The 72,089-nt window shown below is 38.8% G+C and overlaps 2 protein-coding genes and 1 non-coding gene across 12 annotated transcripts; all 3 read right to left on the reverse strand.

Annotated features, from left to right (window-relative positions):
- Positions 1 to 10,394: 10,394 nt before the first annotated feature.
- On the reverse strand, positions 10,395 to 38,911 carry MUG7 (MuDR family transposase). Of its 10 annotated transcripts, none has more exons than XR_016094892.1 (5): positions 38,606 to 38,911; positions 37,652 to 38,017; positions 35,636 to 37,576; positions 10,772 to 11,008; positions 10,395 to 10,671 (listed from the first exon to the last, which is right to left on the reverse strand). XR_016094892.1 is itself a non-coding variant. In XM_088941223.1 (4 exons), the coding sequence occupies exons 2-3, from the start codon at positions 37,996 to 37,998 to the stop codon at positions 35,650 to 35,652; spliced, it is 2,274 nt and encodes a 757-aa protein (XP_088797349.1). In that variant the 5' UTR covers positions 37,999 to 38,017; positions 38,606 to 38,911; the 3' UTR covers positions 10,395 to 10,567; positions 35,636 to 35,649. The 10 variants fall into 10 exon arrangements, 7 of the variants coding, with proteins under 7 accessions (XP_088797349.1, XP_088797348.1, XP_088797354.1 ...); XR_016094894.1 differs by having other exon boundaries at positions 37,656 to 38,017; positions 38,606 to 38,789; XR_016094893.1 differs by lacking the exons at positions 10,395 to 10,671; positions 10,772 to 11,008 and adding exons at positions 12,622 to 13,204; positions 13,349 to 13,558.
- Positions 29,339 to 33,194, reverse strand: LOC148860989 (uncharacterized). Its single transcript, XM_088940971.1, has 2 exons — positions 29,597 to 33,194; positions 29,339 to 29,495 (listed from the first exon to the last, which is right to left on the reverse strand). Exons 1-2 carry the CDS (start codon positions 30,033 to 30,035, stop codon positions 29,467 to 29,469), a joined length of 468 nt encoding a protein of 155 aa, XP_088797097.1. The 5' UTR covers positions 30,036 to 33,194; the 3' UTR covers positions 29,339 to 29,466.
- Positions 38,912 to 63,032: 24,121 nt separating the features above from the next.
- On the reverse strand, positions 63,033 to 63,139 carry LOC148860990 (small nucleolar RNA R71). Its single transcript, XR_016095333.1, has one exon. It is a non-coding gene; the product is annotated as a small nucleolar RNA R71 (small nucleolar RNA).
- Positions 63,140 to 72,089: the final 8,950 nt, after the last annotated feature.

The following is a 72,089-nucleotide window of genomic DNA, read 5'->3' on the forward strand; positions in this document are numbered from 1 at the left end:
TATTACACAAGTTTCGAAATTACCTTTCTTGGATTCCAGGTAGGCAGGACAATTCCTTTTCCAGTGGCCAGTCTTCTTGCAGAAGTGATAGGCATCCGATGCTTTGTCTTTCTTCTGAGGCTTCTTTGCCTTCCTATTTCTCTTGCCCGTTTTGCTAGCTTCAATAAGCATAACTATAGGCTCATCCTTTTTAATCAGTTCTTCAGCTCTTTGCAACATATTGCTGAGCTCTTGCAAGCTGATATTCAGCTTGTTCATGTTATAGTTCATGATGAACGGATTAAAGGAAGGAGGCAAAGAATTAAGGATAGCGTCTATCTGGGTTGCGAGGTCCAGCCCATATTCAAGAACCTCCAGTTCGTTGATGTAACCCATCATCCGAAGACAATGGTCGTGAACTTATTGGCCCTTAGACATTTGAGTGGTCGTGAACTGCTTCAAGACCTTTTGCCGAGTAGAACGATTCTGCTCCTCATACATTGTCCTCAAGCTGTCTAATATGTCCTTGGCAAGTTCAATCTGATCGAATTGCCTCTGTATTGGGTTGTCCAAGGAGGCAATGATGTAACACCGGACTAGGGAGTTTTTCTCTTCCCATTCCTGATAGTCTCTCTTTCGGGCCTCAGAAGCCCTATCACCCGGAAGGTCCGGGACAGGATTCTTTGCTACTTTGTCTAGCTTTTCTGAAGCTAGGACCAGCATAAGGCTCCTGTACCAGTCGGCGTAGTTTGGGCCCTTAAGCTTGTTGTCATCAAAAAGCTTTGCAAAAGATCCGTTTGCCATTTTCTGATAAAAGAGCAAACATCAGTCCACAACCTAATTTGATTCATGTTCATTTCATAGATATGGCTTTTAATCTACGATCCATTTCCATTTATTCATCTCTGAGATTTCCCTCCTTTCTCAGTGACGAAAACTACGGATTGTCTCTAGAAATGTAGGAAATCACATAGGGTGCATGGAGCCAACTGTTTCAGCTACACAACCCCACCACCTTTCTGTAAAGGATCATATCCACCCATCATATGAGTTTTCCCTTTGGCCTCTGTTAGACAAGGTTCAGAGTCATTTTCAGGTAAACCTTTCTGTCTAGTGAGTGCTTACCCATCATATTCGTGAACGCCAAGGTACCGTGAGAGAGTCTCATTTTCTAGTGAAGCCCCTCCAACATCGGTCTATGACGCCCCTATCATCTTATGAAACAATCGGACAAGCCCAACAGCAAATGGTTAGCCCATTTTCTTGTGCATTTCCTCATTACTGAAGGGCCCATCCTCATGCTAATGGTGGAAGGTCTTTAGAGAGTGCATCATATGAATCTCCCTATCACTTGCACTCATATTAGCTAGAGGGAACAAATAATTACGCCCTAGTTTGATTTTGGTCAAACCAAAGTGGCTCCCACTAACTTTCATAAAGCCAGATTTCGGTGCGCCTTAAATCGGCTAGGGTTCCGCACGTAACCTCTTGATGAGGTGTGGGGCCTACCACTGAGAAAGGTCATCCAATGACCAAAAAGAAACACCCTGACAGTGATGTGCATTCAGCCATGGTGTGCGCAAGAGTCACTATCGAATGAGCATGAGCTAAGTACTTATGGCCCATGTACGCAGCACATAATACATCCATACATCTCATGCAGGGATAAATTGATCCAATCAATTAAATATCTGTAAGGCCCAATGGAAGCCCATTAAATTTCCATAATATTAACCATTAATATTATCAAGGTATATGGGCTGAATTAGGGTTACCCTGTTCGGCCCATATAGTTTTATCCTTTAAAGTGGGCTTTTAGCAGTTTTAACTATTTAAAACTGGGTCTTTACAGGTTGAGCCGAATTAACCATTTAATTAAATATCAATCCTCAAGCCCATTAGTGGGAAAATTAGGGCTGACTTTCAGCCTTGATTAAATCTAGATTTGGTCCAAGCAGTTTGAACCAATCTTGGTTCGAATGGGTCTAGGGTTTGATTTTTAATTAAATCCTTAATTCAAGAAAATAATCTGTAATTAAATAACTGATAAAAGAAAAACAAAAATCAGTTAATCAAGGTTGTTCGCACACTCCATCCTACAAAACAGAGGTTAGATCACAGATTGCAGTTTCTCAAACTGCAAATCACAGATATCGAATCTCCCATCTACGAAATCTCCTTCTCGGCGTCGCCATCTTCGACCCGAAATTAAAAATAAATAGAAATCATATTTCTATTAATTATTACATCAAATCGAATGCCTATACATTGAGTCTAAAAAATAAAAATAAAAAATATTATTTACAGACCAAATGTAATAAATAAATTCAATAAACTGCAAATCTTGCAGTTCTCCCTGCGCAAACCAAGATTTCGATCTCCTCTTATACAAACAGCCCATAAATCAAAAAAATTATAAAGAACTAATCTAAATAAGAATCAGATTTATTTAAGATTAATTTCAGATTATTTGCCCATCTGTTTTGGGAACAAATTTCCCAAAACCCATATCTGTGCAAATTGAGTAGAACGCCTTCTCCCTATTTGTGTAGGTTCAGATCTGAAACAGAATGATTCAAGATTTGAACCATAGCTCTGATACCACTGAAGGGATAGGAAATCCATCACATGGACGCCCAAAATTGCGGAATAAGAGGGCAAATTTTTAAAATTTTTCTCTCCCTTCAATTGGGAATCGAATTCCCTATTTAGAAAATCATATTTTCAATGATCATTCTTGAACCATAAACTGAACTAGATCTGAACCAAAAGAAGGAAAGAGAGATAATACCTGATACAGAGAAATAGTATCTCTCAATTGAGGTGTTCACGCCCAAGGTAGGATCCAAAATCTACTCCCACTAAAAATGGCACAGTGTAGGGTGGGGCAGAATCAGCAGTGTTCTTCCTAAGAACTTGATCCTTTCCAAGAATCACCTGGACGGCTTGTGAATACAACTCTTTTCTCCAAAAGATTGGAATCAAGATCCAATCTTGATTTCTCCCAAGCAATGGAGATCGAACTGCTATAGGCGGCGGCTATAGTAAGGAGGCGGCTAGAGAGTATTTGCAGGGTGCAGAATTCTCTCTTCTGTGATCTCAGCTCTGAAGACAAGACTATTGCTGGTGATTGTCTTACATGTGATGTGTCTAAAGGATGCCGCCCCCTCTTCCTTTTATAGACTTAAAGGGATCAGATCCCAATCCCATTAGGAGTTGCTAACCCAAATCATATCTGGATTAGAAGTCCCTTTAAGATAAGGGATAATCCTTATCTTATCTGCAAATTAGATCAGCCATCTCCTAATCTAATTAGGAAGTTTCCAAATCTAAATCTTATTAAGATCTTGGACTCTCTGAGTGGATAGGGTGTGGGCCGAATCCTATCAGTTAATCTATCTCAAAATTCACCCCTTAAAGACTAATCAAATTAGCCCAGTTCGAAATGGGCTTAAGACCCATTTAGGGTTTTGTATTCATTAAGCCTTCCAAACTGCTACCCAGTTGGGATTCCTTGTATGGCATGGGACCAAAACATTGATCTACACATCAGCCACATGGGTTCAGCCCAGCCTTTGTTACAAAGCCTGGCCGAATACACTGTTTTGGACAATGCACCCCCTGAAACCCTTCAGATGGGCTCTATGGGCCCAACACTTACCCTAAGTGGTCCCTGGGCCAATCCACCTTGTGACACCCAGGGATTGTGGGCAGATGCAAGATTAGCCCATCAGGTATTATCCTCAATGGTCTTACACTTAACATTTCAACCCATAATGATCATACACTGCCCGACAAGAGAGGACATTTCCCTCGGCTCCAAGGAACAGTATTGCACTCTCTCAAGTATGGATCCCGGGAATTAAAACCTTTTGCAAATCATTTCGAAACCATTATTTATATATTTATATATCTCATATAAAATATATTTTGCAAAACAAATCTCAACGATTGAAATCGGCTGCCGGCAGTCTTGGTTTCCATCAGTGAGAGTGCATCCCCGATCATTATCTTTGTCCAACAAAGGGGTTGATCATGTCACTATGAACACCCACTCAGATGAATTCTCAGACTGTCCCAACATACCCAGGTTTTGACCCCTGCTAAGGATCCCACTAATTGGTACATTAAAAACAGCTCAATCAGACACTAGTGTAATATCATAATCGAGTCTAGGGGTCGTGTGTAACTTTCCAGTTTTGCCCATCAATCTCCAAGGTCGAGGGCAATACTGAAAATCTGGTCCAGTTCAAAGATTCAATTAATCCCACATTGTATGTGCCTAGGGTCTCAACCCAATAGCTAAGACAAGCCACCCCAACCGACTTGGTGGCACCACAGTGTCAGCCTTGTCAGGATAGGTCTCCCAGACCGACCCACTAGCTGTGTGAACATTTTAAACTAACACGAGTCTCATTAAGTGTCCAGTTTAAGGGTATTACATAGAAACATACCAAAGGAACAAGAATCAAATATGCACTTTTATTTATTTACAATAAACTCACAAAGTACATCATTTTGATTGAAACTAAGGGCATAGAAAATTGTCTAACATCAACACGATATGCCTCTGTATCAAGTTATGCCATACTATATCAGTGGATAGGATCTGATACATATCGATATAGAGGCATATTTGTGCCTAGTTTGACAAATCTATAAATTGACTATTTTTGGATTGTTTTTCATCTTTAATAAAAATTAAAAATAGTATTATGAAAACTGAGATAAATAATTTAAGATTTATTTTTTCTAAAACAAAATTATAAAAATAATATATTTCATCTACCTTAGATGATATATATATTTTATTTTACATATAATTATATGTTCAAAATGAAAACATAGTTATTATTTAAAAAATAGAGTTATTATATAAAATACTAAATAAATAAATTCTCAACAAAATTAATGAAAAACAGAAAATTACAATTATAAAAACTTCAATGAATAACTTAAGATTTAATTTCCCAAAAACTTTAGTAAAAATTGAAAATTAAAAATAATTTATTTTATATACCTTAAATGATTTATTTGTTTTATTTTACTATTACATGTAAAATAATAGCATTATGTGTTAAAAATGAAAACATATTTATTATTTAAAAAAGAGTTGTTATTTAAATAAAAATACTAAATTAATAAATATTCCCAAAAATTAATAAAATTTGAAAATTATAATTATAAAAATTGAAAGTGATAATTATTCTACGATGTTTAAATGTTCTAAAGTCTCAGTATTGTTTATTGTAATATTTCTCTTTAAATAACCTATTAAAATATGCTTTGAATTTCTCATGTGTTTATATATTATTCATAGATAATTCAACTTTTGTTTTAATTTTATTAATCTATTTATGTAATTTATATACATTTCCCTAGCATATCCAAACATTTCTATAACTTTTACATTTTCAAAATATATCCATATCCGTATCCGATTTATCCAATACAATACCAGTTAGACAGTTTTGTATGCCCTTAGCTTCAATCTGATTTGATGTACTTTTGTTATTTAGTGGAAATAAATAAAGTGCATGTTTGATTCATGTTGTTTGGTTTAATTCTATGTAAAACCCTAAAACAGGACATTTATAGAGACTCATGTTAGTTTTAAATGTTCACACCCGTTGGATAAGTCTGGGAGATTTATCCAGCCAAGACTGATGCTGATGTGCCACCAAGTGTTGGGATGGCCTGTCTCAGCCACCAGGGTAAGACCCGAGGCACATTCAGTATGGGATTACTTGAATCCTTCAACCGGACCAGATTTCCAGTATTGCCCTGGACCTTGGAGATAGATGGGCAAAACTGGAAATTACACCTGACCCCTAGACTCGATTATGACATTTCACTAGGTGTTGGATCACGCTGCCTTTGATATGCCATTCAGTGAGATCCTTAACAGGGATCAAAACCTGGGTATGTTGGGGCAGTTTGAGAATTCATCTGAGTGGGTGATCATAGTGACAGAATCAGCCACTTTGTCGGACAAAGGGTAATGATCGTGAATGCACTCTCTCTGATTGAAACCAAACTGCCGACAGTTGATTTCAATTGTTGGAATTTTGTTTTGCAAAATTAATATATTTATATATATATATATATATATATATATATATATATATATATATATATATATGTGTGTGTGTGCGGTTCCAAATTGTTTGCAAATGGTTTTAATTCCCGGGATCCATGTGAGAGGAGAGTGCGGCACTGTTCCTTGCAGCCGAGGGAGAGGTCCTCTCTTGTCGGGCAGTGCTTGATCATTAAGGGCTGAGAGGTTAAATGTAAGACCATTGAGGATAATACCTGATGGGCTAATCTTGCACCTGCACACAGTCCCTGGGTTTTTATAAGATGGCTTGGCCCAGGGACCACTTAATGTAAGTGTTGGGCCCATAGGGTCCATATGATGGACTCAAGGAGTTCATTGAGTTTTTCAGTGAATTTGGCTGAGCCTTGTTTTAGAGACTGGGCCGAACCCATGTGGCTGGTGTGTAGATCAATGCTTGGGTCCCACGCCATACAAAGAAGCCCAACTGGGCAGCAGATTGGAAAGTAATTAGACACTGAACACTTAATGGGCCAAAAGCCCATTTCGAGGTGGGCTGATATGATCACCCATCCATGGGGCGAATTTGAGATTAAAGTTAGTAAAAGAATTGGGCCTTTAGCCTTATCCACTCTTAGAGACCAAATTCAAATTAGATTTGAATCTGGTAACCTCCTGATAAGATCAGGAGTAAACTAACTCTATCTGCAGATAGGATTAAGATTATCCCCTATCCAAATACTGATTTGGATTGGGATAACTCCTAATAAGGAGGTTTCTTAATCAAGAAGAAATGAGGAGATTTCAAACCAAGAAAAATCGCAAAAAAGGTTCCTGCGAATTGAGATCAGATCTCATAATCTCCAAAAAAAGAGAAAAAGCAGTTCAGTCTTTTTCGTTTTGGAGATCTCCTCCTGCCGCCGCCATCTGCCATTGCAAGATTAGATCTTTGCAGAAAAGAAAGTCAAGAAATCTGTTCTTGACATCAGTCTTGCAAGAAAGACTGAAAAAGATTCAATGTTTAGTACTTCCAGAGGATTCTTGTGAAGGATCCAGTGTGTAGGACTCACCCTGCTGGTTCTGTTCCATTCACAGCTGTATCATCTTCAGCAGGAACGGATCTTGGAGCATTCTTTGGGCGTGAACACCAACTTTGAGAGATACTACTTCTCCGGATCAGGTATATTCCTCCCATTTATCTTTTGGTACAGATCTGGTTTGATTATGGTTCAAATAGGATCCTTGAATATTGTATTCTAAATTTAGGGAATATGATTCCCAGTTGGGAGAAGGTAGGAAATTTTTGAAATTCGCCCACCCATTCCGCAACCTTTATGGCGTCCATTAGATGGATCCTACCATTCTTTCAGTGGTATCAGAGCCACAGGTTCGAATCTTGAACCAAAAGAAAATCAAATCTGAGCCTGCGCAGATGGATAGAAGGTGTTGTTTCAAGATTTGCGCAGATTGTTTTCTTTTTCAAGAAACTGTTTCTTGTTAAGGGCGATTGATCTGAAATTAATTTTTATTAAATCCAAAATTTATTTAGAATTGTTATTTATTTATTTTGATTTAATGGACTGTTCGAACCTGGAGATCACAGTGCAGATTTGGCGCAGACAGTGTAGGACTCACCCTACTGGTTCTGTTCCATTCACAGCTGTGTCATCTTCAGCAGGAACGGATCTTGGAGCATTCTTTGGGCGTGAACACCAACTTTGGGAGATACTACTTCTCCGGATCAGGTATATTCCTCCCATTTATCTTTTGGTACAGATCTGGTTTGATTATGGTTCAAATAGGATCCTTGAATATTGTATTCTAAATTTAGGGAATATGATTCCCAGTTGGGAGAAGGTAGGAAATTTTTGAAATTCGCCCACCCATTCCGCAACCTTTATAGCGTCCATTAGATGGATCCTACCATTCTTTCAGTGGTATCAGAGACACAGGTTCGAATCTTGAACCAAAAGAAAATCAGATCTGAGCCTGCGCAGATGGATAGAAGGTGTTCTTTCAAGATTTACGCAGATTGTTTTCTTTTTCAAGAAACTGTTTCTTGTTAAGGGCGATTGATCTGAAATTAATTTTTATTAAATCCAAAATTTATTTAGAATTGTTATTTATTTATTTTGATTTAATGGATTGTTCGAACCTGGAGATCACAGTGCAGATTTGGCGCAGACAGTGTAGGACTCACCCTGCTGGTTCTGTTCCATTCACAGCTGTCACATCTTCAACAGGAACGGATCTTGGAGCATTCTTTGGGCGTAAACACCAACTTTGGGAGATACTACTTCTCCGGATCAGGTATATTCCTCCCATTTATCTTTTGGTACAGATCTGGTTTGATTATGGTTCAAGGGACCAAACTATGCCGACTGGTACAGAAATTTTATGCTGGTCCTAACTTCCGAAAAGTTAAACAAGGTGGTGAAAAATCCTGCACCGGAACGTCCGGGTGATAGGGCTTCTGAGGCCCGTATGAGGGACTACCAAGAGTGGGAGGATAAGAACTCCTTAGCCCGCTGCTTTGTCGTTGCTTCATTAGACAACTCAATACAGAGGCAGTTCGATCAGATCGAACTAGCCAATGACATATTGGACAGTCTAAGAATAATGTATGAAGAGCAGAACCGTTCTACTCGACAGAAGGTCCTGAAATTGTTCATGACCGCGCAGATGACCAAAGGGCAGAAAGTTCATGACCATTGTCTTCGGATGATGGGTTACATTAACGAACTTGAAGCTCTTGGATCCGGGCTAGATCTTGACACGCAAGTGGATGCCATCCTCAATTCTTTGCCCTCTTCCTTCAATGCATTCACAATGAACTACAATATGAATAGGCTGAATGTCAACGTCCAGGAACTCAGCAATATGTTGCAGAGAGCCTAGGATCTACTCAAGAAGGATGAGCCTGTGGTTATGCTTGCTGAAACTAACAAATCGGGCAAGAAAAAGAGAAAGGCAAAGAAGCCTCAGAAGAAGAACAAGGATTCTGATGTCTGTCACTTCTGCAAGCAGACCGGCCACTGGAAGAGGAATTGTCCTGCCTACCTAGAATCTAAGAAAGGTAACATCGAAACTTGTGTCATAGAAACTAACATGTTAGTTACTTCTATGTCCTGGTGTGTTGACTCCGGGGCTTCAACTCATGCGTGTAACTCACTGCGGGGGTTCAAAGTTAGCAGAAGGTTGAATGAAGGTGAAGTGACATTATTCTTGGGAACAACTACAAGTGTTGCAGCAGCGGCAATAGGAACCGTAGAATTAGTTTTTAAAGAATGAATGCTTGTACTTAAAGATTGTCTTTATGTACAGAACTTGAGAAAAAATTTAATTTCTGTTTCAAAACTGTGTGCTGATGGATATACTGTTTATTTTAGTAATGTGATTACTGTTAAACGGAATAATAAATTCATCGCATGCGGGGAACAAGAGAACGGTCTCTATGTTCTACATCCTTCTCTGGAAACTAACTTAACCGAAACTACGTCGGTCAAAAATCCCAAGAAAAGGAATCGTGATACAGTAAGTCCCACGTGCCTCTAGCATTATCAACTTGGTCATATCGGTATTGACCGAATCACAAGACTGGTGAAGGATGGTCCTTTGAATTTTCTAACCGTAGAAAATCTTCCCACTTGTGAACCTTGCCTTCAAGGTAAGATGTCTAAGCGGCCATTTGACGGTAAGCCTGAAAGATCTGAAGGCACACTTGACCTAATACATACTGATGTATGTGGTCCCCTGAGTGTTAGGACACGGAACCAACACGTGTAATTCATCACCTTTTCAGATGATTTTTCACGATATGGTTACGTATACCTAATGAGACATAAGTCTGAATCATTTGAAAAGTTCAAAGAGTTTAGACAAAAAGTCGAGAAACAGTTAGGGAGAGAAATTTAAGGCCCTTCGATCAGATCGAGGTGGCGAGTATCTCTCTGACGAATTCAGGAACTACTTAAAAGCCAATGGGATAGTGTCACAATTAGCTCCTCCTGCTACACCTCAACTCAACGATGTTTCAGAGATGAGAAATAGGACATTGTTAGACATGGTCCGATCACTTCTCGTACGCTCACAATTACCCACATCCTTTTGGGAATACGCATTAGAGACTGCTATCTACGTGCTGAATCGAGTTTCAACCAAATCAGTTCCGAAAACTCCATATGAACTTTGGACCGGAAGGAAGCCAAGTGTAAGACACTTGAAGATTTGGAGTGGTGATTACTTCTCTGCTTGGATGGACTGATAGAGTGGGAATCTCTCTTTCCAACCCAAAGCATTTTTTTTATCTCTAAATATTTAATCATACAATTAAAAAAAAAATCAACAGGAAGGGAGACTAATAGTCAAGTAATAATTACACAGAATATACACAGTTTTTTATATTGTCAACAAATCATTCCTTGAACCTCCTACACTCGTGGTCACATAGGTTCTTCCCTTCAAAAGCAAATAAAATGCCGGTTGCAACCAACAAGGCCACCATTTATGATCCCTAGTTCCGACAAAGTAGTTCTGCATAACAGGGTTCCAGAACATCAAATCAAGCTTGCCATGCATTTCTCTTTTGGCTAACCTCATAGCTAACAAAACCAAATTCTAATGCCACTATCCCATCTCTGTTAATAATACAAATAAAAACCAAATTAGGAAATGTTGGAGAACATTTAAAACAAACCCAAAACTCAAACATGGTAATGACAGAACCCAATGGCTAACCTTCACACAACAAGGATATATAATGTAATATTCACAAAAATGGCATGTGAAATAATACTCCATAAGTTTATTTCATTAACCAGAAAGAATCAAGTTCATCTATGTCAGCATACTCGCTTCTCTTTAGCCAAGATACAAGCATCCAGTAAGGTCCAAAATATTGACAACACCTTGAAATCATAAGAATACTTAATGCTCTTAACATTAGAAACAAATTCTGATGCCATTATCCTGTCTCTGTTAATAATACAAATGAAAGCCAAATTAGGAAATGTTGCAGAACATTTGAAACAAACAAAAAATTCATACATGGTAATGACAGAACCCAATGGCTAACCTTCACACAACAAGGATATATAATGTAAAATTCACAAAAAGGGGTATGTGAAATAATACTCCATAAATTTATTTCATTAACGGAACTAATCAAGTTCATCTATGTCAGCATACTCGCTTCTCTTTAGCCAAGATACAAGCATCTAGTAAGGTCCAAAATATTGACAACACCTTGAAATCATAAGAATACTTAATGATCTTAACATTAGAAACAAATAAAAAATACCACAAGTAAAGGTTGTGTTAAATTTCTCAATGATCTTGCAGATCTCGTAGGATGTTGGAGATCTTAAAAAGATGCCCATATGGATTATGGACATCTAAGCCTCAACCTCAAACAAGCTTGCTGAAAAGGGCGTAAGCTAATGGACCCTGAGTTTAACTGATGGGCTTCTTGGTCTTGGACTCTTGGGCCTGCAGGTAAAGGCTTTTATGCCAGTGGATCCAACTTCGTTTTTAACTCTCCATTGAAGATAGAAAGAAGCTTCCCACAAAGAGCATGTGGCATTGTCACAAAATCTTAGTGGTTAGGGTGGTTAGGAATCTCATGAAGTAGATAAGAGAACCCCTCTTTTTTTTTTGGGTCAGCAACACAAAAAATTTCATTAAATATGTAAGAAACATGATTACAACAAGAAATTGTGAAAGGAACCAGCTATAGAAACTGTCCCAAATCAGTACTACATTTGAGCCCAAAACATGTGTTCTATGTACCCCTTGCTTGGGTAAGCTATCTGCCAAGCTATTAGCAGTCCTCACCCATTTCTGTTGAGTCATTTTCCATTAAGCCCCTTAATGAGATTCTTCTACAATCTAAATTGAAAATGATGTATTTTTCTCTAAAAAAGATAATATGGATTCTTTTCTAACACGAAAGCCATTTTATAGCCACATCGAAGGATGGCAAAGCCAACATAACTACAGTTTAGTCATATGAAATGAGAATATGGATTCTTCTCACAACAGAAATCAAACCATTTTATAGCCACATTGAAGGATGACATAACCGAAATAACAACAATTTGTCATCTGTACAATGACCCAGTCCACATCAGACATGTAAACCTACTACATATTGAGAAAAGGGAATCAAAAGCATATTCATTTTACGCCACAATTAGGAATGGCAACGGAAGAGGTTCAGGGTGGGGATCATATTCCCCATCCCAGATCCCTGCCGGGGTTAAAAGTTGTCCTCCATCCCCCTGATCTCCGATGGAGCCAGGTTGCCCGTGGGGACCTGAATCCCCGAATTTTTTAATTAACATTATTTTTTGATAAATAAATTTACTTCAAATAAAAGAAAATTTTAAGATATAAATAATATTTTAAATATATTTTGATATATATAATATGAATAATATCATATATAAATAAAATAGTAAATATTTAAAAGAATAGTATTTAATATATATATATATATAATTGGGGTCGGGGCAGAGCGAGGACTTCATTTCCCATCCCTGACCCCAACCCCGGTTGGGGATCCCTATTAATCCCCACCCCCATCCCCGACCCCATCAGGTTGGGGAAGTTAGGTACCTGGTGAGGATGGAGAAAATTGTCATCCCTAGCCACAATAGGGCCTCAGTAAATCATTAGGATACCACCTTCATGGTTTCTGAAAGCTCCACAAATTCTTGAACTCCCATTATTGTCAAGACTGCACCCATCAAAATTCAACTTGATATAGTCAGTTTTTTCTCATTAAAAAACAGATGGTAAGGGACCAGCCATGAACTCTTGCATTCTTTCTTTGTTGATGATGATGGTGATACCACAGATTGCCACCCTTTATGATGTTATTGTGATGCAATGAGATGAGAAAAAAGCTCTCTTCATCCACACACATTTGTAGAATATGCTGAGAAAATCCAATATACAGACCATTGTGACTCCCAAATAGAGATGAACTCGAATAGTGTCTCCTAAATCTATCTTCAACTAATAAAAATTAAAAAATACTCACCTATCTATTCTCTCATACTGTTCATAGATTGCAGTTCTTGCACATCTCTATGGGGTTTTTCCCCCTTTTCTCTGTGGGAAGAAGAATGAAGGATGAAATAGGCTATCAATCTCCTTTGAAGCTGGGCGCTGGTACAAAACATAGAAAACAAATGGTCCCAATATCAGAAACAAGCAGGAGTTCAGTAAACAAGATGTGCGTCAATGATGTTTCCCAAAGGAAATTGGATAATATTAAAGAAGCTTTGGGTTGCAAAATGGCCAATAAAGTACCTTGGCTTGCCTCTGGTTGGGGTTGGGATCTGATGCTTGAAAAATGTGAGAGAAGATTGGACTCCTAGAAGAGGAACCGTCTTTCGAAAGGGGGCAGACTCACTCTCATCAAAGCCTCTCTCTCTCTCTAGCCAGCCCATATTTTTCCTCTCTGTTTATATAGCACCAACTAAAGTGAGGAATCGTCTTGAGAAGCTTCATCATGACTTCCTTTGGAAGGTAGGGGATGAAAGAAGGGAATTTAGTCTTTTTTTTTATCAATAACAAGTAGCTTCATTGAACTTAAATTAAAAGGAGAATACATACAACCAGAGGGAGGTAAACTGTCTTAACTCCCCCACAAGCAAAGTAAAAATACAGTATTAGAAAAAAGCCCAAAACAAAGAATCCCTATTCACCCCTTGCCTGGCTAGCCCATCAGCAAAGGAATTAGCAGTTCTCTCTCTCTTTTTCTTTTTGAAGGATAAAAATAAAAATTCATTAGGAAAGGGAAAAAAGAATACAATAGGAAGGTGATCTTTTTCAATTAGTAATTCTCTTCACCCAACTGTATTTTATCTCAATATCCTTAGCCACTGCATTTGAACATTTTCCTTTCGTTGTTGTAGTTCCACATTCCAGGCTCATCTTCCTTTAACCATCTTACCACCACCTGCGAGTCACCTACAATTATCAGCCACTAATGTTCAAATCTCTTGCTCTTTGGATTCCCTCTAGAGCCACAGATATCTCAGCCCTGAGAGAATCAGCCTCTCCAATTGGGCTTGAGCAAGGTTCAAATTTCGATACAATACGCCTCATATCGAGCATATCATTGGCTTAACGATACGCCCCTACAGGGGTCATATTGGGGTGTCACTTGGTTCAGGGGGTAGACCAGCCTTAGAACGACCCCTCCAAACCAGTTTCAAAGAAAAAAAAAAGGTGGGCGAGCTTCGATACAGGCCAATATGCCACTACCGGTGTATCAGCCTGTATCGATATTTTAAACCTTGGGCTTGAGTATGCCCTTCCTCATTCCTGAAAACTCCCCCAATACTTGACTGTCCTAGATTCCCAATGCTACTGCCATCGAAATTCAGTTTTATGAAACCGATGGGGGAGAGATCCAAGGACTTGTGACCCTCTTAATCTGGGCAGAATTTTCTATCTCTTTCCAGCTTCTCAACAGATTATCCAAGGTAAAGTCTGTGAATAGGTCCAAGGATTTCAATCATTGTGCCACCCTTATATGGATCAACTCTATTAAGTTCTCAATACTTCTCTCCCGTTCTGAGAAAATTCTTGAATTTCTTTCTTCCCAAAGAATCCAGCATACAGCAGCCCTAATACACCTCCACATGATCCTAACTCTTTTCACTGACCAGCTGAAGAAAGATGGAGAAAACAGGCTTTGTACATTCATTGGGGGCTTCCAACTACACCCAAAAAGGGAGAAAGCCCATTCCCATACAGTTTTTGCATAAAGCCAAGACACTAAGAGGTGGTACCCAGTTTCCCCATCAGCTTTGCAAAGAGTGCACCTGTGCGGGGATAAACAAGTATTGGGTCTCTTTCTTTGAAGTAGATCACTTGTGTTGATTCTTTCTAGCAAAGTTACCCAACAAAAACTCCCAACCCGAGGAGGAATAGGCTTGCACCATATCTCTTTAACAGGGAAAGACGTACCAAGGGGAGCATATTGCTGAGCTACAGTTTTAAAAAAACAAGGAACAAAAGAATGATCCCGAGGGGGAGGGGTCTGCAAGAGCAACCTAGTTAATTGGGAGGTGGTCTGCAAACTGACTGTCTTGGTCACCTGTTAGAAAAGAATGTTGCTTTACTCAGAAAGGCTTATGGTGGTTTCACTTGAAGCAAGACAGCCTCTGGGCCATTCACCCTAATGGGTCTTTTTCTTGTGGTTCCTTTTTTAATTTCCTGTGCCAAACCTCCTCTCAACAAAGTTTCCCTTCCAAAGTCTAGTGTAGACCGGTTCCCCCCAAAGTTATGGCTTTGTGTTGGGAAGTGTGGCATGGTAAAGTAAGCACGATGGATAACCTACAAAAGAGAAGACCCTTCTTATGTATTTCTCCAAACTGGTGCACTCTTTGCAAATCTCATGGTGAGGACTGTTATCACTTATTTTTATCTTGTAGTGTCACTGCAGAGCTCTGGATTTGGCTTCTATCATTGTTTGGGTGTAGATGGGATATGCCAACAGAAGTAAGTACATTCTTTAACCCTTCTATATTCTATTGGCCCCATAAAAGAGGAAGGAAACTGTGGAGGCGTGCACGAGCAGCCTTGTTATGGACAGTTTGGGAAGAAAGGAATGCCAGGATCTTCCAAGAAAAGGGGAGAAGCAGTCAGACCTTGAAGGACTGCATTTTGTATAGGACAATGCATTGGTTAAAGCCTCTGGATTTGTTTGATCATTTCTCCTTTACTAACTGTTGGAGGGATTGGTTATCGATAGCAAGTTTTTCCTCCTCAAAGATAAAGGTAATGACAAGTTGGATCCCCCCTCCTCACGGTTCTTTGAAGCTGAATTTTGATGGAAGTAGCCAGGGCAACCCGGGTCCCTCGGGTTTGGGAGGTGTACTGAGGAACGAGGCTAGAGAGGCTGTCTTACTATACTCTGGCCCTTTAGGTGTTGGTAACTCTATTCAGACAGAGCTGTTAGCTGCAATACAATGAATAATTCTTGCAAAAAAAGAAATGGGTGTGGAGCAGCTTCTGGTTGAAGGGGACTCTAAGACAGTGGTGAACTGGTTAAAAAATCCGGAGAATGTCATGTGGGACTACAAGAATGAAATAAAGAAATTCAAATGGCTGACAAGGAATATGTCTGTAACAGTACAGTGGGTTGGGAGATCAGCTAATGCATTTGCTGATGTCTTGGCAAAACAAGGGACAAACAGGGAAACATTATTTTGGGTGCAACTGTAATTTGTGTCTTTTGTAACAATCATGCACTTTTTGATGTAGTTTTTGTGTTTTCTGCATGGAGAGGCAGCACCTCGCACCTCTCTAAGGAGATTTTCATGTAACGGATCCTTGAATTAGTGGAATGACTCTTTACTTATCAAAAAAAAAGACAGCCTCTGGGCCTCCATCATCAGAAGCAAATATGGAAGGAACAATAACAGGTGAGACAGCAACTCAGATCTGAATGGGTTCTTCTTTTCTAATCTGTGGAAAGGTATTATGCAAACTCTTTCTCTCTTTTGCCCTTTAATGATATTTGGCAGGTTTCTCAACCTCTATATGTTACCTACCCTAATCTCTAAAGCCTAGCCTTGGACAAGGGCATTCAGGTGTCTTCTGTTATCTCTAGAAGTATAGAGACAATCAAAGTCCATCCTTTAATTTCAACTTCCATAGAGCCCTTTCAGACATTTGATTCTCAAGAAGTCTCCTCCCTTCTCTCCTTGTCATTTGGGAGGATAGGAATTTTCTGTATAGTGTAAACACAATACCTATGTAATATGGGTGGTCCTTAGGCTGTTTTTGTTCTTTTTGTGCTTGTTTGTACATCCCCACTTTTTTTGCTTTTTGAATGAATATACATAATACCTCTTCTCAAAAAAATTTGATTCACGTAAAAAGCACATATGGGTTGAAAGTTTCCCAAAAGTGGCTTCTTCTTCTAGGAATCTCTAAAGCCATACACAAAGAAGAGCTTTATTCATTATGCTCATTCTTTCAGAAGACAATCCACCAAGAATCTTGGGTTAAGAAACCAATTTCTATTTACCCAAAGGATATTTATTTTATCTACACTGCCATTCCACAAGAACTCCCTTTGAATCTTTTCAAGCTTCATTGCAACAGAGAAGGTATCAAAGAGGAATAAGAAATAAACCAGAATACCTTCCATGGCACTTTTCATCAGGGTGGCTCAGCAACCAAATGATAAAAAATGAACTTTAACCTACCTAATGCCTATCCACAAACTCAATAATCAGATCCCAAGCTTGTTTAGGTAATTGCTTAATACCCATCAAGAAACCCAGATAAGAACTAAGAAATGCCAGGTCCTATCTCATTAGCTTTTCTAGGAAATAACAGGTTCCCCAAGTACCTCTCAGCTCTTGTAGATGTAAGACCAATTTTGGGGTTGTGCCCAATGGACCACATAACACAAAATTCAGCACATCTAGCCATGTGTTGGAGCTTGTGAAAGCAAAGGAATCAATGCATTGTTTTAAGGAAAAAATCACAAAGAGCTGGTTGTAATTGAGAAAGTTGAGCCCTCATCTATTTTTAACTGTCTATCTTGGTGGATTTTGGAATAAACTTTTCTCATTTTTAAATAGTTCAAGTGGTATAATTTTACATCTACTAAAGGGGATAAGAATCATCAGATGTACATCTTGTACATGAACCACAGAACAATCTTGTAAATTTGGTATAATTGGGTGCAGGCCCTTTCTGATATAGTAATACTATTAAGGAAGCTTATTCAAAGTTCAGTCATTTTATAACAAACTCATCAGATGAATGGCAGAAGCGTGCCTCCAAGAGTAAAAGCCTTTTATGATTGGTGGCATTGGAGAAGATACACCTTCGCATGTAAGGTTGATTTAAGAAGTCCATGTTTCTTATATGTAAGGCTTAAAGTCATATACAGGTAACTATTTTATATATCTAGACTTAAGTACTTCACTATAGTTTACCCAACTATGTGACCCTCCTGCTTCAACTGTATCCAGCAATCCTATTCAAAGAAAAGGAAAATATCCTGTAGAAAATTACCCCTTTTGCAACATTATCAGGTATACAGAAGAAAAGAAATTCAAATCTTTTTGAAAGGCCAATCACATCACTTGCACAGAATATAAAATAGACGTTACGTCATTCATTATGGACAATGCCATGGCCCACAAAACTTCGGCTTCATATGATTCAATCTGATTTTGGCTCCAAGTTGAAAGAGTTAATATATTGACACACAAGTGTAAAGGTTACTTTTTGGTGTGTAACTTTGTAGAGTTTTATAAATCAAGCTTCACCAGAGGCCTTCTTATCCCCTTCTTTTTTTTAATTATTTTACATACTTTATCTTAAAGAAATCAGGTTTATTACCAATCGAAAAAAAGTTATAGGAATTAAAATTCCCAATTTTGAAAATGCAGGACAAGTTTTGTTGTACAAGGCAGCAAAGTCCTTTTTTTGGGTTTTGATGACAAAAGGGAAAAAGAAAACTTGAACTACAATGTTGAAGCTTCAATCATAATGCTTGTGTATGAAATTTGCAATGACATTGAGAAAATGCTTACATGTTAACTCCAATGCAAGGAAATGAGGAGGGATGAGGCAAGGAACCAAAACTTAAAACCAAAAATGAGGAAAATTAGACGAATATACACAAAGGAAAAGAACATATAAACTAATAAATAAACTATTACATGAACAAAGAAAATAAGAGCATTAAGTACATAGAGAAAGCCATCACAATCTTAAATACCATTTAATAGACTATTAAAAAACTCTTAAGTGTTAAATGAAGATTTCTAGTAAACAAGTTTATAAAACTCTTGGATGCCTTGCCATACAGATGTGGGAAACCTATGTCAAATTCTTCTTTGTAGTGTTTTTTCACAGGTCCCAACATGCCTGCAGGGAAAAGGTATCAAAAAAGGGCATAAACTCATTGTATACTAGAATTCCTCCTGGTTCAATACCTCAGAACTAGTTTTTTTAATATTATGAAGCATAAATACAAGAAAATATACAAACATATAGAATTTAGATACAGAAGAAAGAAACTTATTGATCAAAACAAAAGATACAGCAGAATTTTACCAAATATAAAAGACCTTTCAGGAATGAACCTCAAGGCACAAGTAAACACAGGCAGGTGTGCAGGTTGCCATGCACTAAAAATCTCTGATACTCACAGAAAAGGCAGTTCATGGTTTCAAAAAGTGCTGGAAGGAGCAAAAGGTTTAGAACCAGGAAAAGAATGGAAGCACTGTCTTATAGAAGAAGGCAGAAAATATGTAGCAGAGAGGCAAAGAAACAAGAAGAGTCAATTCATTGGGGTGTATGAGTGTTATGGAGAAGGACTGCAACAATTCACTTGTTTTCCAGAAGGAAAGAAAGCCTCTGGTCGGTTACAACTAGCAGGAGCATTACAGATATATTCACAGTGCAAGCTAATGTCACCTAAAGAAACTGAGGAACCTGCAAAGAGGACAGTCGAAGATGAAGTTGGTTTTAACAAGGTCTGTCAAAACTCAAAGGTGCAAGTGGCTAAGGCTAGTGGTGAAGATGTGCAGTATACTCTCAGAGTAATGCAGCCGAAAGCTTGATTTCATGGTCCAGAAGATTTATGGCGAGGTAGATCGGTATTATCTGGGAAAAGGAAAATCAATGACTGGAACAGGTTGGTGGAAGATATTAAAGAGGATCTTAAAAATCTCAGGAGAACTGGAGCTTGTTCCTTTTGAAGACAACAAGGCTTTGCTCATCCCCTCAAATTACCCGGCGAAGTTCGTGACAACATCAGTGGATACAGAGCTAGGCTTGATCACAATACATCAATGGGCCTTTACCAGTAATGAAAAACTGGTAGAATGTACAAAGGGTGTTGATCTAAGAGTCTTGGGACTTCCATTCCATCTCTGGTCAGAGAACGTCTTTAGGATGATATCGAAGCTCTGTGGGAGAGAAATGACTTCGTTCGATGCCAATGACCTTCAAGCAGTTAGAACAAAACTGGTTGGAGCAAAGCCAGAGCTGATACCAAGAACGATAGAAGCTTTCTCTGATGGGGTTGCCTTCAAAGTGTTGATTGCCTCCTCTGTTGAAGCCCAGCTGTAGAAGGAAGGTGTTGCCGGCGGGGAAGCTGACTCTGTGAAAGAAGATGCAAGTGCATGTGGCATAATGCAAGAGGATGGGCAGAATGGTAAACTAGGCAACACAAAGAAGGAAAAGCCTAGGTCTGGAGTACAGAAAGAAGTAGCTCAGAAGGATGATTCTTTGGAAGGCTTATACCCACATAATGTTGATCAAGTGGTTCAATTTAAAGGTTATGCACAAGCGGTTGCTTGTACAGGTGGTCAACATTTAAAGCATAAAAAGGACAGAAAGATTTTGGAGGAAGGAAATCTTGTTGACAGGTCAAGCGGAGGAGAAAGGGTAGGCTTAAACCAAACCAATGCTGGGCTGATCCAACAAACCAGACTCATAATGGTTGAACCAGGGAGAGGCGAAGAATTGAAGTCATGTGAGCTGTTAAGTGAGCATGTGACTTCTAAAGGGCATGAAGGTGTTATAGACCATCATTTGGGTCTATCTTCTTCTAATTCGAAAACAAACAGTGCTGCACCAGTCGTTCCTTGCTCAGTTAGTTGGATTGTCCTAATCCTAGATATTCTAGGGAGAAATCAGTAAATACTGAAGGCGACGATGAAGGCTGGATAAACCTAGCAGATTCGGACAGCAAAGTTTCTGAAATTGGAAGTGTTCAAGGGTAAACAGGAAAAGAAGGGGAGGATTTGGAAGACTTAAACACTGAGATTCTCTTTGCTGAAACACGCAAGAAATCCACTGCCAATAACTCTATATCCTCCAACACAGATAGTGGTGACACCTTGAAGCCGAGAACACTAACAGAGGGTGAAGCCAATAATCAAGCAAGAAGAAGCCAAGCCCCCTACTTGCAACAAGGACAAGAGATACTTAAGGGTCTAAGCAATGATTGCCAAAGGTCGAATGGATGCACACTGGAAAGGGGTAAACAAAAGAGGTCTACAACTAATCAAGAAAATGTTAATGACATGGCAACTTCCTTAAGCCCAAAGACAGCCCAGGTGTTAGGCTCTGCTCACGTGTTGGACCAGGAAAAGATGGCAGACAACTTTTCACCCTCCCAGCCGAATCCAGGTACTGTGGCTCTTTCAGTTTTTGATATTAATATCTCTCCCTTGCCTGAAGCAGGTCCTCCAGCGTCCTCATCTGTTGACCCAAGAGCCCTTGTGTCAGAGACAGAAGGAGCTGGTAGGGCAGAGTGGAGATCAGAATTGAGAGGAAGTAGAGAGGAGAGATGGGAGAAGGATTTGGGAACTCATTTATGAGTTGCTTAAGAGTGAATTAGAAAAAGAACAAATTTTGTTAGGAGAGAATCAACAGGAAGAGAATAGAGTTATGGGTGATTTGTATGCTGAAACAAGGGGGGAGAGGGAGGAAGGAGCTCTTAACAAGGAAGAGGAAGACTCAATATCAGCTTTTGTGGGGAAACTAGGCTGTAAGGTTAAGGACCCTAATGAGCTGAAGGCATCTATGAGGAAACTTGAAGTTGGAAGGAAAATTAAAAGGAAAAAAAAAATTATCTGAGGTAGAGAGATTGAGGCTGGATATTGTAGGTGACAAGGAATTAAGTGGACGAGGGGAGAGAAGAAAAGGGCAGTAAAAGGGGAAAGAAAAGGGGTAAGTTTTTAAGTCTCAATGAAATTATAAGCTGGAATGCACAGGGGTTGGGGAGTGCAAGGAAGAGAGCAGTGAAAAAAAGAGTTGATCAAGAAAGAAAACCCTGGCATAGTTATGTTGCAAGAATCAAAGTCGGCTGAAATTGACAATAGATGGGCCAGAAGTTTGTGGAAGACGAGGGATAGATTGGGTTAGGATTCCTTTGTGGGGGGCTTCAGGAGGAATAGTACTCTCTAGAAATTAGAGGTGGTGGAAGGTGTGGAAGAGCTACTTGGAAAATATACTATGTCTATTAAGTTCCAACAGGTAGAGGATAGGTATGAATGGGTGCTAACCAATACCTATGGACCCAATGGATACAGAGAAAGAATTGATTTGTGGGTAGAACTTAGTGACATTAGAGGATTATGGGATGGACCATGGTGTATTGGTGGAGATTTCAATGTAGTTCGATTCACCAAGGAGACAAATAATCCGAGGCAAAGAATCACTACAAGTATGAGGAGATTTAACTTGTTCATTAACTCTTTTGAGCTCAAAGATCTGCCTCTTCTCCATCATAACTTCACTTGGTCTAATCTTCAAACCACCCCTTTTTGCTCAAGGCTTGATCGGTTTCTCTTTTCGGTGGATTGGGAGGAGCATTGGGGTAGGCTACCCTCTAGGACCTTACCTAGGGTTACCTCTGACCATTGGCCAATCTCCTTACGTCAAGAGGAGTTAGAGGCTTAGATCCTGCCCCTTTAAGATTTGAAAACATGTTGCTGAATCACCCAGTTTTCTATCAAAAAGTGAAGGAATGGGGGGAAGAAGAAAGGCCAGGGTGAGAAGGAATGTTTTTCCATAGTAAGCTTAAGGATTTAAAGTCTAAGATCAAAACTTGGAACTTAGAGCAGTTTGGAAGACTTTAAGCAAGGAAGCAAGAGATAGTGGATCAAATTGAAGGGTTGGGCTACAAAGAATCTCAAGGAACTCTATGGGAAAGAGATAGAGATATAAGGAAGGGTTTGAAGAGACAACTGGAAGACATTTTATTGAAAGAGGAGATTGACTGGAAGCAAAAATCAAGGGTGAAATGGCTTCAAGAGGGTGACAAGAATACAAAGTTCTCTCATGCTATGCCCAATGCTAGAAGAAGGAAAAACTTTATTTCCAAACCGGACTTAGGAGGTGAAGTTATTACTGCTCAGGGTGAGATAGCACGGGCCTTTGTGGATCAATTCAAATCAATTTACAGGAGGCCATTAGATGAAACTTTTTGGATTGAGGGTTTGGATTGGTCAACTTTATCGGGAGAGCAGAAAGTGTGGTTGGAAAGACCTTTTGAGGAGGAGATTAAGGCTATTTTGGTTTGAGGGAAAAAGTAGGGAAAGGAAGGGAAAGGCAGGGAAACCTATACAAGTTTTGTAAAGGTTTCCCTACCTTTTCCTTCATTTCCCTACTTTTTCTTTCAAACCAAACACAGCCTAAGAGAGTAGTGTTTTCCATGGACAGAGCTAAAGCTCCAGGGCTGGATGGGTTTACTATGGCATTCTACCAAGATTGTTGGGAAGTGCTAAAAGAAGATTTGTTGGAAGTGTTTAGGGAGTTCTTCGAAAGGGGCATAATAAACCCAGTGTTGAATTCAACTTTCATTGCCTTGATCCCTAAAAAAGTTGGAGCTAACCATCCCAAAGACTACAGAACTATCAGCCTAGTGAATAGATAGTATAAAATCCTAACAAAAGTCTTATCTTTAAGGATTCGGGAGCTCCTCCCCTCTTTGATGACTTCCAACCAAGAAGACTTTGTACAGAAGAGGGAAATCAAGGATCAAATCCTAATCAATAATGAATGTGTTGAGGATATGAGGAGATCCAGGAAGAAAGGCATAATCTGCAAGTTGGACTTAGAGAAAGCATATGACTTAGTTGACTGGACTTTTCTGATTGAGGTTATGAGGCATTGTGGGTTTGGGGAGAGATGGTGTAATCGGATTTGGGGGTGTCTGAAAACTTGCCAATATTCAGTATTAGTAAATGGCACAGTGGTATACTGTTTTCCAGCTGAGTGAGGACTAAGACAAGGACATCCTCTCTCCCCTTTTCTCTTCACACTGATAGTGGATGTTCTAAGCAGAATTCTCTTGAGGGCAGGCATGAGAGGGCTAGTGAGAGGCTGGGGAGTGGGAAGAGAAGTGGTACCGATTACCCATCTGCAATTTGTTGATGATACTCTCCTCTTCTGCGAAGGAGAAGATCTGGATTGAGTAAGGAATTTGAAATTCTTGGTGCAGCTTTTTCAAAGGTTGTCAAATTTAAGGGTAAATTTTGAAAAAACACTACTTAGTTGAGATAAACATGTAGGATTGGGAGATGGCAGAGTGTGCAAATATTTTAGGTTGCAGTATCATGTCTTGGCCTCTGACCTATTTGGGATTACCTCTTGGAGCAAATCCGAAAGAAGTAGGTTTTTGGAATCCAGTGCTAGAGAAGTTCTCTGGGAAGTTGGCTAGATGGAAAAGATGATATTTGTCTCTAGGTGGCAGAATTACTTTGATTAAATCAACACTAGCTAACTTACTTGTTTACTACCTATCAGTCTTTAAAATTCCAGTAAGGGTGAGCAAGAAGTTGGAGGTGATAAAAAGGGACCTCTTGTGGGAGCCAAGGGAGGAAAAGAGAAATCATAGAATAAGTTGGGAAATAGTGTGCAGGGATTAAGAATGTGGGGAGTTGTGGACAGGAAATGTACAAAAAAGGAACATGGCACTGTTAGGGAAGTGGCTTTGGAGATTGCTTCAAGATAGGGACAAATTATGGACAAATGTGATAGTGAGTATTCATTGGCTCTTGGACAATGGATGGGATGCTGGTGTGCTGTAGGACAAACCAAACCTCACCTTGGAAGGCCATTAGTGCAATTTTACCTCTCTTCCTGAAGGGATGGGATGAGAGATTCATCATATGGATGGCCGAACCCTGCAGGAAGGTTGGGCGAAATTTCAAAAATTTCTCTCTCTCCCATGTGGGAATCACATTCCCTATTTTAAAAAACTGCATTTTCAATGATCAATCTTGAACCCAAACCAGACCAGATCTGAAACCAAAAGGGAGTGGAGGCTTATACCTGATACGAATTAGTAATAACCTCCAATGAAGGTGTTCACACCCAAGGATGGATCCAAAAACTGCTTCCACTAAAGATGACACGGTACAGGATGAAGCAGAATCACAAGGATGGTTCTTCAGGCAAGAACCGAATTCTTCAGCAAGAATTTGATGAAGGGCTAGTGAGCACGACTTCAGATTACCTTTTCTACCAAAAAGTAATATCAAGAACTCTTCTTGATCGCTCCCACAGGTGGAGATCAAACTGGTATGGCGGCAAGAGCAGGAGAGAAGGAGACAGTGCAGTCAAACTATGTTGTCTCTCTCTGGAAATCAGCAGTGACTCAGATGATTTCTGTTGTGTGTTCTGAGGGTTCGCCCTGCTATACTATTTATAGCCTTAAAGAAAGGTTCTCCTAACCCCATTAGGAGTTTGCTAATCCAAATCTTGTATTCGGATCTAGACTCTCTTTAAAAGATAAGGATAATCCCTTATCTTATTTACAAATAAAGATCAGCCCTCCAAATCTAATTAGAAGTTTCCTGATCCAAACCTTTATTTGGATCTGGACTCTTTGAACGGATAGGGATAATCCCTTATCCTATCTGTTGATATAAATCCCAAAACCGTCCTCTTTTAATTTATCTCAATAAGCCAATTCGAATTGGGCTTTAGGCCCATTAAGTCCATCTGCTCACTTAGCCTCCTAACTGCTACCCAGTTGGTTATCCTTGTATGGCATGGGACCCAAACATCGATCTACACATCAGCCACATGGGTTCATTCTAGGCTCTGTTACAAGGCATAGCCGAATTCACTGTAGGAGACATTGAACCCCTAAGTCCATCACCATAGGCTCTTAATGGGCCCAACATTTACACTAAATGGTCCCTGAGTCAAGCCACCTTATAAAAGCCCAAGGACTGTGGGCATATGCAAGATTAGCCCATCAGGTATTACCCTCAATGGTCTTATCCTTAACCTCTCAGCCCATAATGATCGAACACCACCCGACAAGAGAGGACCTCTCCCTCGGCTGCAAGGTACAGTGCTGCACTCTCTGCTCACATGGATCCCGGGAATTAAAACATTTTGCAAACATTTTGAAACCATGATGTATATATGTATATCTCTATATAAATATATTTTGCAAAACAAATTTCAACGGTTAAAATCAATTGCCGATAGTTTTGGTTTCCATGAGAGATAGTGCATCCCTGGCCATTCACTTTGTCCGACAAAGGGGCTGATCCTGTCACTATGATCACCCACTCAGATGAATTCTCGGATTGTCCCAACATACCCAGGTTTTGACCCCCTCTAAGGATCTCACTAATTGGCATATCAAAGACGACCCAATCCAACACCTAGTGTAATATCATGATCGAGTCTAGGGGTCAAGTGTAACATTCCAGTTTTGCCCATCTATCTCCAAGGTCTAGGGCAATACTAGAGTTCTGGTCCAGTTCAGGGTTTCAAGAAAACCCACACTACATGTACCTCAGGTCTCACCCTGGTAGCTGAGACAAGCCACCCCAACCAACTTGGCGGCACATCAGTGTCAGTCTTAGCAAGATAAATCTCCCCAAATCTATCCAACGACTGTGAAGATTCTAAACTAGCACAAGTCTCATATGTGTCCAATTTAAGGGTATTACATAGAAACATACCATAATAACATGAATCAAAATTGTACTTTATTCATTAAATGTCATAATGTACATCATTCTGATTGGAGCTAAGGGCATACACTGTCTAAACAGCTCCCACTTGCACTTAGGTCCAATCTAGTATAAGTCGAAGTCCCAGACTTTCCACGTGTTTCACAAACACTTTCTATGTCAATGGCTTAGTCAATGGGTCTGCCACATTCTCCGCTGATGCTACCTTTTTAACACCAATCTTCCGTAGATCCAGTGTTGTCACACAACAGTGGAATGGGTGATGTGCTGAATTCCAAATTCTAGAATGAACACCTTCATTCATTAGGCAGCCTCACTTACGGCAATGTGTTCGGCTTGGGTTGTGGATTGTTATTCTTACTACTTAGGACCCCTGTTTACTGCTCTTCCAACTAACAGCACACGATCCTATCGTGTAGATATAACCAGATGCAGACTTTCTATCATCTGGATCTGACTGGAAACCGACATCAGTATACCCCTGGATCTGTAGTGAACTACCATCAAATACTAGACAAAAACTCTTTTGTCCTTCGAAGGTATTTTTGTATGTTTTTCACAGTGGTCCAATGCTCCTGCCCTGGGTTGGATTGGTATCTGCTTACCACACTCACTGCCTGAGAGATGTCAGGACAAGTGCACAGCATGGCATACATGATGCTTCCTATGGCTGAGACATAATAAACGTCCTTCATGCCCTCAATCTCTTCGGAAGTCTTGGGAGACATACCCTTGGAAAGAGTGACTCCATGCCTGAAAGGAACATTTCCTTTCTTGGAATTCTCCATGTTGTATCTCTTGACTATTTTGTCAATGTAAGCAAATTGGGATAATTCTATTATCCTCTTCGATCTATCTCTATAGAGTCGAAGACCCAATATGTAGTCATGGAGAATTGTTGTGAAAGCCATACTTTCACCGCAATCAACATTCCTACATCATTCGCAATGATGTGAATGTCATCTACATACAGAACCAGAAACGTAGCCTTATCCCCACTGGATTTCCTGTAAACACAGAGCTCATTCGGATTTTGCTCAAAGTCAAACTTTTTGACGGTAGAGTCAAACCGGATGTTCCAACTCCTAGAAGCTTGCTTAAGTCCATATATAGATCGGTTTAGTTTACATACCATGTGTTGCTGACCCGCAGCTATGAAACATTGTGGTTGCTGCATATAGATATCTTCACTAAGATCTCCATTCAGGAATGCAATTTTGACATCCATTTGCCAAATCTCGTAATCATGGTACACTACTACAGCTAGCAGGATCCTAATGGATTTAAGCATGGCCACCGACGAAAAGGTTTCCTCATAATCGATTCATTCTTTCCGAGTGTACCCTTTCGCCACAAGACGAGCCATGTAGCTCTCAACCTTACCATCGGAGCCCTTCTTCCTCTTATAGATCCATTTGCAACCAATTGCTTTTACCCCAGGGAGCGGATCTACCACGGTCCAGACTCCATTGGTCTCCATTGAGTCCATCTCAGCTCTCATGGCATCTACCCACTTCAAGGAATCTATGTACAATATAGCTTCCGTATAAGTCACGGGATCCTCCTAACTAGTCGTAGCTTCCACCAAGTAACTTTCTTGGTCATAGCCGAAACGAACTAGAGGCCTAGAAACTTGGGTAGATCTCTTAGGTTGGTCATTAACTGGAGCTTGTGGGACATCTCCCACTACCCTTGAGCTCTCCTCATCAAGAACAACTTCTTGACGATGATTGTTCAAGATGTAATCATCTTCCAAGAAATGGGCATTTCGACTACAGAACACCTTCTATTCTCCTGGGTCATAGAATAAATAACCCATAGAGCCTTTGGGATAGCCTATGAATAGGCAACGGCTGGTCTTGGATTCCAATTTGTCTGCACTCGTTCTTTTAACATGTGTCGGACAACCCCAAATCTTCAAGTATCTTACACTTGGTTTCTTACCGATCCAAAGCTCATAAGGAGTCTTCGGAACTGATTTGGTTGGAACCCGGTTCAGCACGTATATCGCAGTCTCTAATGCGTAAACCCAAAAGGACGTAGGTTACTTTGAGTGTACGAGAAGTGATCGGACCATATCCAATAAAGTCTGGTTCCTCCTTTCTAACACACCATTTAGTTGTGGTGTAACAGGAGGAGCTAGTTGTGATAATATCTCATCGACTTTTAAGTAGTCCCTGAATTCGTCAGAGAGATACTTGCCACCGAGATATGATTGAAGGGTCTTAATTTCTCTCCTAACTGTTTATCGACATTTTGTCTTAATTCTTTGAACTTTTCAAAAGATTCAGACTTATGTCTCATTAGGTACACGTAACCATACCGTGAGTAATCATCGGTAAATGTTATGAAGTAAATGTGCTGGTTATGTGTCATAACATTCATGGGACCACATACATCAATATGTATAAGGTCAAGTGTGTCTATCGATCTTTCGGACTTACCGTTAAATGGTTGTTTCATCATCTTACCCTAAAGGCAAGGTTCACAGGTTGGAAGATCTTCTAGAGTTAGAAAATCCAAAGGACCATCATTTACCAACCTTGTGATACGATCTATGTTAATGTGGCCAAGTTGGTAATGCCACAGGCACGTGGGATTAACTGTATCACAGGTTCTTTTCTTGGAGAAATCATCCGACGTAGTTTCGACTATATTTGTTTTAGAGAATGATGGAGAACATAGAGATCATTCTCAAATTCTCCGTATGCGAGGAATTTGTTATTTCTTTTAATAGTAATCGTATTACTAAAGTGAACAAAATATACATTCGCACACAGTTTTAAAACAGAAATCAAATTTCTTCTCAAATTCGGTACATAAAGACAATCTTTTAATGTAATTAATCATTTTCTAAAATACAATTCTACAATCCCTATGGTTGTAGCTGCAACACTTGCAGAAGTCCCCAAGTAAAGAATCACCTCTCCATCACTCAATCTTCTGCTTGTCCTGAACCCCTGCAATGAGTTACACGCATGATTTAAAGCCTCGGCATCAATACACCAGGAAGCAGAAATTACCAACAAATTGGTTTCAATGACAAAGGATTCGAAATTACCTTGTTTCTTGGTCTCCAGATACCGAGGACAGTTCCTCTTCCAGTGGTCGGCCTGTTTGCAGAAGTGACAATCATCTGATGCTCTATTCTTCCTCTGCCTTTTGGTCTTGCTAACTCTCTTCTGAGCCTTTTTCTTTGCCTTCCTCTTCTTCTTGCCCGATTTGCCAGATTCAACAAGCATGACAATGGGCTCATCCTTCTTTATCAGTTCCTCGGCCCTCTGCAACATATTGTTGAATTCCTGGATGCTAACATTTAGCTTATTCATGTTGTAGTTCATGATGAACTGATTGAATGAAGAAAGCAAAGAATTTAGGATAGCATCAACCTTGGTAACATGATCAAGCCCAGATCCAAGAGCCTCAAGTTCATTGATGCATCCCATCATCTTAAGACAATGATCATGGACTTGCTGATTCTTGGACATCTGCGCGGTCATGAACTGTTTCAAGACCTTCTAACGAGAAGAACGATTCTGCTCCTCATACATCGTCCTTAGACTGGCCAAGATATCCTTGGACAATTCTATCTGGTTGAACTGTCGTTGTATCGGATTATCTAAGGATTCTATGATGTAGCAATGGGCAAGAGAATTTTTCTCTTCCCATTCTTGATAGTCCCTCGTACGGGCCTCAGAAGCCCTATCACCCAAACGTTCCGAGGCAGGGTTTTTAACTACCTTGTCCAATTTTTCGAACGTCAGGACCAGCATAAGGTTACGGTACCAGTCAGCGTAACTTGGGCCCTTAAGTTTGCTGTTGTCCAACAATTTAGCAAATTGTCTGTTTGCCATTTCTGATAAAGGGCAAAGCAAATATTATTTCATCTCCATTTATTCATCTCCGAGGTTTCCCTCCTATCTCAGTGACAGACACTGCGAATTATGTCTCCGAAAATGTGGGAAATCACATAGGGTGCATGGAGCCAACTGTTTCAGTTGCATAACCCCACCACCTTTCTGTGAAGTATCATATCCACTCATCATATGAGCTTTCCCTTTGGCCTCTGTCAGACAAGGTTCATTGCCATTTTAGGTTAAACCTTTCTGTCCAGTGAGTGCTCACCCATCATATTCGTAAACGCCAAGGTACAGTGAGAGATTCTTCCATTTTAGGATAGACCCCTCCCACATCAGTCTATGACGCCCCTATCATCTTATGAAACAATCCAACAGATCCAACAACAAATGGATAGCCCAATTTTATGGTGTGTTTCCTCATTACTGAATGACCCATCTTCATGCTAATGATGGAAGGCCTTTAGAGAGTTCATCATATGAATCTCCCTATCACATGCACTCATATTTCAGTGAAAGGAACGAAATATTACGCCCTATTTTAATTTAGGTCAAACCAAAGTGCCTCCCACCGACTTTCATAAAACCAGATTTAGATGGGCCCTGAACGGCTAGGGTTCCGCACGGTTCCTCTTGAGGAGGAAGCCGATGTGGGGCCCACCACGAAGGGAGATCATCCAATGATCTTAAGGACATCATGGCAATGATGTGCATTCAGCCATGGTGTGCGCAAGAGACACTATCGTATCAGCATGGGCCAAGTACTTATGACCCATGAACGTTGCACATCACACATCCATACATCACATGCAGGAAAATCATAATTGATCCAATCAATTAAATAACTGTAAAACCCATGATTAAAGCCTATAAAAAATTTATAATATTACTGATTAATATTATCTAGGTATATGGGCTAAATTGCAAATAGCAGTTCGGCCCATATAGCTTTTATGCTGAAATGGGCTAAAGTAGTTTTAACATATTAAAACTGGGTTTTACAAGTGTGGGCTGAATTGCATCTTGCAATTAACCATCAACTCTTGGACCCATGAGTGAAAAATTAGGGCTGAAAACAGCCCCCATCAAACCACAGTTTCGGTCCAACCAGTTTGATCCAATCTGGTTCGAATGGGTCTAGAGTTTGATTTTTAATTCAAAATTTAATTCAAGAACATGATCTGAAATTAAATTACTAAAACAAGACATTCAAGAATCAGTAGGAGGGTTGTTCGTAGGACTGCTACCCTGCAAAACAAAAGTCAGATCGCAGCATGCAGTTTCCAAAACTACAAAATCTCCTCCTTGCGCTTTCTGCTTCAACTTTGAATGGAATAAAATAGAAAACCTAATTTCTATTAATATTACATCAAAATTGAATTCCTATACATTTTGTCTAAAATTTTAAAAAAATAATAATTATAGACCAAGAATGAAAAAGAACAGTAGATGCGCAGATTTCTTACGCCATTCAAGATTTCGATCTCCACCGTACAAATAGCCCAAATATCAAGAAAAATATGTAGAACAATTCTAAATATAATTCAGATTTATAAATATTTAATTTCAAATCAATCACCCAAAATCTGGGAACAAATTTCCCATAAATCGCCAATCTGCGCAAATCGGGTAGAACGCCTTCTGCCATTTGCGCAGTTCCAAATCTGGTTAATTTTGGTTCAAGATTTGAACCTAGGCTCTGATACCACTGAAGAGATGAGATGAGAGATCCATCATAGGGATGGCTGAACCCTACAGGAAGGTTGGGCGAAATTTCAATCTCCCATGTGGGAATCACATTACCTATTTTAGAAAACTGCATTTTCAAGAATCAATATTGAACCCAAACCGGACTAGATCTGAAACCAAAAAGGAGTGGAGGGTTATACCTGACACGAATTAGTAATAACCTCCAATGAAGGTGTTCACGCTCAAGGATGAATCCAAAGACTGCTTCCACCGAAGATGACACGGTGCATGATGAAGCAGAATCAGCAGAATGGTTCTTCAGGCAAGAAACGAATTCTTCAACAATAATTTGATAGAGGGCTAGTGAGCACGACTTCAGATTACCTTTTTCTGCAAAAAGGTAATATCAAGAACTCTTCTTGATCGCTCCCACAAGAGGAAATCGAACTGGTATGGCGGCAAAAGCAGGAGAGAAGGAGACAATGGAGTCAAACTGTGTTGTCTCTCACTGGAAATCAGCAGTCAGTCAGATGATTTTTGTTGTGTGTACAAAAGTTTCGCCCTGCTCTCCTATTTATAGCCTTAAAGAGAGGTTCTCATAATCCCATTAGGAGTTTGCTAATCCAAATCTTGTATTTGGATCTGGACTCTTTAAGAGATAAGAATAATCCCTTATCTTATCTACAGATAAAGATCAGCCCTCCTAATCTAATTAGAAGTTTCCTGATCTAAATCTTTATTTGGATCTAGACTCTTTGAGTGAATAGGGATAATAATCCCTCTCTAATCTCATTAAGCCAATTCAAATTGGGCTTTAGGCCCAATTCACTAGCCTCCTAACTGCTACCCAGTTGGTTATCCTTGTATGGCATGGGACCCAAACATCGATCTACACATCAGCCACATGGGTTCATTCTAGGCTCTGTTACAAGGCATAGCCGAATTCACTGTAGGAGACATTGAACCCCTAAGTCCATCACCATAGGCTCTTAATGGGCCCAACATTTACACTAAATGGTCCCTGAGTCAAGCCACCTTATAAAAGCCCAAGGACTGTGGGCATATGCAAGATTAGCCCATCAGGTATTACCCTCAATGGTCTTATCCTTAACCTCTCAGCCCATAATGATCGAACACCACCCGACAAGAGAGGATCTCTCCCTCGGCTGCAAGGTACAGTGCTGCACTCTCTGCTCACATGGATCCCGGGAATTAAAACATTTTGCAAACATTTTGAAACCATGATGTATATATGTATATCTCTATATAAATATATTTTGCAAAACAAATTTCAACGGTTAAAATCAATTGCCGATAGTTTTGGTTTCCATGAGAGATAGTGCATCCCTGGCCATTCACTTTGTCCGACAAAGGGGCTGATCCTGTCACTATGATCACCCACTCAGATGAATTCTCGAACTGTCCCAACATACCCAGGTTTTGACCCCCTCTAAGGACCTCACTGATTGACATATCAAAGACAGCCCAATCCAACACCTAGTGTAGTATCATAATCGAGTCTAAGGGTCAGGTGTAACATTCCAATTTTGCCCATCTATCTCCAAGGTCTAGGGCAATACTGGAATTCTGGTCCAATTCGGGGTTTCAAGAAAACCCACACTGGATGTACCTCAAGTCTCACCCTAGCAGCTAAGACAAACCACCCCAAACAACTTGGCGGCACATCAGTGTCAGCCCTGGCAGGATAAATCTCCCAAGATCTATCCAACGGCTATGAAGATTCTAAACTAACACGAGTCTCATATTTGTCTAGTTTAAGAGTATTACACAGAAACATACCATAATAACATGAATCAAATATGTACTTCATTCATTAAATGTCATAATATACATCATTCTGATTGGAGCTAAGGGCATATACAATCTAACACTTCCCTCATCAGATACAACCGTTGTAGTGGTATGTTAAATTTTGGAAACACATTTGGCTAGGAGACTCTCCCATAAAGGACCAATTCCCCTCCCTCTTAAACCTCTCAAGCTTTAAAAATGAGCCAGTTTCTAATTTTCTTGCCCAATCTCCACCTTCAATTAATAGGGTTAATGGGACTAGGGTTTCCGGAGGGGTGTCCAAGACTTAGAACTTCAATATCTTCTTAGCCTCCTTCAGTTATTGGAAGGATTTTTCATTGAACCTTCAAAGCCTGATAGTCGAGTTTGGACTTGCAACCCGTCAGGGTCCTTCTCTTGTGCTTCTTTCTTTAAAACTCTAATACAACCTTCCAATAGTGGTCTGCCTCTGTTTCCAACGAAAGAGGTGTAGTGCAAAGCTATTCCACCTAGGATTGCTGCCTTTTTTTGGGAAGTTGCTTACGGGAAGATCCATACTCTTGATCTACTCCAAAGAAAGCAGCCGATTTGGCGTTTATCTCCTCATTGATGTGTATTATGTAAGGTTGATGGTGAGAGTTTCTTTCACCTTTTTATCTCTTGTTCCTTCACTACTTTTATTTGGGATTGGTGTCTTTCTCTTTTTGGGTGCAGGTGGAATCTTCCAGCAGATGTTCAAAGCTTATTTGCCACAACTACCTTTTAAGGGCCAACGAAGAAAGGGAGGTTAATGTGGAGCTGCATTAGAGCTATTGTTATCTGAACTGTTTGGGAGGAAAGAAATGCTAGAATCTTTTCAGAGAAAGAAAGAGTTAAAAGTGATATCTTTGAAACAATAAAGGTTAAAGTAGTGCACTGGTTGAAGTCCTTGGCAGCCTTCTCCCTCATGTCAGCAGATGATAATATTAAGAAATTGGAAGGAAGTAGCACTTTCTACGGTCCATAAGCCATTATCAATCATACTTGGTCACCCCCGGAATCCTGGATAGAGGGTTTATCAAGCTTAATTTTGGTGGTAGCAGCTTGGAGAATCTTGGACCTTCAGGCATTGGAGGTATTTTCAGAGATGAGGAAGGTAATTTCATTGCTATTTTTTCGGGGGCCAGTTGGAGAGACTCCCTGAGAGCAGAAGTGTTAGCAATACTGGAAGGCATTCAAAAGGCAAAGCTAATGAACATTCAAAAGCTATCTGCGGAAGGAGATTCCAGACTGGTGATAAGGTGGTTACAAGATGGGGGGGTCAAATCTTTGGCACTTCAACAATGAAAGGAAGAAGATCAGGTGGTTAACCAGAGATAATGGAAATAGTGGTTGGGTGGGTTAAGAGATCTGCCAATTCTGTAGCAGATACCTTAGCTAAACAAGGAGTGGAGAGGGATTCTTTATTATGGGCACAACTGTAAGAGATCTGATTGTATGGGGGAGAGATAAGAGATTTTATCTCTCACTGTCTGACTGTATTTATTGTATTGTACCATCCTTCTTTCTTAATTAATAAATTGTTGAATTATTGATCAAAACAAATAAATAAATAATCTCTAGGAGGATATTCAAAAATAATACTATAATTAGATATAGGTCCAACAGGAAAAAAGTATATGTAGTCTAAGTTAATTCACACTGTCAATTGGCAGATAGATACATCTATACAGAAAGCCTAAGTAGATTAAGAACAATATAGAAAAAACAAGGCATACGCTTACATAGTCCGACATCCCTACGAGGACATCTTGCATGTTGTCTTATTATGCCCAATACCCTTGCACCTACTACATTGGAGTTGTCGTTTGACTACCTCTTGAAATCCTGTCTGCTTATTCTTTGGACGGCCTGGTGGACGACGAGTGGGAGGAGGGGTTACTGTTAATGCTGCATTAGATGAATCTTTCAGAAAGAACCTGTCAATGCTTGGAACTGGGTGTATAGATTCTGAATATGTTAATCGATAACTCTCAGTTGTGAAGTATCTAGAGCAGTAATCATATGAGTTCCTTCCAATGCATTCAAAAACAGCAATGGCATGGGAACATGGCAAACCACTAATCTGCCATCCTTTGCAAGTGCAGTCCCAATGATCAATATCAACAATATCTACAGAGTCACCACGGACCTCAAATGTGCTACCAGGTGAGAATAATACTTCTAGGGTATGTGCTTTTATAGTCTCTTTTTGTAGCTTTTCTTCCATTAATGGAGTCAACCTGGTCAACCATTGATTGGATTCCATCCGACGTGTATAGATCAACTCCATCATCTTACCACGTAATACATCAACCATCTGTGTTATTGGCAAATCATTTGCCTCTGAAACCCAACTGTAAAACATTTCTCCAAAATTAGATGTCATATGGTTGTACCGTGCACCACCAAAGAACGCATTTGCCCAATGTTCAGGCTCACTTTCGACAAGCCACTTGTAAGCCTCTAGAGAAATACTTTTGAGGCTTTCAGCACACCTTTGGAATCCCTCAAGTTTAGGTGCATAAGCAGCAGAATAAAAATCTGCAACCATGAGACGCATCACTTCATGTGAAAATTGTCCCTTCAAGTCTCTCTTGAGTTTCTCTGCAAGGTACCGAAGACAGTATCCATGATATGCATTCTCAAAGATTTCAGCTATTGATTGCTTTAACCCCTTCTGCATATCTGCCACAAATGTTATGGAACGAGACGTGGGGATTGCAGTCTTCAATTGTCCTAAGAACCAACGCCAGTTGTGGTCACACTCCACATCAACTACAGAAAAGGCAATTGGAAAAACACCATCATTCCCATCTGCTGCAGTTGCAGCCAATAATGTGCCTTGGTATTTTGAGTTCAAAGGTGTGCTATCAAGAAAAATGAGAGGGCGACACCCTTGTTGGAAACCAGACAGTGAAGCATGGAATGCAACAAAGAGACGGTGAAAGCTTGAATCTTCCTTAGTAGTAAATGTTGCAAAACTACCAGGATTTGTCTCCATAATCTTTTCACAGAAGAATGGCAATTGGCTGTATGCCTCTTTGTATGAACCCTGAAGCTGCTCCCTTGCAATCTCTTTCCCACGCCAAGCCTGAGAATAGTTCAGTTGAATCCCATACTCCCTTCTAATGTCATTTGCAATGTCCTTTGGCTTGTAATTTGGGGACTCTTTCAGCTTCTCCTTTATAATACTTGCAACCCAGCTCCTAGTTGCCTGATACCCAGTTGTCGCAACTTCTCCTTCACATGTGTGTGTTGGGTTCATTTTCTTAATGCAAATCAACTGGGTGGTTGACAACCTTGATGCATGTATCCGCCATGGGCATCCCTCTGTTTTGCATTTGACAGTTACACGATGACTGTCATTCTTCTTATATTTGTAAGCAAACCCATGAGCAATGGAATATCTGCGCAGAGCTTCACGAAATTCATGAACACTGCTAAATCTTTGATCTACACCAGTGATAGCATTTTCCCATTGTTTCTTAGCTTTATTATGCTTGCTGTCAACACTAGTAATTGCTGGAGGAGTAGCAATGGACATGACAATAGCAGCATCAGTAGTGATATCATTTGGGGTGTCAATATTGATGTCAGTTGGGGCATCAACAACAGTATCCATTGGAGCATCTACAGGAGCATCAACTGGGGTGACTGCTTCAGACAAAGTTGTCCTGCTTGACCTGCACGATCCAGTGTTATATCTCAGATAAACCATGAATAATGGATCAATGAGGGGGGGACTCAAAGAAAGCTACCTACTGGCCGGCATAACTGAGACATCACGAGCAACATTCTCTCCTGCCATGACATAGATATCCACAGTGACAGAATCCCCAACAAAATTGAGCATGCGTTTTAGGTCCTTGTCATTAGATATGGTGATAAGAGTTTTCCTGTTTCCTGGGAGGAAGTACTTTAAACACATGGTACCAATGCTATAGTTCCACATTTCAGCTATTTCTGACTTGAAATCATCAAACCGTGTCTGGTGATCAATATCTATGGCATGAGCATCACCACCGGTGTACGACAAGGAACCATCTTTACCGGTGACAAACTCGCCACCGGACTGGCAAATTGCTATTATTTTCCTCCCAGACATGGTCTAGTCCAGGCAAAATCTACAGAAACAAGTGCTCTCCAATATAAGTATACATTAAACAAGAAAAAAGAGAGATTTATGTATACCTCAGCTAAAATTTACATTAATTATTTATTTTCTTCAGTGTGTATGTTGGGATGGGGTGGGGGGACGACGTGAAATTTTATAGCACATTCGCCACAGATGAAACTCACACTGCAAGGAAGACTAAAAAACGAAAATAAAAAGACCCACCGCCCAAAATCCATTATCATAAACCCTAAACATTTTCTACATTGGAGACCCTACTATTCAGAAGAGGCAGAAAACGCGCAAAACACCATCTGATATCCCGAAAAAAAATTACATTTGGTAGGCGATTTTGACGATAAGCCATCAGAAAAGGGAAGATAATCCATACTGAAGAAATAGAACTAAGGGAAAGAAAGATTACAGAAGGAATCCATAACCCCAAAAGGAAATCCGGATAAAATCCATAACCCCAAAAAGAAGATTATAGAAGGAATATAAACAACAAAATAAAGCTTGTTTCAGAGAAAGAAGAATTTATAAACCCTACAAATGAAGCCAAAGCCTTGATGCAAAGAGAAATTAGGAAAAGTGATACCTTAATAGACGAGCAATGGAGTCTCGTCTCCTCTACTCACTTTTTCTTCTTTTCCGGCTAAAGACTGAGAGATTGCAGCTCTGCGTCTCACAAAATGATACGGTCACTCACTAGAGAGCGCACGCAGAGAGAGAGAGAGAGAGGCTACAACACGTTGATGTGATGGTCTCTGGTGGATCGGTTTCTATTACCAAACGATTCTTCATTCTTCAGGTAAATTAGTAAAAGCCGTTGGATGCATAACAATGACGTAGGTTGACGTCTCCGCTTGAACAAGCTCTGACGTGTCTTTATGGATGCCGTCTCCTCATCTTGCTTATGATCATCAAAACACCCTCCACGTGCGTTAGCTAAAGCCTTAAAGGGGAGCAGTCAGCAATGCAATTTTGGGGCACACATCGATACAACGAAGCATATCAAATTGGAAGTAGTGATATTGAGGCCCCCAAACTTTCGTTTATGACAAATACCCACTCTCAACTTATTAGGCAATGTTTTAAAAAACGATCCAAAACCAGAACCATTTTGACCACCCGTTTTTTGGATTGGTGGTTTGACCGTTTAGTTTGAATACATGGCCCCTTTTGATAAAATAATTAAAAATAAAAATGGTCAAAAATTGTTGAACAGGTCAATGGTTTAACTACCCAGGTTAATGGGCCATTGATCGATTCAATGTTTTTTGGTCAGGGACTAGCTTTGGAGTAAAACAAAACTAGTTGCTTGGACGGTTCCTAAGTCGAACAATCCAACCATCTGGATCAACAGCAATTCAAAAACCATGCTTTTAGGTCTTGTTCATTTACAAAGGAGCTCAATTCTATGGACCCTTAGGTTCACGGGAAGCGTGAATTTGCAAATGAAATTTGAAAATGTCATCTTATTAAGTTAATAGGAATTTAGTAGGTTCGATTAACAATGGTCCAACTCATTGAACCAATCACTAAAAGACAAAATACAATAAAACCCAACAATACTTTTGTTCCCTTTCTCATTCAAACTCTCCTCCCAAGTCCTACTGCCTCTCAGAATATTGTAACTAGACCACCGGTCACCACAATTGATGTTTGGCGTAAGGCATCAATCAGCATTCAACCATAAACTCTTCTTCTTCTTCTTCTTCTTCTTCTTCTTCTTCTAGTGTTCTAGTCATCCCAAAAGCTCTTAGATACTTCTCCCACCGACTGTGCTCTCATACTTCTCTTTCTCTCCTTTAAATCCATTAGTTAATATGTGCTCTATGTTTTCCATCGACACTTGAATCTCACTTTCCATTTCTTTCAATTCTATTACACACAAAGCATAACCACTGACATATATGTGAACACGCAAGGCTTTCATGAGAAACGAGCATAGTTGAAAAATGGCTTTAGCTTGTTTAGTTTTGAAGAATGATGAGAATAAAATTTATCATATTTTTATCCCCAAATATTCAGTCTTTTATACTGAATTAGTACTTATTTGGACTCATATTTCTCGTATTTCGGTTCACGGCATGAAAGAAAGCATCAGGAGAAAAGCAAGGCAAATCGAATGATTTTTCATAGTTTCGGCATTGTTCAGTAATCTGGGCCTAACTCTCGTATACGAGATCCGATTGGGCTGATTCAAGACTCACTGAAAAGATAAGAGAGAAAACTACAACTTTCATGTTTTGGGCATTCATAGATTCAGCCTGTATCAAAGTCAAATCTGGGCCCAAAGTCGGGGCAAATTCGTAGGAAGGCCCAATTCGTAGCTAAATCCCAACTTGTAGAAAAGCCTTGTAGCAGCCCAATTCGCAGAGGAAGCCTAATACGAATGCAAGAACAAGAAACTGAGAAGAGTCCTACCAGATTTAAATTTTTTATGTAATCCTAGATAGATAAAGAGATTGAGTTCACTAAATAAGGAGATAAGAGTAGGATTAGACTATGACTTTCAATTTTTGAAAGATAAACTCTAGGAAGGAGTTGGAGACCACCCCCTCCTCTTTAAGCTATATAAAGGGATGGGGGCAGACTAGAGAGGCATCAAGAAGCAGAGGAGCAACCAATCTATCAAGCAAGAAAGCTTCAAGGAGGTGGTGGCAAGAAGAAGAGGAGATCTCAACTCCATGGGTGAATTCATGAGTTTTTTCTTTCCTCTTGTTTGCTTTATTTCCTTTATCATGAACTGATTTGTTTTTAGCTAGGGCTGTGGAAATCTTAACCATGATAATGAATGTATTTTTATCATTATGATTTATCCAAGATCGTGATTTCCATATAGTCTATGAGTTATTTGCTTAATGCGATTAGGAGTGGCCATATCTTAATTGATTAGGTTTATATGAATGAATCGGGAGAGGAATTCATATATTCGACCACATAATTCATGGTGTGAATTGAATGGTATATAGGGATATATACACATGATTCATCTGAATATATGAGTTTTTCTTGCACTTAATGCATTTCTATCATTGAGAACTCTAGTCAAGGGATCGAGGGGTTACTTGATAGAAATATGTTTAATATATCTTGGGAAAGAATATTAAATAAAATTGGGAAAAACTTGAACTTATGGAAATGACAATGATCTTGATTAATTGCATCCATTAATATTCATTAGAATGGTTAGGTGGACCAATGGTCCTAGCGATTTCACTCAATCACTGCATATTCGGTTATTGATTGCCCTTGCTTTTATTTTCTTTTTCTATTTTCTATTTTCAATAGTTCTTACGCTTAAATCTAAAATTTGATTGTCCAAATAATTAGGGAATGTTGTAGTTCTAATACTTATTTTGTTAAATCCCCGTGTGAGCGATATTTTTATACTACTTGATAACTAGTGCATTTGCAAGGGTTATAATCATAGCTATAAAGTTTTTGGCATCGTTGCCAGGGATTTAATCCTAAAATAATATTAGAACTTTGATTAATTTGGATTTTTATTTCTGTTTTTATATTTTTTTTATTTGTTCGAATTCTTGCTTTGTTCAGATTTACTAGTGCACGACACTCACTAGAAGAGAAGAATTAGCAAGGTTTGATCTTGAAATTGAGAGGACCCTTTGCTTATTACAAAGGGCCAACAAAGTTAAAGCGAGAGAGGAGGTTGAGATTGGCAAACCAGCAATAGAAATTGAGGAAGAGATGGTGTCGAATAGCTACCAAAGGAGTAATGACCAAACTGATCGAAGGGGAGTACACCACATTGATTCCCTTGCAGCCATATCTGCTCAACTTGCTAGTTTGAATAAAAAATTTGATACTTTTAATATTGCAGCAATGAATACATCATCTAGCATCCCATGTGATTTCTGTGGTCAAATAGGACATACTAATTCTGACTGTCCATTAGGTAATCCTTTTGCTTCACATGAATCTTATCTCTCATACTGGCAGGCTGAATTTCAACCCTTACTCAAACACATACAACCCAGGGTAGAGGAATCTGGGCTTAACTCTCGTATCCGAGATCCGATTAGGTTGATTCAAGACTCACTGGAAAGAAAGAACTTGCAACAGAAGTTCTCGACATCACCAACCTTGTCTCTCACTTAGGAAACAAAGCAACAACCTTGCCCAAACAATGAAGAACGATGGAATTCCAGGATCATAAGGAGGTCCTCAACTACTACTTCAAAAAAAAAACCTCTGATGACAAATCCAAGGGTTGGGAAGTTGTCATCTCCGAATGAGATACCAAGAAATCCAAGTTGTTTCATAGGAACCAACAAAGAAGAGACCTTTGGAGTATTAGAATAACATAGAAGGAGAAAGTAAATTGTATTTCTTAAATATAGTAATTGCATCATATTTATAGACTAAAACAGATCAAACCTATTCAAACTCAAACTCTTAGACTCTACCTAGGACTCTATGTAGTCTATCTCAATCAATCCCAAACTCTATTTAAACTCTAACATAATCCAATTAAAACTTTCTATATCATCCTTATCATATAATAAGAAATTCAATCTTATCTTAACTTCCTAACACGCCCCCTTAAACACATGGGGATCAAAGATCGTCTTGTGTTTGACCAAAGATTTTACAATGTGATGATGTGCCCAAATCTCCAAGCGTATCGTGATGATAATGTAACAAACTACGGCTGTGATGATAGCATGATGATGAAAACATGTTATTTCTTTAAGAAAAAGCCTTCATGTGCTGATGGTGATAATTGTCAATGGCCAACATGGGCAAAACTGAAAATAGGCAAATAAATGACCTCAATGGTCAACCCAAATGCCTCAATGGGCTAGCTTCTTGAGCCAATATGAAATGGGCCATAATAGGCCAACAACAACCAATAAAGACCTCAATGATTCAATGAAATGCCTTGATAAGCTAAACCAAAAAAGGGCCACCTTGGGACAAATAAAAGATGCCTCAATGGGCTATTTTTTAATTGAAATAGGCCTCTAGGGGCCAAATAGAAGAGCAACAAATCCATGTCGCCAAACCAATCTGAATTGATCTAAACTAGTTTAACTGGTTCAATCAAGTTGCAAGTTGGGTCACCATCTACATCATCGAACAGTCAAGTAATTCCAAAAACTGGATTTTGGGAGTAGCCCCTTGTATGGCAGGAATGTGGTGTGTTGTGATTCTTTAGAAAATATGGTGGTATGAAAATGCCACAAACGATCAAGTAGATGTTGTTCATGGCTTGGAGAGTAGTAGGTGGTCTACATCAGATGGTGGTAATGCAGACAAAATTGATTTTGATGGCATGATGAGGGAAATGCAGGTCTACACTTTCATGGTTGATTTATAAAGCAAGCGCCACCTATTTCCTCCGATACAGTCATATTAGGGAATAAACGAGTAGATTAAAGTGAATAGTTGCAAAGAGATGGTGGTGATCTGCCATTCGATGGACAGAAAGATGGTTGCACAAGATTGGTGGGCCTGAACAAGAAATAGTGTAGTGGCAACTTATCATGAAAAATAGAAGACAACCTTATTGGGAGAATGCATTAAGGCACGGGTGTTGGGTGGACACCAAGCAACATGCCTATTCAATTCACCACACATATATATATTCCATCATCAACCCAGTTATAGAAGATCTTCCAAGAAATCTGAATAATCTATTGCCAATTGGTTACAATGATGTCGTGATTGGATACATGCAAAGCAGTCAATGGAAATTGAGAAATCAGATGTGATATGGTTGCTATCTGATTAGGAGATATAGAATATAAATAAAATTCCAAATCTAAGGGAATAAAAAATTTAACATAAAAGAATTATATAAAGCAAAAAAATCTCTAAAAAATAAATTGTGAGAGCAGAACTGATAGGTGACTAAGATGTTGGCCACCCGCTGGAAACACAAGAAGCATGATGGAAGGCCTCTATGTTCAGACCTTGGGCTCTGATACCATATTAGAATAACAGAGAATGAGAAAGTAAATTGTATTTCTTGAATATAGTAATTATATCATATTTATAAACTAAAATAGATTAAACCTATTCAAACTCAAACTCTTACACTCTATCTAGGACTCTACGTAGGCTATCTCAATCAATCTCAAACTCTATCTAAACTCTAAAGTCTATCCTATCCCAATTAAAACTTTCCATATCATCCTTATCATATGATAACAAATTCAATCTTATCTCAACTTCCTAACATGAAAGAACTCTAGACATGATTTCTTTCCCTTGTCTCTCAATGGTAATTTTTGAATCACTTTTTCCTTTTCTTTTGACAAGACAATAACTGTGATGGCATGAAATCTGAACCATTTTTTTCTATTCCTTTTGGGAATCTCCATAATTCTTCCCATCAGAGCTTGGAAATGCACTACTACAAGCATTTGAGAACTTGATAGATTGTTAGATAATTTGACACCATCTTGGTTGATGGGGAAGATGAGGGAGGACAACGATAGCTACAAATTGTGATATGAAGTGCCAGGTCTATCTAAGATCAATGCTTAGGTTTTCCATTCTCTTGTGAATCCATGTATTCTTTGATTGATTGTGATACAAGCAGCAAGTGTCATCTTGGGTTGCTACCATTCTCCTTATTGCCCACCTTTTTTATAATGTTATAATTCTTGGCAATGTGCCTAAAACTTCCTATCAAAAATCACCCCAGTTAAAAGGATGAATGGTACTATTTTGGCCTTCTCCATTGTTTTAGAATTTGAGTTTTCTTTTTTATGCCTAAATATCCTATATTCCATACCGTCATAGTCTATAACAAGAAGAAGAAGAAGAAAAAGAAGAAGAATACTTTATTGCTGGTCACCAGTCTTCGGTTGATTCTTAATGCTAAACTCAGTTATTGGTCATCAATGGTTTGATCATAGCATGTTAAGAGATGGTGGGAGGGGAGTTCGAATGAGGGAGGGAGGAATTGTCAGATTTTATTGTTTCACTTTTTTTTCTCTTTTAGTGGTTGGTTGAACTAGCCTTAACAGAACATTTTCGTTAAATTCATGTTAACTTATCAATATGACGTGTTCATTTTTCATTCGCATGTACATGCTTCTTGTGAATCCAAGGATGCATAGGATGTAAGCCCCCCCAAACTTTTTTTTTTTTATTTTTTAATGAATGCAGCCCTCAAACTTTCATTTATGACATACCCAATCTCAACTTTTAGGCCTTGTTCGTTTACAAAGAGGCCATTTAACCATATTCTTTTTTGTTAAATTTGTCCAAGTAAATGAGACCTCTAAACTTTCCCATGTTCTTTTGCCTCACCCACTTTCTCGGGTAAGTGGTTAATTTTTCTATGTTTTGTCACTTTTTCCCTTGGGCCCAAGTCTATGTTTTTTGGATTATATTAATTGGTATTTTTGACATGTTATATTTTGAGCATTTACTCTCCACTCGAGAAAGTTTACTTTCCCAAGTGGGAGAAGGGTTACATTTCCCCAGATAAGTGATACCCGGGGAAAATATATTTACCATGGGTTCCACCAAAATCTTGAAAAAGGACATAGGAGAGTTAGTAACTTTCCCCCTACTAAAATCCATGAAACGAACAAGGCCTTACGTTCTAGCCCTCTTGCCCCTGTTGTTGGAATCCTATCACTTAAAAAAGGATAAATTGTTGAAACCTCCCTTGAAGTTTGGTAATTGCAATCACATCCCCTGAACTTTCTTACATAGTTGCAAGTAGATCCCCTTTATTAGATTACTCTAAAAAGTTGCATGAAAATGTCCAAAATACCCATGCAATTACTTTTGACTGAAATATTTATTTTCCAAGTTTTCTCTTCATATGAATCGTTAGCCCAAACCCTTCCAATCTCTTTTATGAAATTGACTTATTTTTCAAATTTGCTCTTTATATCAATCACTCAAAGGTAAAGTTGCAATTTTATATTCTATTTTTTCTATTGTTCATAAAGTTTGTATTGTTTTTTTTTTCTATAGAAACTAGCCTTTTTAGTAATTGCATGGGTATTTTGGACATTTTCATGCCTCTTGTTATAGGATTCTAAAAGAGGGGTCTACCTGCAACTGTGTCATACAATTTAGGGGAAGTGATTGCAGTTATCAAACTTTACCCTAAAAAACTTATATGACCACCATGTACATGTTTAAATAATTCAAAAACCCCAAACTATCTTTATATGATTTTATGAGACTACTTTGTAGAAATTTGATAAAAATACAATAGAGACTTCAAAAAAAAAAGATAAAATACAGCAAGAAAAGCGAAAACAAGAGAAAAGTAGGAAATTATAAAAACTACAAGAAATGGAACAAAAATTAGAGGAAAATATAAAAAAATATAGAAGAAGGCAAATTGCATAAAAAACAAAAAGATGAGAATATTAAAAAAACAAGAAATAAAGAAAAACTAAAAATTGCAAATAAGATTATAAATACAATGAGAGAAGACACACTTTGACATGCATATATATTTTCATTATTTTGATTTTTTTCTGTCATCCCATTAAACTTCCAATGTGTATTTTATCTTAAGTATATTGACAAGACAAGAGACAAGCATTAAAATCTTTAAGGCTATGTTTGGTTTGAAGGAAAAAGTAGTGAAAGGAAGGGAAAGGTAGGGAAACATTTACAAATCTTGTATAGGTTTCCCTACCTTTCCCTACATTTTCCTTCAAACCATAAAAAATTAGAGTGGGTCTTTGTCAAAATGAGGCCTCATTCATTTTCTAGGAAGTGGAGACAGGTAAGATGGTAGGTTTCACGGAAGATAAATAAACCCACATTCGTTTTCCGGTATTAATGGGTCCCATGAAAAGCAATGTTTCTTGAGTGGCTCATTTACCCAAGGAAGTAATATTTTCCTTAGACTTTGGTAAATTACTTACCCATGTGTGCCAAAAATAAGTAATACGTGATGAGACAATCTTGTCCCTTTTATAATGTCACTTTTTTGATAAATAGGTCATTGTACACCTTTACCAAGGGAATAAAAGAACACTGGCAAGTGCTCTTATCCAAGTAAGTGCTTGCTAAGAATTAGTTGCCTGAGTGCATTTACCTAATAAGTCATTTACCGCAAAATGAATGAGGCCTAAAAGATTGTAAAAAATGAAAGCGTAAATTAGATCTCAAAGTTTAGTCCTAAAGTGTTTTTGTCTTTTGAATGATATTTTTTATGTGGCTTTTGAATTGGATATATCCTTTATGTATGTTAATAGGAAACTTAACTCTCTAGATCATGTCTTAATTAGCCAGGAGAGGCTTACAAGATCACAGTCTATTTGTCTTTAATTGTCATCATTGGTTAATTTCTCTAGCAAGAGCTAATCCTGTTAGTTTGACTGTCCTCTTGTGTTTTTATTATTGGAAAATGATATAGGTATAGTTGACCACTCCACTAGCAGACAACATGTGGCATGTCTGAAGGGCATTCTCATCATCTCAGCCTTAGCTAAGGGCATCATTGTCATTTTTGGTCCACATTAATACAAGGCATTAGTTGTGGATGTTATGGTCTCCATCGAGCTCCCTTAGTGCATTAAAGGCAAGGTAATGCTCAGTCGTGGGGATCTCGCTCCATTTGTAGGTACATAGTGCTCACTCAGTCCCTCAGAGCACAGAAAACGCTAAATTGATACCATATGGATGCTTGCAATCAGTCCACAACTCATCTTTCTCATAGTACATCACGGTTTACGATGAACCTACGCTTAGCACAAGCCCAAAACAGACTCGAGTTGAACTTGTAATGAGTTTTTACACGCATTTAGTCCCGTAATGAACTCTAGGCCACTATGGGATCCCAATTTGTTAAGAACCGAGCTCAAATATGGACTGTATGTGTAATTTCGAGCGACAAACGTGACAAAGCACCATGTAGGTCTAATAAGACATTGCTCGTCAAGAAATGACGTCATTAGTGCCATGCCGGTTAAGCAAGATGCAAGAGGCAATAGCACACATGGGTTATGAGGATCTTCGGGTGAAAGGAAAGTCAATCTTCGAAGAGATCCCATAGGAACACGTGACGAAACCCTAGCAATGCTCCTTAATGACTGACAACAATCCAATATTCCCTTTCCTAGTAGAAAACAAACACTTTTGGCTCCTTCCTTTCAGGATCTCAGGATCTTCCCTATAAATAGAGATCCTTCTCATAACGAAATTCATTCATTAAACCACTGATTGGCCCTATCATTGGATTCCCTGCTCAACCGTCTCACCACTTTCCTTGCCCTAGCCTCCCAGTTGATTCCTCATCCTTGGTCTTCCTCTGTCCTTCAAGAAGACCATCCCCCTAGCCTAACCACCACTTTGCTTACACCATTAATTGGCATAATCCTGGCCCTTGACATGTGGAGCCGTTACATTGTGCCTAATGCGTTAGGCTCCTGGGCAACTCCAACTATAAAAGGGACCCCATGACCTCAAGTACCTCTCTTACCCACACTTATTCACTTGAATTGCTCTTGCTTACTATGGCCTTAGCCTTCCCGAAGCCCTCAACTAACTTGGTCGTCGGAGTCCTTGCCCTTAGGACCACATCTTGGGAACTCTGACATCTTTTGACTCTTTGTAGGTGGGACCATTGTTCTCATCACCTCAAAAGTTACAAAGCTGCCCTCGACTCCAGATTTGGTAGCAATAACTGGCGTCATTTGTAGGAACAATTTTCTAAACAAGTGTTCCCTTTTAACTTCAACTCTTACACTTCCACTTAACATATGGTCAACCATCAGGACAACATCCCCTCTACTCCTCAGAATTTAGTCATAATGGAGCAGTTCAACATGGTACTACAAATATTGGACTACTTCACTAATCAAATTAACAACATGCAGTAACTAGTGGGAGGCTAGCCCTAGAACGGTTGACCCGTTGATGTGTAGGACAATCATGGTAGGAGATTTTCCAATCTCTTCCTTAGTTAACGGTTAGGAGGAAGAGCTAGAGAAGAGTCCTCAGAGTTTGAGAGTAGTAACCGCATAGCAAGCCAACATCGCTCTCACTCCTCCAAGTACCATTCAAACCAATGCCTCGATTACGAGGCCTCTCACCATCACTGAGGCATGAACGACTGCATGGAATGCCCAGCTAACAGAACCACCTCCAACCATAGTGGGGATGGGGATGAACATACAAAACACTACAACCCCTCCCACCAACATGGGGTTGGAGATGTCGTGCTCCTCCTCCTCCTCCTCCTCCTCCTCAAGTTTCATATCTCTACAAGCATCTTAACAACCGGCGAGCTCATGGAGGGAAAAAGCTGACAAACTTCAAATACCAAAACCATCTAGACTTTTCCCGGGTGAGGGCGACACCTGACTAAGTCGAGGTCCTATTCCCTTAGCGAGACCATCGCTTCTGCGACATTCATGTAGAGCTCTACACTATCCTAGAGCGGTCTTCTCTACGTCCCATACCCTTGAGTCATCATTCAACCCCTAGCACCGAGGGACAACGACCTACCACACCGTGCCAGTATCACAACCCATCTCTAACCTGAATCCTTAGTGCTCCACGTGACCAAATCCACTAGCTTGCCCTTAAGTGGCACATGAAATGGAGGGGGTGTGCATTAGTCACCAAACAGGGATGGGATATTCCGCAAAGTTCCATTATTCACATTCGGCCTGAATGGGACACCTAATTGCCCATGACCTTAGCTGATGAAGCAAAATAGAGCTTTATTGAAAACCACCATTTTACTCAGTCAAACCTACCCGTAACTCTGATTGGGCCCTCATTCGACCCTAGCCACTGGGGAAGGATAACCTACCACATCGTCCCGGTCCCATGGCCTATCCCTAACCTGAACTATTAGTGATACACCTAGCGAAATCCACTAAGTTAGCCCTAAGTGGCACGTGGACCGGAGGAGGGGTGAGTTGGTCACGAAAGCGGGACAGACAACTTTACAAAGTCCCGTAGTTCACATGCAACCCAGACGTTATGCCAAATTGCCCAAAGCCTTAGTCGATGGAGCCAAATGATGCTTTATCCAAAATCTTCATTTTGCTTTATCGAGCTTATCTATAACTCCGATCGAATTATCATTCGACCCCTAGCACTAGCGGACAATAACCTACCGCAATGTGCTAGTTCCGTAGCTCATCCCTAACTCGAACCCTTTGTCCTCCACACATGGCCAAATCCACTAAGTTGCCCTTGAGTGGCATGTGGACCGGAGGAGGGGTGCATTGGCCACCAAACGTGAATCCTAATTGCCCACAAACTTGGTCGACGGTGCAAAATAGAGCTTTACCAAACACCTCTATTTTTCTCTATCAGAACTACCTATAACTCGGATAAGGTCATCATTCGACCCTTGGCATCGGGGGAGGATAACCTACCATACCGTGCTATCCTGCAACCCATCCCTAACCCGAACCCTTGGTGCTTCACACATGGCTAGATCCACTAAGTCATAGTTTTAAAAGGCGGTGCCAGTACCCAATTTTTGCTTGGTCCGCCACCTGAACCTTCAATTTGCCCCAAACACCCTATCAGACCCATTTGACCTCTCTGAAACACCCAAAAAACCCATAGAGCCCAACTTTCAACCCTGAATCCATTAAATCCATCGTTTAACCTGCTCGATACCTATCCAATAGCCCTAATCGATCCCCACATACACCTCAACCCTTAGATCATACACAACCGTCAAACCTATGACCTCCCAAAACACCTGCCTGTAAAATTTAAACTCAAGATTCCTTCATTTACCCCCCTCATCAAACAAAGATTCCATTTTGACATCTTTCGTGCATAAACACTCAAAACCTATATTAACTTGTTATTAACACATTCAAACTGATTAGACCACACCTTTAGACTTCGAACATACCATAACATCTACTCATAAAATTCCACCCCCAGATTCTCCCACTTGCTCTTCTTTCAAACTAAGATTTCATTCCAAAACTTCTCATTAACCCAAATTCCTATGATCTTGATGCTTTAGGACTTATCAGACCTCGTCATTAGATCCCAGGCACCCCCAAATACCTACCTATTAAATCATAGCACAAAATACCTCTGTTTACACTTCAATCACACCAATATTCCTTTTCAAGGTTCCAGATTGACCAGATTACAAACCTGGTTTATCTAGGCCCAGTTGGCTCAATCTAACCTTATCAATCACCTCAGACTATCAAAAAATCCTACATTGTGAAATTTCATCCAAAATAGACCTTGTTTTTCCCTTGATTACATAAAGATTTTGTTTCGAGACCTAAATTAACCAAATCAAGCCCCTTCGAGATCTGCCCAATCCAGGTCCTATTGAAAAAATCTAACCCCTCACCAATCAACTTGGAATGTCCGAAAACCCTACCTTATAAAATTTCAGCCAAAAATACCCTTATTTACCCTTTCATATAAAAAGATTCAATTTCAGCCAATCTCACTTGTTCGCACATGCACGACCCCCTTTTGCGGTCAAACCCATCTCGACCCTCCATTTTTTAGCCTAAAAGTCCCCATCATTGAACTAGAATCCCCGGTTTGACCCAAATGTTTCAAAATTACAAAAATACCCCTAAATTTCCTAAAAATTATAAAATTGCCCATGTACACTATTATTTAACTAAACCTAAATTTCTCATTTAGGGATGTTCATCCCCTCCCTCCTTCGAGCCGAAAATAGACAGAGGTAGAGCGGCGACAACCTTCTCCATCTCTGGCCCCTCCCTTCCTCCCTCTCTCTCTCTCTCTCTCTTTCCCTCTGAACCCAGGACGGTAGTAGGAAAACCCAATCTGATCTCCTACAACTGAATTTCTCTCTCTTGCTCTTTTTCTCTATTCTTATTCCCTTCTTCTTCTTCTTCTTCTTCTTCTTCTTGCCCCCACTTTTTTCTTTCTCTGTTCCATTATTGCTATTGCAACTAGTTGCAACAGTAGATCTAAACCCAGCTCTAACCCTCTCTCTCTCTCTCTCTCTCTCTCTCTCTCTCTTCTCTCTCTTTTCTTTCTTCTTCTTCTCTTCACTTCCATTTTTCTCTACTTCCCGTTTTGACACTATTGCTACAAGTTGCAACAATGGCAAATCTAAAAGCTTTGGTAGTCTCTTCTCTGAGTTGTAGGGGCTGAATGCCGTTTGGACAAAGAAGGTCATAGCAACCACTTTGGAGATTTCACATTCTACAAGTTAAACGGAGTTTGGAAGATCATTTTTCTTTCACCATTCCCCATATTGCAAACCACTAAAGTTTTTCACCACTTGAAGGCAATAAATCCGAAATCGAAATCGTTTGAAACTACCCTACTTCGTCGATCATTTTTAGGCTGACATCCAAGTTAGGTAAATCTCCTTCTCTTTTTGTCTGTATTTTGGTCTTCATTTTTCTTAGTTCATTTCTTTAGTGTTTTGCTGTAATGGGAATTTTGGGGAGAAAGAACTTATGGAGTTGGTGATCGATTCCGCCAAACCAACTTTTGTAGATTTCTAGAACCTACCCAATCATGCGAAAGATTATTAGTTTTACTTGTTGTTTAGTTTTAGTTTCTCCCAACCTTGATACCAATGGAAACGGATGACCATCAGAATTGGTAATGAGGCTATGGTTAAACCAATTTCTGTGAACCTATCGAAAATCAGACCATTAGGGATAATCCTTCAAGTCTGAGAGAAAAACTAGTATTTTATTTCGATTCCTTAGGCTCAATTTGGAAGGAATACAAATACAAATTTGTAGGGTGCAAAAGCTTATATTTTGTATTATTTTGTTGTTTTGTTCTTTACGGTCTCCATTGTTGTTAATAACATGCTCCATTTCTTAGAACATAGTTGTTATGGTAGACTCTTTGTTATTGGTTTGTTCTTGCTATTTTAGTCATCATACTATGCATTGGGTTGATTAAATAATTGTGGTTGTACTTTTTTGAAATTTCATGTGGGCCCCACCTATTGGACTCAGGAGAGGGTGCCTAACCCCTTCCCTCTCCCATCCAAGTCTTACCCAGACTGGTTAACTAGTGCCTCGGGCTATTGGAGTCGCTATTAAAATGAAGTAGTTTTTGAAAATCATTCTTGGAGGTTCCATCACTTCCATTTCTGCAATTGATGGGTAGCGACTCCATTCCTAGCCCCGAGTGAGCCATTTTCCTGACGCTCATAGACTGGCGACTCCACTAGGGAGTTCTTGGACAATAGGTGGGGCTACATTGGGCCCGTTTGGCTTATTTCCATTTTTGTATATATTACATGCTTATCTGTTAGAATAATAACTACTTATCTCTTTATGTTTGTTAGATAGTTCTTTATTGCTTTGTATCTACTATTTCTCTATCTACTTATGCACACTCTACACATAGTCTTGCATTAGATTCTAGAATTCCAAGTCCTATTAGGAGAGGGTTGGAAGCCTAAGCCACGGGATCGAAGTACCTGTTGGCCGAGTGGATGGTTCTCAACTAGCCACCAACCTGAGAAGCCCATTTGTCCGATGAGTGGAGGTTTGGAGGTTGGCAACCTTGTTGGAGCTGTTTGAGTTTAGGTCTCAACCCTCCCCTCATGCATTACACTCCATGTATCAGCCTAGTCATTTAGGATATCAGCCACCTAGCTTGTTTTGCTTGCGTACTCCTTATGGGTAGTGGTGATCATGGGCCAGGCCAGGATTTGCACTTATGTGGGCCCAGGCCCAGGTCGGGCCTGAGCAGAAAACCTAGGCCCAAGCCTGGAACTTTTTGGCCGGGCCAGGCTGAAATGAGTACCCCTACTTATGGGGCCCACATTAAAATAGTAACACAAAATAAAAAATATAAAAATAAAACAAAAGAATAGATAAAATGTCAAGAGTCCAATGAAACTAAAATAGAAATAGAACAATAGGATTAAATATATACATATATAGGTAAAAATAGAAAAAATAAACAAAATAAACAAAATAAAAAATTAAAAGTAATCATAAAAAGAAAAAATAAAAAAAGGTAGGAAGGTTAGGCACAAGTGTACATACAAGAAAATAAAAAAAAAAATTGAAAAGAGGAAAATAGAAAATGTAAAAAAAAAAGGAAGAAAAGGAAAAATATAAAACATATCAATTAATCCAAATTCCCAAAAAACTTTAAATCAAATAAAGATTCAAAAATATATAAAAATATAATTCCAAAAAAAAATAATAAGATAGCAAATTGCCAAAAGATTGCGTAAAGTGAAAAAATTTAAGTTAACAAAACAAAACAAAAAGAAAAAAAGTTACAATACACATAATATTTGAAAAATCAAAATAAAAAAATAAAATAAGAAATTAAAAATCAACAAAAATAGAAATACAAAAAGAAAAAGAAAGGAAAAAGAAATAGAAAAGAAAAAAGGAAAAAGAAAAAAATAATAGAATCTAAAGATATAAAGAAAACAAAAGGGTAAAAGGTAAAAAGAATAATAATAACAAATTAAAAAAATTACAAAAAGTCTAAAAATGGAGTGTCAATTAATAATAAAAAAACCAAACAAAAGCTAAAAAAATATACATATAACAATGGAAAAAAATGTGAAAATCAAAATAAAAATTAATAAAACTGGAAATTAAAAAAATAAGCAAAAAAAAGGAAAAATAGAAAAATAGAAAGGATAAAGAAAATAGGAAAAGAAATTTAAAGAAAAAAGAAAGAAAAATAAAACATAAATTATGTAAAGGAATCAAAATCCCAAAAAGTAATAAAAAAGTAAATAACAATTTAAAATCATAAATAAAAAAAGGAAACAAAAGAGAAGAAAAATAATAAAAAATAATAGACATAAAGGGCAAGTTTAAAGAAAAAGAAGAAAAATAGAAAAAAAGCAGAAAAAATTGGAATAAAAAGGGGGGTAATATGATTTAGTTAAGCACAAAAGCACATAAAAGAAAATTAAAATAAAAACAAAAAAACAAATTAAAAAAATTAAATCCAAAAAATTGAAAGAGTAAAAAAAGAAAAAATTGGTCAAAATAAAAACAGAAAAAAAATTAAAATAATCAAAATTCCCATTAAAAAAATCAAAATAAATAAAGAGTAAAAAAAATAATAAAAAATCAAAAAATAGAAAATTTAAAGGGCAAGTTTGTAAAAGAGAAGAAAAAGGAAAAAGTAGAACAAGGGAAAATTTATGAAAAATACAAGGGGGTAAAATAACAAATTTATGGAAAATACAAAACTAAAGTGTTAATAAATAAATAAAATTAGTTAAAAAAAAGAAAATACTAATATAAGAAAAATCAAATAATAAAATAAGGAATTCAAAAAATTGAGCAAAAAATAGAAATACAAAAAAGATAAAAAAAAGATAGAAAAAAGGGTGAGAATTATGGAAGAAAAAAAGAAGACATATAAAAAACCAACAAAATCGTTTAAGTAAGAAAAATTCTGGAGATTTGTTTTGGATAATTAAGAAAAATTAATCATAGCACAAATATATAAAACTAATAAAAAACAAAAATAAAAAAGTCAAAACAAAAACAAAAGCTTTAATACAAATTCATAACAAATAAAATATAAAATATAATAAAAATCCAAAGAGAAAATTATTAAAAAAAAATGAGGAAAGAAAAGGCAAATCCATTTAGTGGGAAAGATTATAAAAATAAAAAATTAATCAATCAAAAAACAGTAGTAAATAAAAATTAATAAAACAACCTGAAATTCAAAAGTAAAAAAAGATAAAAAAATAGATCAAGTCAATCAAGAATTAAAAATCGAAAAACAAAAAAAAAGGATAACAAATAATCAAAAATTAGAAAGTAAAAAAACCTAATAGTGAAAACAATAATAAAAAATGATGAAAAATAAATGAAGCAAAAGAAATAGAAACATTAAGAAGAAGAAAATTTAAAAATAGGAATTAAAAAAGGGGATAAAAGGTAAGAAAAATAAAGTTTATAAAATAATCAAAATTCCCAAAAAGTTAAAAATCAAATAAGAGGAAAAAATATATAATCATAAATACAGAAAAAAGAGGGTAGGGCCCGCATAAAGTTGTTTATGTGAAAAGTCTTACAATATTTGGTAAGAAGAGTCATGTAGGGCCCGCATAAAATGATAGCATAAAGTAAAAAAAAAAGAAAGAGGGTAAAAATCAACCAAAGATTAAAAAATAATGAAGCAAGAACAAAAAACAAAAAAAATCAAATAAAAACCAAAAAATGGGGGAAAGAGAAAAAAGAAAAAAAATGGAAAAGATAAAAGAAGAAAAAAAAAAGAAGAGCAAAAAGCAAAAAATAAGAAGAGTAAACCAAAAGAAAAGAAAAAGGAAAAAGTATATAAAAATAAAGGAAAGAGGAAAGAAGAATATATATCTATATATATATATATGTATAAAATAAAAAAATAATAAAATGTTGTATCCTTTAATTATGGTTGCAAGTTCAAGGGTAAATGAAATCTTTATAGGTTGTTGAATGAAACATGTATTCTAGTAGTTGATTGCTTGTGTTTTTTCTTAAAGTAAGAATTTAAGAAGAATAATCTGAGATTTGTTCTAAAATTGTGGTAATCCAAATAAAATGCCTAATGCAAGTGTTTTAATCTAAATCGGGTTTTTCCTTAGTTTTTTTGGTGTGTTTTGGAATTAATTTCCAAATTTTTCTGCCTTTAACGATAGAGGTCCACATTGTTTACATCGTACTACAATTTGCATTTCCTCTAGCCTAGTTGAATAAAGAGGCATTAGCGTTTTTTCCATTCATAAAGCAATATTGATCCGCCATCCTAAACTGGTTCTCCTTACCATCCCTATTTTGCTCATTCTCGTTCTAATGCATCTAGAGCCGAATAGACCAACATCCATTGCACTCAACTCCTTAACATCCACCTTTTCCATTAATACCCTTGGAATCTTTGATTAGATAGGCATTCATAGCAGGCTAGAAGAGGTTGCTGGTCCACTCCCAGTTTCATACATATTTCTTTATCTGCCCGAGTGTTCACCCCATCTTGTTCCGATCTAGGGGCAGACCAGTTTTACCGTTGTTTTCTTGATGTTTTGTCGTCATTGTATGGTTTTCACATAAATTTTGCATTGTGCATATCCTACCTTAGTGTCCTTAGGTAAAACCTTCCACTACATAGCCCTTTGTTGTTTCTCATTCGCTTTGGTTGTCCAATTTTTTATAAAACCAAAAAGAGCAAATAAAGCAAAAATAGCAAAAAAAAAAAAACAAATAAAAAATAATAAAAGATGAAACTGCCAATCACATTTTTGAACCAGAGAAGTTTCCTCAAGACCATGGCATCTAATTCCAATAAGGTTAAGACATTGGATTTGTAGTACATCATATGGTCGAGATCAGAGAATCCTAGGGAATCATACATTGAGACAGGTAATCAATACCAACATTCAACAAGCACAACATTGCCACAAAGCGTAGTTCTCATATGTGAAGATATAGCCAAGTTAAAACAAGATCTACATTAATTAAAGCATATTTAGTCCCCTCCTATGCCAGATTTCAGTAAGTTGTGCATATACCCGAGGTTAGAATTACCAAAAGATATAAAAATCCTAGAGTTTGATAAGTATGACAGAAATGGTTTCCCTAGAGTGCATCTGAGCACATATTGTGGTGAGATGTTTTAGCTTGGGGCATATGAGAAGATCCTCGTTCAACTTTTCTAATGGAGTTTGAAGTGTGAAGCACTAGCATGGTTTGCATCGCTTGAAGTAAATAAGAAGAAGACTTGGAACCAAGTGGCTACAACTTTTCTGGAGAGGTTTGATTTAAAGGGATGAGAGATCCATCATATGAATGGCCGGACCCTACAGGAAGGTTGGGCAAAATTTCAAAAATTTCTCTCTGTCCCATGTGGGAATCAAATTCTCTATTTTAGAAAACCGCATTTTCAATGATCAATCTTGAAACCAAACCGGACTAGATCTGAAACCAAAAGGTAGGAGAGGGATATATCTGATACGGAGTAACAGTAATTCCCAACGAAGGTGTTCACGCCTAAGCAAAAAACCAAAGACTTCTCCCACTAAAGATGACAGTGTGAGATGGAGTAGAATCGACAGGATGACTCTTCAACAAGAACCAAATTCTTCAACAAGAATGTGATGGAGGGCTGGTGAGTAAGATTTCAGATTACCTTTTCTACCAAAAGGATATATCAAGAACCTTTCATGATCCCTCCCACAGGTGGAGATCAAACTGACAGGGGCGACAAGAGCATTAAAACTATAGATTCTTCTCTCTTTGTAACTTGCGAACTTAGTATTGTGTATTGGAGGTTCTCCCTGCTCCTCTATTTATAGACTTTAAAGGGAGCATCTCCTAATCCCATTAGGAGTTTCTCAATCCAAATCTTGTATTTGGATCTGGACTCTCTTTAAGAGATAAGGATAATCCGTTAACTTATTTACGGATAAAGATAAGACTTCCTAATCAAATTAGGAGTTTCCTGATCCAAATCTTTATTGGGATCTAGATTTTCTAAGTGGATAAAGATAATCCATTATCCTACCTACTAATTTAAATCCCAGAACCGCCCCTAAATAATAAGTCTTATTAAGCCAATTCGAATTGGTCTTTAGGCCCATTAAGTCCATCTGCTTTCTTAGCCTCCTAACTACTGCCCAGTTGGTTATCCTTGTATTGCATGGGATCCAAACATTGATCTACACATCAGTCACATGGGTTCATTCTAGCCTCCGTTACAAGGCCTGGCTGAATTCTGGCGGGTGCCGAACCCAACCAAAGATAAATAGTCTTGCTCTGGGTTAATAATTTGCAGATAGTGATGAGCAAGGTCGTTCTCCACAGGGATTGGGTGGATTTATTTCCAAGTAGATGGATTAAGGGGGGTTTGTAAAGCTAAGGAAAACAAGTAAATAGCAGAAAATGATAGAAAACAAAAAATCTAATCGATGGGAGAAAACTTTCGATTGAAGGGACAAGTTCAACTTTGATTCGTAGCATTGATCCTTGATGCAAAAATAGATTCATATGTTTATGAATAAATTGGTTATAGCTATTAATAAGCTCTAACAACCAGCCTCTACTCTTATTATTCGACAACCAAAACAAACTCTTTGATTGCTTCCCTTATTAATAGGCAGTCCTAAACAAGCTATTAGGATTAAACCTATTAATAGCATTAAGAGGGGAGAGACCCAATTTTGGTCAGCGATCTCACAAGCTTGGACCGTTTAAACCAGATCATGCATTTTCCTAACATAGATCGAAAACTTTTTTTGCAATCAATTTATGTTAGTTGCCACCATGATCGAACCTACCAATCATATACGAAACTGGAGGTTCAATCGGCCATGGATTATTTCCATTGAATGAGCAAGGGGCCCTTCTTGCTTAATCAACAAAAATAATCGTCACAGTTAATTCATAGAAAACATATGAATACCCATAAACAATGAACTGAAATAAAAAAAATCAATTAGATCTCATAATGTTTAAAGAATCAAAGCTTTCCTAACCCTTCAACCAGAAATAAAAACTTTCAGACACCTCATGATGAAATCGCAACTTCTAGATGAGAAAGGGGGGCGAACTCTTGCTTCTTTCTCCTTGGTTGCTGATTTATCTCTCTAAAGACTGAAGCTCTCTTGGAGGATTGATGCCTTGGTTGCTGGTCCTCCCCCCCCCCCCCCCCCCCCCCCCCCCTTTATATAGATTTGGGGAGAGGGCTGCTCTCCAACTCCCTTAAGGAGATTATCCTCAAACTAGAAAGTCCTAGTCTAATTTGAACTTATCCTATCTAACTCTTATCTCTTATCTTTATAGGATTACAATTTGAAAATTTAAATATGATAAAACACTTTTATTGAGATTACATTCAACTTCTATTGTAATGGGACTCTGGGATCTTGAATTCGAACTGGGCTTCTTTAACAATTCAGGCTTGCTTCAAGACTTTTTTGTGAAATGGGATTCAGCTTGTGAAATGGGCCTTCTTACAAAATTGCTCCGACTTTGGGCCCGAATTCTTCTTCGATGCAGACTGATTCTACCAAAATTCAAACATAAAAGTTGTGGGCCTTTTCCTTATCTTTCCAGTGCTTCTTGAAATGTCCAAATCGGAATTTGGAATTGAGAGTTATGCCTAGATCACTGATCGGTGCCGAAACTGTGCAAAAACATCCGATTAGCCTTGTTTTCTTCCAATCGCCTATCTGCTTGCCCCGAATTGAAATACAAGAGTAATGAGTCCAATTAGGTACCAATTAAGTGCAAAATACTAAATATTGAGGGATAAAGATATGACAAATTTTACTCTCATCAAATTCACTATAGGAGACATTGAACCCCTGAGTCCATCACCATGGGCTCTTAATGGGCCCAACATTTACACTAAATGGTCCCTGAGTCAAGCCACTTTATAAAAACCTAAGGACTGTGGGCAGATGCAAGATTAGCCCATCAGGTATTACCCTCAATGGTCTTACCCTTAACCTCTCAGCCCATAATGATCGAACACCGCCCAACAAGAGAGGACCTCTCCCTCAGCTGCAAGGAACAGTGCTGCACTCTCTGCTCACATGGATCCGGGGAATTAAAACATTTTGCAAACATTTTGAAACCATAATGTATATCTCTATACAAATATATTTTGCAAAACAAATTTCAATAGTTGAAATCAACTGCTAGTAGTTTTGGTTTCCATGAGAGAGAGTGCATCCCTGATCATTCACTTTGTCCGACAAAGGGGCTGATCCTGTCACTATGATCACCCACTCAGATGAATTCTCGAACTGTCCCAACATACCCAGGTTTTGACCCCCTCTAAGGACCTCACTGATTGGAATATCAAAGATAGTCTAATCCAACACCTAGTGTAGTATCATAATCGAGTGTAGGGGTCAGGTGTAACATTCCAGTTTTGCCCATCTATCTCCAAGGTTCAGGGCAATACTGAAATTCTAGTCCAGCTCAGGGTTTCAAGAAAACCCTGATGAGACCAAAACGAACCCTAATTTTATCCCCTAATATTCACTCTTTTACATTTATTTAGCACTTAAATGGACTCATTACTCTTGTATTTCGATTCAGGGCAATAAAGAAGGCAATTGGAAGAAAACAGGGCAAATCGGGTGATTTTGCACAGTTTCGGCGACAGTCAGTAATCTGGGCCTAACTCTCAATTCCGGACACTGAATTGGAAAATTTAAGAAGCATTAGAAAGATGAAAGGAAGGTCCACAACTTTTATGTTTTTGGTTTTGATAGATTCGGCCCGCATCGAGTACGAAAACGAGCCCAAAGTCGGAGCAAGTTCGTAGCCAGGCCCATTTCACAACTTAAGCCCAACTCGCAGAAGTACCTTGAAGCAGCCCAACTCGAATTCAAGAGTTAAGAGTCCGAATTTCGAATATAATCTCCAAGGAGAGTGTTTTATCAGATCTAAAGTCTTGAATGTAATCCTAGAGAGATAAAAAGATTGAGATTAGAGCATTAGATAAGAGATAGGACAGGATTAGTTCAAGATAAGATCAAAACTCCCTAAGGATAAGATGATCTCCTAGAAGGAGTTGGAAAACAGCCCTCTCCTTTGGCTATATAAAGAGGGGGGCGAACCAGCTCTATCAATCACTCATTCCAAGATCCCAGAGATCATCAAGAAGACCAAGAAGCAAGAAGGCAGTTCGGCTATGGAGAAGAAGAGCATGGAGATTGCGCAGATCATGAGTAGCTAAGCTTCTTTTTCTGGTTCAAGGGGGGAGGTTCGATTGTGTCATTGTGAGGTTCTGTAGTTACTTTATTTTCTTTCTTTTTAATTCAAGTATTCATTGGTTCTTGTGCACATTTTTATTGGATGTTAATGTTAATTAGTCTGACAAAATGAATTAATGTTGATTTTCCTACTGCTATCCATGATTTCGGTAATCCGTAAATGTCACGAAAAATGGTACAAGTAGCAATTAGGTTGTTATCTTTTTGGGTCAATTGTTCATGACAGCCTTTGACCAATGTCTTAACATGGTTCAACCTAAAAGAATCGATAGAACAAAATTCAGTAATTGCAGCTATCTCAATTATTGTTATTTTGGTTTAACTGTTTTCACAAATCTTAATGCTATCATTGTTTAACATGGAACGCTATCGTACCCAGTTGAGTGGTGATAAGTGTTGATCGAATGCTGGGTTTGGTCAACTGAATTAGGAAAACATAAGGTTTATTATGGCTATCCTAATAAATATAAGGTTAAATGTTTGAATTGCAAGAATGCTGAATTGTACTTAGGATCGATGGCCAATCGATTCAACCTGAACCCTTGAACCAGAATTCGGTAAGACTGATTTTCTCTTGTTTGCTTAGTTTGTTATTCTTTTAATTTTAGTTATTTAATTTTCCCACACAATTACTTTATCCATTCGGCTAAGAAATTACTGATTTGCTCCCTGTGGGATTCGACCTAGAACCACTTTTACTGCAAATATTTTATTGTGGGACTAGTAATAATTTTGAGGGCTTCGACAAACCCGTCAAAATTTTGGTGCCGTTGCCGGGGAGCAACTTTAATTTCTTAGCTATTACCTTCCTCTTGTTAACCTCTTTTGTTTTATGACTCGTACTTCTCAACGAGGTGAACTCGAGTACAATCCCGAAATTGAGAGGACCACCCGTCGTTTAAGAAAGGAGGCGAAGCAAAGGAAGGATCGTTGACCAAAGAAGGTGAATTCAGATTGTGATCTTCCCATCTTCGAAGAAGTAGAAAGAATGGCTGACAGAGAGAGGACATTAAGGGAGTTGGCTGCACCAATTCTGAACCAACAACCTTTATGCATCACGTACCCCACTCTTGAGGTAGCCTTTGAACTCAAATCTGGTTTGATTCAATTATTACCTCTGTTTCATGGTTTCCCAGGTGAGGACCCTCACAAACATCTAAAGGAATTTCATGTCGTCTATTCAAGCATGAAACCCCATGGTATGACCGAGGACCAGGTAAAACTCATAGCCTTTCCATTTACTTTAAGAGATAAAGCAAAGGTTTGGTTTTATATTCTCCCTCCCGGTTCTGTACGCACATGGGATGAGATGAACAGGATATTTTTAGATAAATATTTTCCTGCATCCCGGGCTGCAAATATAAGAAAAGAAATATGTGGAGTTCGACAGTTTGGTGGTGAGACATTATATGAATATTGGGAAAGGTTTAAGCAACTTGTTGCTAGTTGCCCCCACCACCAAATTCCTGAGTAATTGTTAATCCAATACTTCTATGAAGGGCTTCAGCCCATGGATAGAAGTATGGTCGATGCAGCCAGTGGAGGAGCTCTAGTGAACAAGACACCTGAAGCGGCCAGGGAATTAATCTCCAATATGGCAAAAAATTCTCAGCAATTTGGTACAAGGACAGAAGGTACCATTCGAAGGGTTAACGAGGTAAGCCATGCAAATTTAGAAAACCAGATTTCTGATTTAACTGCCTTGGTTAAGTAGCTCGCAGCAGGACAGTTACAAACTGCCAGGGTGTGTGGTATCTGTTCGATCCCTGGACATCCTACGGACATGTGTCCATCATTACAAGATGGCCCGATGCAGCAAGTCAATGCCATGGGAGGATTCCTGGGCCAGCCCCAACGAAAGTATGATCCTTACTCCAATCATTACAATCCGGGGTGGAGAGATCATCCAAACTTAAGCTACGGGACCCAAGGAGGACAGCAGAAATATCAGCCCCAATTTCTCAGTCGACAGCCCCAGTTTTCAACACCCATCACAGCGCAAAGACAACCCCCGAATTCAGGTATGTCTTTGGATGAAATAGTTAAGGCTCTAGCTACTAATACTCAGCAATTTCAGCAGGAAACAAGAGCTAGCATTCAGAATTTGGGGAACCAAATTAGCCAACTTGCCACTTCCATCAGCAAGTTGGAGGCGCAGAACTCTGGGAAACTACCCTCACAAACGGTAGTTAATCCGAAAGAGAATGCAAGTGCGGTGGTGTTGAGAAGCGGAAGAGAGTTGCAGTCCTAACCAAGTTCACCATCGAAGGCAGCCAAGGAAGAGGAAAGACAAGGGTCAAATGATAGCCCCATTGAGGTAAAATCGGACCCCCCTCTCCCTAAGGTTACTAATGTTGTACCACCTTTTCCTAGCAGGTTGGCAAATTCAAAGAAAGAGGAATATGAACAAGAAGTGTTAGAAACCTTCAGGAAGGTGGAGATCAACATTCCCTTGCTAGATGCAATAAAACAAATCCCTAAATATGCAAAATTTTTGAAAGAGTTATGCACTAACAAGAGGAGGCTGCGAATTGATGAAAACGTAAGAGTAGGAGAGAACGTTTCAGCCGTGATCAAGAGGACCCTGCTAGAAAAGCGTGCTGATCCAGGTATGTTTACCCTACCCTGTGTGATTGGCAATAAACAAATCGAGCGTGCCATGCTGGACTTAGGTGCATCTATTAATGTCATGCCATACTCGATTTACTATGCATTGAGACTAGGTCCTTTAAAAGAGACTAGAGTTGTTATTCAATTGACTGATCGTTCTAATGCATACCCAGAAGGAATTGTTGAGGATGTATTAGTGCAGGTTAACGATTTGATCTTTCCAGCTGATTTTTACATTCTGAAGATGGAAGAAGACACAACCACGAGTTCAGCCCCACTTCTATTAGGTCGTCCATTCATGAGAACGGCCAAGACCAAAATAGATGTGGATGAGGGTACCCTCTCCGTCGAGTTTGATGGAGAGATTGTAAAATTTAATATTTTTGATGCAATGAAATATCCTAGTGAGTGTCATTCGATCTGCTCTATTGATACTATCGATTCGATTGTGCAGGAAGTCTTTGGAGAGGAGGACAGGGATGATGAGCTAAAATATAAGGCACAATCGGACAGGGAGGAGGAGATCGATGCATCCTATGATACTCTGGAACCTGAACAGGAGGTAAGGATTTCTGATGTTCAATCAAAGGTTTCTGACGCAAGGCTGCTGCCCTCTGTTTTGCAGGCTCCAGAGCTGGAACTAAAGACCCTACCTGATCACCTAAAATATGCCTACTTGGGTGAAAAAGAGACACTGCCTGTGATCATTGCAAAAGGGTTGACTGAGGAGCAAGAGGAGAGGCTCATCAATGTCCTAAAGGACCATAAGGAGGCGATTGGCTGGATCCTAGCCGACATAAAAGGGGTCAGCCCCTCGATTTGCATGCATAGGATCCTTTTGGAAGATGATGCTAAACCAGTTAGAGAACCACAAAGAAAACTCAACCCGGTGATGAAAGAGATAGTAATGAAAGAGGTGCTTAAACTGTTAGATGAAGGGATAATTTATCCAATTTCAGATAGCAAATGGGTAAGTCCTATTCATGTTGTGCCTAAGAAAACTGGGATGACTTTAGTAAAAAGTAAAAATAATGAACTAATTCCCATGAGGGTACAAGGTGGCTGGCGAATGGTAATAGATTTTCGAAAACTCAACTTGGCCACTCGAAAGGACCATTTTCCCCTACCCTTCATTGATCAGATGCTAGAGAGACTGGCAGGTAAGGCTTTCTTCTGTTTTCTCGATGGATTCTCCGGTTATTATCAGATTGTTATTGCGCAGGAGGACCAAGAGAAAATGACATTCACTTGTCCATTCGGCACCTTCGCCTACAGACGAATGCCCTTTGGTTTGTGTAACGCTCCGGGCACTTTTCAAAGATGCATGATGAGCATATTTTCTGATTTTATTGAAAAATGCATTGAAGTGTTCATGGATGATTTTACTGTTTATGGTGATTCGTTTGATGATTGTTTGAATAGTTTAAGTAAAATTCTGAATAGGTGTGTGGAAACAAATCTTGTCTTAAACTATGAAAAATTTCATTTTATGGTGAAGGAGGGTATTGTGTTGGGACATGTAGTATCAGCCAGAGGAATAGAAGTCGACAAGGCAAAAATTGATTTGATTGTGAGTTTACCTTACCCTACAAATGTTAGGGAGGTTCGCTCTTTTCTTGGACATGCAGGCTTTTATTGCAGGTTCATCAAAGATTTTTCAAAAATTGCTCTGCCATTGTCCAGTTTGCTGCAAAAAGATGCGCCTTTCGATTTTGATGATGAGTGCAAGGAAGCTTTTAACAAGCTTAAAAATTTATTAACCATTGCACCCATCATTCAACCACCCAATTGGAACTTGCCCTTTGAGATCATGACAGATGCAAGTAATTATGCAGTAGGGGCTGTTCTAGGGCAGCGAATAAATGGGAAGAGCCATGTCATTCACTACGCTTCCAAAACGTTGAATGCTGCATAGAGCAATTATACAACCACTGAAAAAGAGTTATTAGCTATTGTGTTTGCTTTAGACAAATTTAGGTCATATTTGCTTGGCTCTAAAGTGATTGTTTTTTTTGACCATGCAGCTTTGAGATACCTACTAGCAAAGAAGGAGTCGAAACCGAGGCTGATAAGGTGGATACTCTTGCTCCAAGAGTTCGATCTAGAAATCAAGGATCGAAGGGGAGCTGAAAATTCGGTGGCTGATCACCTAAGTAGGTTGGTGAAAGACGAGGACTCCTCTCCCATTTGTGAGTTGTTTCCTGATGAGCAGTTATTTCACATGAGAGGTATGACTCCATGGTATGCTGACATAGTGAATTACTTGGTCACGGGAATTTTGCCTAATAACCTTAGCAGATCCATAAAGAATAAAATCAAGTATGAGGCAAAATATTATGTATGGGGCGAAACCTACATATGGAAATTTTGTTCTGACCAAATGATTAGGAGATGTGTCCTTGAGGAGGAGCAGATGTCAATTCTAGAGTTTTGTCATAATTATGCTTGTGGGGGCCATTTTGGGCCAAAGAGGACTGCTCGAAAGGTCTTGGATAGTGGGCTGTATTGGGCCACCCTATTTAGAGATGCCTACTTGTTTTGTAAAAACTGTGAAAGATGTCAACAAACAGGTACACTATCTCGCAGGAATAAGATGCCCTAAACCCCCATTCTTATATGTGAAATATTTGATGTTTGGGGCATTGATTTCATGGAACCCTTTCCCCCATCTTGTGGTGTTTCTTACATACTTTTGGCAGTCGATTATGTCTCAAAATGGGTGGAAGCCAAAGCCACCAAAACTGATGATTCTAAATGTGTTGTAGGGTTTATAAAGTCTAACATTTTCAGTAGGTTTGGCATTCCTCGAGCCATCATAAGCGATCAAGGGACCCATTTTTGCAATAGAACAGTTGAAGCCTTGTTGAGAAGATATGGGGTGCATCACTGAATTGCCACTGCTTATCATCCCCAGACTAACGGGCAAGCTGAAATTTCCAATAGAGAGGTAAAGTCCATCTTGGAAAAGACCGTGAATCCAGGAAGGAAGGATTGGAACCTACGTCTAGATGATGCTCTCTGGGCATATCGGACAGCTTACAAGACCCCAATAGGTATGTCCCCTTACAGGTTAATTTTTGGCAAATCTTGCCACTTGCCGGTGGAAATTGAACATAGGGCCTATTGGGCAATCAAACAATGCAACATGAATATGGAAGAAGCAGGGAAGGAAAGGAAGCTCCAGTTGCAAGAGTTGGAAGAGTTGAGGTTAGAGGCATACGAGAATTCAAGAATCTACAAAGAAAATACCAAATCGTTCCATGACAATGCGCTCTCAAGAAAACAATTTAAAATTGGACAAAAAGTCTTATTGTATAATTCTCGACTTCAACTCATGCCAGGTAAGCTGCGTTCCAGGTGGATGGGACCGTTTACTGTGACTAATGTTTTTCCCTATGGTGCAGTAGAGATCAAAAGTCTCGACACAGGTAAGATCTTCAAGGTGAATGGACATCGATTGAAGATGTTCTATGAGGATGCAAATGTCCCCTCTACGGTAGACATCTCGTTGGACATTCCACGGTATTTATTGGATGAAGGAGAAAAAAAAAGAGGACGTCGAGCATAACGACGTTAAACAATTGCGCTTGTGGGAGGCAACCCATTGTGTTTAGTTAATTTTGTTATTTTGTTTGGTTTTGATTTTTGTGTTTAGCAGGAACCCAACAAGACAAACAGGGAAGTACCCCCAAACCCTTCTACTTTATGCATAATCACATACATTGGGGACAATGTATAACTTAAGTGTGGGGGGATTAGGAAAATCTGATGGAAATTTGGGATACCTTATCTTCTTGAAATTTCTGCTCCCTGGGAACTTATCCTTGAACGATTTCAACTTATCAGGAATCATGTGCTTAGGCTGAATAGATAAGATAGGATGCAAGCATGACTAACTGAATCTTTCTTGGCTGCATATGGTACCTCATGATTTTAATCGATCAATAGGCAAGATGCATAAAGGTTTGATTGATTTTCACATAATTATCTATCAAACATGGGTTGATTATATTATAACTTCCTGTGTTAGGCATATAGAGACCACGATCAATGAATTCATGGATCAGGTGGTGTAACCCTAGGATTCTTATGAAAAAAAAAAAAGAGAAAGGGAGTTTGAAACTAAAATCGTGACTAATATGAGATGGAGCATAAAATGCACTCACATCTAGAAACAAAAAAAAAAAACAAGTGTGAGAAGGTGCATAAAATGCACTCACATCTAGAAATGAAAGCAAGTGTGAGATGGAGCATAAAATGCACTCACATCTTGAAAAGAAGGCAAGGGTGAGATGGAGCATAAAATGCACTCACCCTAGAACCCCAACCCCATTCTCACCTTCAGATCCTAGGAATTCACACTAAGTGGTGAAGATGTGATACATAGCAAGCTTATTGCAATAAGCACACATTGTTTTGATTCAAATGAAAGTAATTGCATCTGGCTGAATTGGTTTGTTAAAAGCAATGAGCACCCGTGCAGTCCAAGGAGTTTCAGCCCTAGAAGGCTTGTCTCCTTGACTATCGATTTAACTTGGGACCATGAGGAATGGTGATTTGCGATCACTCTTGGACAAGAAAAAGGGGAGAAAGAGATGAAAAGGGAAAGGTTACCAAGTCTGAACTAAAGCATGAAATGAACCAGGCCTCATGTAGAGAAAAAGAAAGATTGAAAATCAATAGTTAGTCTCTCTTGTGTTACTTGAGTTTTTGCCTTGCACGAGGACGGACAAAGTTTAAGTGTGGGGGGATTTGATGAGATCAAAACGAACGCTAATTTTATCCCCTAATATTCACTCTTTTACATTTATCTAGCACTTAAATGGACTCATTACTCTTGTATTTCGATTCAGGGCAATAAAGAAGGCAATTGGAAGAAAACAGGGCAAATCGGGTGATTTTGCACAGTTTCGGCGACAGTCAGTAATCTGGGCCTAACTCTCAATTCCGGACACCGAATTGGACAATTCAAGAAGCATTAGAAAGATGAAAGGAAGGCCCACAACTTTTATGTTTTTGGTTTTGACAGATTCAGCCCGCATCGATTACGAAAACGAGCCCAAAGTCGGAGTAAGTTCGCAGCCAGGCCCATTTCACAACTTAAGCCCAACTCGCAGAAATACCTTGAAGCAGCCCAACTCGAATTCAAGAGTTAAGAGTCCGAATTTCGAATGTAATCTCCAAGGAGAGAGTTTTATCAGATCTAAAGTCTTAAATGTAATCCTAGAGAGATAAGAAGATTGAGATTAGAGCATTAGATAAGAGATAGGATAGGATTAGTTCAAGATAAGATCAAAACTCCCTAAGGATAAGATTATCTCCTAGAAGGAGTTGGAAAACAGACATCTCCTTTGGCTATATAAAGAGAAGGGCGAACCAGCTCTATCAATCACTCATTCCAAGATCCCAGAGATCATCAAGAAGACCAAGAAGCAAGAAGGCAGTTCGGCTATGGAGAAGAAGAGCATGGAGATTGCGCAGATCATGAGTAGCTAAGCTTCTTTTTCTGGTTCAAGGGGGGAGGTTCGATTGTGTCATTGTAAGGTTCCTACTGCTATCCATGATTTCGGTGATCCGTAATTGTCACGAATAATGGTACAAGTAGCAATTAGGTTGTTATCTTTTTGGGTCAATTGTTCATGACAGCCTTTGACCAACGTTTTAACATTGTTCAACCTAAAAGAATCGATGGAACAAAATTCAGTAATTGCAGCTATCTCAATTATTGTTATTTTGGTTTAACTGTTTTCACAAATCTTAATGCTATCATTGTTTAACATGGAATGCTATCGTACTCAGTTGAGTGGTGATAAGTGTTGATCGAATGCTGGGTTTGGTCAACTGAATTAGGAAAACACAAGGTTTATTATGGCTATCCTAATAAATCTAAGGTTAAATGCTTGAATTGCAAGAATGCTGAATTGTACTTAGGATCGATGGCCAATTGATTCAACCCGAACCCTTGAACCAGAATTCGGTAAGACTGATTTTCTCTTGTTTGCTTAGTTTGTTATTCTTTTAATTTTAGTTATTTAATTTTCCCACACAATCACTTTATCCATTTGGCTAAGAAATTACTGATTTGCTCCCTGTGGTATTCGACCTAGAACCACTTTTACTACAAATATTTTATTGTGGGACTAGTAATAATTTTGAGGGCTTCGACAAACCCGTCAAACCCACACTACATGGAGCTTAGGTTTCACCCTAGCAGCTGAGACAAGCCATTCCGACCAATTTGGTGCTACATTAGTGTCAGCCTTGGCCGGATAAATCTCCCTCGATCTATCCAACGACTGTGAAGATTCTAAACTAACACGAGTCTCATATGTGTCCAATTTAAGGGGATTACACAGAAACCCACTATAATAACATGAATCAAATATGTACTTTATTCATTTACAATAAATGTCATATTGTACGTCATTCTGATTGGAGCTAAGGGCATATTTGTCTAACAACTCCCACTTGCACTTAGGTCCAATAGGGTACAAGCCGGAGTCCCAGACTTTCCACGTGTTTCTAAAACACTTCTTGTATTGTGGCTTAGTCAATGGGTCAGCCACATTCTCCACTGATGCTACCTTTTAACATCAATCTCTCATAGATCCAGTGTTGTCACACAACAGTGGAATGGTTGATGTGCAGAATTCCAAATTCTAGAATGAACATTTTCATTCATTAGGTGGCCTCACTTACGATAATGTGTTCAGCTTGGATTGTGGACTTTTATTCTTACTACTTAGGACCCCTGTTTGCTGCTCTTCCAGTTAACAACACACGATCCTATCGTGAAGATATAACCAGATGTAGACTTTCTATCATTTGAATCTGACTGGAAACCGGCATCAGTATATCCCTGGTTTTGTAGTGAACTACCATTGAATACCTGACAAAACTCTTTTGTCCTTTGAAGGTATATTAGTATGTTTCTCACAGTGGTCCAATGCTCCTGCCCTGAGTTAGAGTGGTATTTTTTATCACCCTCATTGCTTGAGAAATGTCAGGACGAATGCACAGCATTGCATACATGATGCTCCCTACGGCTGAGCCATATGGAACCTCTTTCATGCCCTCAATCTCTTTCGGAGTCTTGGGAGACATACCCTGGAGAGAGTGACTTCATGCCTGAAAGGAACATTTCCTTTCTTGGAGTTCTCTATGCTGTATTTCTTGACTATTTAATCAATGTAAGCAGAATAGGATAATCCTATTTTCCTCTTCAATCTATCTTTATAGAGTCGAAGACCCAGTATGTAGGAGGCTTCTCAAAGATCTTTCAGGGAGAATTGCTGTGAAAGCCATACTTTCACCGTAGTCAACATTCCTATATGATTCCCAATGAGTAGAATGTCATCTACATACAAAACTAAGAACACAACCTTATCACCATTGGTTTTCCTGTAGACACAGGGCTCATTCGGATTTTGCTCAAAGTCAAACTGTTTGATAGTAGAGTCAAACCAGGTGTTCCAACTTCTAGAAGTTTGCTTAAGTCCATATATGGATCGGTTTAGTTTACATACCATGTATTCCTGACCCACAGCTATTAAACATTGTGGTTGCTGCATATACATATTTTCAGTAAGATCTCTATTCAGAAACACAATTTTGACATCCATTTGTCAAATCTCATAATCATGGTACACTGCTACAATAGCAGGATTCTAATGGATTTAAGCATGGCAATGGGCAAAAAGGTTTCTTCATAATAGATTTATACTTTCAGAGTGTACTCTTTCGCCACAAGATGAGCCTTGTAGGTCTCAACCTTATCATCGAGGCCCTTCGTTCTCTTATAGAT

The sequence above is a fragment of the Nelumbo lutea genome, chromosome 4 (assembly GCF_056320005.1).
Source record: "Nelumbo lutea isolate HS-2025 chromosome 4, American lotus-T2T, whole genome shotgun sequence".
NCBI classification, from domain to species: domain Eukaryota; kingdom Viridiplantae; phylum Streptophyta; class Magnoliopsida; order Proteales; family Nelumbonaceae; genus Nelumbo; species Nelumbo lutea.

Excerpts from the sequence above, each read along its gene's own strand:
- MUG7 (XM_088941223.1), bottom strand. The coding sequence starts at position 37,998 with ATGTCTGGGAGGAAAATAATAGCAATTTGCCAGTCCGGTGGCGAGTTT. Across the intron at positions 37,577-37,651 it reads TCAGTTATGCCGGCCAGTAG|GTCAAGCAGGACAACTTTGT; the intron begins GTAGCTTTCTTT and ends TGGATCGTGCAG.
- LOC148860989 (XM_088940971.1), bottom strand. The coding sequence starts at position 30,035 with ATGACCGCGCAGATGTCCAAGAATCAGCAAGTCCATGATCATTGTCTT. Across the intron at positions 29,496-29,596 it reads TCTGGAGACCAAGAAACAAG|GGGTTCAGGACAAGCAGAAG; the intron begins GTAATTTCGAAT and ends AACTCATTGCAG.